Source organism: Salvia splendens, chromosome 9 (genome assembly GCF_004379255.2).
Source record: "Salvia splendens isolate huo1 chromosome 9, SspV2, whole genome shotgun sequence".
NCBI classification, from domain to species: Eukaryota; Viridiplantae; Streptophyta; class Magnoliopsida; order Lamiales; family Lamiaceae; genus Salvia; species Salvia splendens.
This window is the reverse complement of record NC_056040.1, coordinates 19,050,095-19,118,241: the sequence shown is the minus strand read 5'-3', so window position 1 is coordinate 19,118,241 and position 68,147 is coordinate 19,050,095. Positions and strand designations below refer to the sequence as shown.

The window sequence follows — 68,147 nt, the reverse complement described above, 5'->3', positions numbered from 1 at the left end:
TATATATATTACTAGTTTTATAATAAAATGTGAGTGGAATAAGTTGGTGGAATGTGTGACATTCGTACCATTTATGGTAAAAGTAAAATAGAACTCTTATTGTGGGACGGACCAAAATGACAAAACAAGACTTTTATTGTGGGACGAAGAGAGTATTGTACTTAATTTAACGTTTGCCCTTAAATCATGTGACTTAGTGTTAAAGGAGCCGATCTTTCAACAAGACTAGAACGATACCAAGGCGTTGCGGGGACGTGCTACCCCGACGATCAACCGATTTAGCAGATAACTTGACGGAAAAACAAAGAAGATAAAAGTAGGCAAAGTTGTTATTTCCTAAAGAACAAAAGAGAAATAACAAGGCCTTTATATGCTAAGGACCCTAGGGTTGATTCGACCTATGATTCGGGAAAGAATCAACTAAGAAAATCCGAAAAGGAGCTTATAATTATGCTCGACCAAAAAAGTGTATTTTAATTAAGTAAAGTCTCGCTCAAATAACTTAAAATATAAATAAAGCTAATCTTGATATTAAATATAATCTCATAGGCCATCCGACCACTTCTGTGCACGTTGAGGTCGAGATTGCCTGTCTTTCGTCGTCGATTCCGGGCCTACCGGCTCTACGGTCTCGAAGGACTCCACCATCTCCAGCTCTCCCTCTCGTGGTTCCTCCCACTCTGCAGGAAACGGGGATCTAGCATCAACTCCTCCCTCCCATAACAGGCTCCTTGCCCTCAGCGAGATATGGAAAATGCCTCTCGGTGACCGGCATTGGCTCCCAAGTAGGATTCTCCCCATTATCGTCCATCCACTGCAGAAGACCTCCACTGGTACCCACACCATACGCCACTCCAACAATCTCTCCGGCTGAGCCACGGGCCTACCTCTCGCGAACATTGCCGGTAACTCTTTACCTGTGAACTCTGTATCATCCACAAAAGTTCTTAGTAAACTCACATGAAAGACATTGTGGATCCTACTCCCTTGCAGCAGTTTCAGGCGATAAGCCACCTGACCGATTCGCTCAATGATTTCAAAGGGGCCATAATAGCGACGCGATAATTTCGACGAGGGCGGCTTAGCTACCGAAAATTACCTGTATAACTGCAGTTTCAAGAGTACTCGTTCGCCAACCTCAAACTCCAAATCTCTGCGATACTTATTCGCCAAAGAGCGCATTCGTTGTTTCGCTTTCTCCAAGTTCTTGCGCAAGGTTACCAACAACTCTCCACATTGGCGAATATTCAAGGCCATATCCGGGAGAGTTCTCGTCGAGAGAGGTGCAGCAATAAGAGCTGGCGGGTCACGGCCGTAAAGTGCAGTAAAAGGAGACATGCCCAAACCCTCGTGATGAAAACTATTAAGCGCCAATTCCGTCCATTTGTTGGGACGGTCAGCAGTAAAAACTCGCATATATTGCTCCAAACCCCGATTCCTTACCTCCGTCTTCCCATCAGATTGTGGATGATAAGCCGTTGTAAAATGGAGCTTGGTCCCACTTAATCTCAACATCTCCTCCCAAATATCATTAAAGAACACCATATCACAATCAGATACCAAAGTCTTGGGGAATCTATGATGCTTCACCACAGTATCAATAAACAAGTTCGCCACTCGTAAGGCATTAAAACTCGTTGGTAGGGGGCGAAGTGAGCATATTTAGACAACCGATCCACCACTACCATAATTGTAGTAAAGCCTCGAGATTGGGGTAAGCCAACTATAAAATCCATAGAAACATCCTCCCAAACCTGGGATGGAATCGGTAGAGGTTGCAGCAATCCGGCAGGCTTTTGAGCTGAATACTTCATCGTCTGACAGTCATAACAAGCTTCAACAAATGCTTTCACTTCCTTCCGCATCCCTTTCCAATAAAAAGCAGCCGCCATACGCTAAAATGTATGCTCCACTCTCGGGTGGCCCGCCAAAGGTGTGTTGTGATGCTCATAAAGCAACTTGTTCTGAGTGTAGATGATGCCCCCACAAAGACACGGTTTTGAAAATAAATCAGACCGTCCTGGAATGACAATCGTTTATCCGCCTAGCCCGCCTCGATGGCTTCGCACAGCTCCAATAATTCCAGCACCGAATCAGTCTCGACTCGTAGCAAGTCTAGGATATCTGGCCTGGGGTGACTGATCTCCATCAGCAGCTTGCCGTTAGCAGCAGCCGCTTCTGCCAGACCAACGACGCTCTCATCCTCGGCAGTAGGCGACTCCAAATCACACTCCATGTCATGACGTGATAGAGCTTCAGCAACCTTATTTGATGCCCACGTTTTATACTCGATACGAAACTTGTATCCCATCATCTTCCGAGCATATAACTGCTGATCTGGTGTCCGAATAACCTGCTGCAGCAGCTCCTTAAGACTCTTTTGGTCACTCCTAATAACAAACTCCCGATCCAGTAAATATTGGCGCCATTTCTGCACCGCCTCAACTATAGCATAGAGTTCCTTATGATAAGTCGATGTCACCCGACGACAAGGTCCCAATTTCTTACTAAAAAATACTAGACGATGATTGTCCTGAAGCAGCACTGCGCCAACCCCAAAATCCAACGCATCGCTTTCCAAGTAAAAAGGGCGGTCGAAATTTGGGAGCCCTAGCACTGGAGCCGACGTCATCGCTTGCTTGAGCTTCGCAAAACTCTCCCCCGCTGCCTCCGTCCATGAAAAAGCGTCTTTCTTTAACAGATCAGTTAGTGGCCATGCGATCATTGTATAGTGCACAATAAAGCGACGATAATATCCTGTTAGGCCCAAAAAACCATGTAACTACTTAACAGATGACGGCACCGGCAAAGCTAGCATTGCTTCAATCTTACTGGAATCGGCCTTTAACTGGCCCTCTGACATCAAGTGGCCCAAGTATTCCACTATGGAATTGCAAAACGTGCATTTCGATAATTTCACAAAAAATTGATGAGAACTCAGTATAGATAGAACCTCAGTCAGATGTCGAGTGTGAGATTCCAAGCGGACTGTAGATCAGGATATCGTCAAAGAACACGATCACGAACTTTCGCAACACTGGGCGAAAATACCATGAATGGCGGATTGAAATGTTGAAGGCCCTTTAGTCAAACCAAATGGCATCACAAAAAAATCAAAATGGCCATCGTATGTACGAAAGGCCGTTTTATACACATCATCAGTATGCATCCTGATCTAATGGTAGCCCGAATGCAAATCTAACTTTGTAAAGAAACAGGCCGCTCCCAGCTCATCAAATAGCTCGTCAGAGGTCTGGATCAGAAAATGGTCCTGCACTGTGATCGATGCATTAACGGAAAGACTCATCCTTCTTCTTAATCAACAGAACTGGCGAAGAAAACGTGCTCTGACTCGGCCGGATAATAATCGATTCTAACATCTCCCTAACTTGTCTCTCAATTTCATTCTTCTGAAAGTACGGATATCTATATGGTCACACATTTACCGACTTCGAATTCGGTAACAAGTGAATCCTATGGTCACAAAATCGCCGTGGAGGCATACCCAATGACAAAGTAAAGTCCTGTGCATGTGACTCCAACACCTCACTGATCGAGGTAGGAAAATCCGTTTGGAAACGCAAAGGTTCCAGCTCCGCTCGTGTGCTCGCTATTGGCGGGACCACCACCACTTCAAACAATTCAGCCTCACCCTGCAGAGACAGTAGTGTCGCAAAAGTCTTGACTGAAACTTGTCGAGGTAACTGCGGAGTAATCCTGAGACAAATTGGTTTGCCGTCCCTAATAAACTCAATCGTGCCCTCCTCATAATCACTCGTGACCCATCGTAGTGACTTCAACCAAGCCATCCCCAAAATGACGTCTGGCCCATGCACAAGCAAAATGTGTATGTTAACCATAAAGACATGGTTCTGGATGACTAACCTGGTGTTGATGCTCGCGTGAGAGCAGGTTATGGACTCGCCATTTCCGACGTAAACCCGAAATGGTCGAATGGGGATGATGGGCTATGCTAGTTTCTCCGCAACACGGGGATGCAAAAAATCATGGGTACTCCCCGTGTCCACCAATATCAATATCTGCGAAGCACTGATCGACCCCTGCAGCTCGATTGCATCTGAGCGTTGTTTCCCATCAAGAGCATAGATGTGGGAGATATCTGCCGTGATGACCCTGGGCTCCTCCTGCGGTTCCGGCTGATCATCATGTTCATCATCTATCTCCTCTTCTACACCCATATATGCCAAAAAGGTCTTGTTGCACACGTGCGTAGGCGCATATTTCTCTACTCAGTACCAACATAAGCCTTTGCGGGTCCGTTCCGCCTTTTCGGCTGCGGACAAGCGGATAACATGGAGTCTAGCATAAGGCGAAGATTTCAACTGGTTAGGTTTTGCATAGGTGGAGTTCTCTGTCGGAGCAGGCACTGGTCGCGCTTCCTGAGGTTACCTCTGACGGTGCTGAAATCTAAACGACGGCGCGGACCGCTCAATGCAGCAATCGTATTCCACGGCCAACGCCATCACCGACGCCACAGAGGTTGGGTACTGATGCCAGACCTGGTTCTTCACTGGCTGTTGTAGCCCCTCCACATAAATTGGCAAGATGGTGGATTCAGGTAATTCCTGCACACGGTTAAGCATAGTCTCGATCTTGTTATTATAGTGCGCCAAAGAGTCCGTTTGCGTCAGTTTCGCAACTAACTCAATAAAGTTTTGGAAACACAAAGGGTCAAACCGACGACTGACATCTTCCAAAAAATCGTGCCACTGCACGTAGTTGTTGTTCCCATTGTTGTTGAAGATCTAATCTGCGCAGGCGGATCAAAAAGCATCAACACATAATGTAGGCGGTGATCATCCGACAACATCAAGTGATCGAAGTATTACTGCACTCTAGAAATCCAGTTAGCGGCGTCCGATCCATTGAAAGGCGGAGGCTTCTTCTTAATCAGGCGGGCAAGATCAATGGACGACGAACCTGAATTCTTCCGGTGCGCGGGATTCTCCCAACAAGAGGGTCCCTGCTGTTAGTATTGAGGCGTCGCAAACTGCCCCGTGGGGTTACGTTGAGCGGGATTATCCCAGCACGTCATCGGACGTGGCTGGTACCACGATGAAGGCCCATATTGGTTCAACACAGGGGGTGTCCACAACAGATTAGGGTTTGTAGAGAGCTCTAACCAAAAATTCAAACCAGGCATCGATGTAGGTATCGCCTGCGAGAGCTGCGGGACATATATCTCTGGTAATATCGGCTGGCACATCAACGGCATAACAACCGATTGGGCGCAAACCCTACTGGTTATGGAGTTGGGGCTGCCGGCGTCCACGTGACATGAGGAATATCCAATTGAGTAGAGGAGTTGTTATGTGTAAACTCTGACCGCCCATACGGTGGGGCTACTTCCGGACGGACCGGCGGTCCCTGTTGTTTAACCGCTATGGCGACCTCTTTCAAACCCGACTCCATACGACCCATCATAACCATCATATGTTCCAACGCGATGGCCATCAGGTTTAAATTCTCCACCGGTGGCAGGGCGGACGATGAAACGATCGGCGCGATAACAGGCAGCGAAACAGGCAATCTCTCCCATCGACCCATACCTAAACCAGGCATAGACATGAGTTCAGATGGAAGCACCAGTTGTTAAAGGATCTGATCCTCAACAAGACTAGAACGATATCAAGGTGTCGCGGGGACGTGGCTAACACGACGATCAACCGATTTAGCAGATAACTTGACGTAAAAGTAAAAAAGATAAAAGTAGGCAAAGTTGTTATTTCATAAAGAACAAAAGATAAATAACAATGCCTTTTTATACTAAGGACCGTAGGGTTGATTCCACCTACGATTCGGGAAAGAATCAACTAAGAAAACCCGAATATGAGCTTATAATTATACTCAACCCAAAAGAGTATTTTAATTAAGAAAAGTCTCGCTCAAATAACTTAAAATATAAATAAAGTTAATATTGATATTAAATATAATCCCCTAGGCGATCTGGCCTCTTCCGTGCATGTTGTGGTCGAGATTGCCTCTCTTTCGCCGGCGGTTCCGGGCTCCCAGCTCTACGGTCATGAAGGACTCCACCATCTCCAGCTCCCCCTCTCGTTGTTCTTCCCACTCTGCACTTAACGGGGATCTCGTATCACTTGGTCTTAGTTGACAACTAAGAAGTTTTGTTGTTTTGAATGATAGAAACAACATGGTTAACTCAAAGCTTATTTTGAGGAGGTATTATACCTTCTTTCATTTTGAGAAGTACCTTTACCTTTTATTGGTACAAAAGTGGAAAGGGCATCTTTGATTAAGTCATATAAGAATATAACCGACCGGGTGGATCAGTTTGCAAGTGTCGTTGCGACTTGATCAAGGCGCCCCTCTCTCTTCCAAAACTATTTATAACTCCCTAACATGCAACTACTTTAAACAGTAAACAATAAACAGTAAGCGGCAAGTACTTTAAAGGCCAATTGGGCTGCCCTTCGGAGGGTTGTGTCTGTTGTGTAGATGGTTGAGGTGGTTGTCTTGGGCTCTGATCATTCCACTTGAAATTTGGATGATCTCTCCATGGAGCATCCCTCTGTTTCCCTTTGACCCAGTTGCCATCCGGGTTCCAATGGCCGACTTGATTCAGAGCTTCTGCTGCAGGAGGAAACTCACAGTAGTAATAATGGTGAACGGGATTAGGAACGGGATTTTAAGATCTGGAAAATATCAGATTCGCTCTAAGGTGGGCGAAAGCCGTCGCGGCGTCCGTCCCTATGGGCAGGCTGTCTAGGAGCCTTTCCAGTTGCTCTGACAACCGTGGATCTACTATTAAAAGTGGGGGAAGTGGAGCAGCTATGTTAGGGTTTGCAGGCGGCGCCGCCGAGGCTGGGACGGAAGTCCGTCGTCCACTGCCGCTGCTACCGGAAACGACGTTCCTTGAGGAGGTGGCTTGGTCGCGTGCTCCGTTCTTCTTCATTTGGACGGTATTTGGTGGATTCTTCGTTGAAAGCTGTGGCGATTTTGGCTAGGGCTCATGCGATTTGAGAGAGAAAAATGAGAGCGAAATCTGGGTACGGTTAGCGCGTGAGGGAAAAAGCAACGGTTTCAAATGAAATCCCTTTTATTTAAAAGAGCAACGGTTGGCTTCCCCTCGACGCTTCATCTTCGTTCCTTTTATTTGAAAGAGCAACGATTGGCTTCCCCTCGACGCTTCATCAATTAATCGCGCCTTTTCATCGATCCTGCCTTGAACAAGCCACTGGCATTAGACCACAAAATAAACCCAGAATCCAACTGATCAAGTGGACGAGGCAATCCAGATGAATACTCAAGGAATAACCACTTGATCAGTTGAACTCGAGATTTTGAAAATATATATATATATATATATATATATATATATATATATATATATATATATATATATATATATATAGAGTAGTGATCTATGGCAAACACCCCTTAACCAAATAACTAGAGAACAAATCATAGCCACAAGATCAAAAAAATCAAGGGCTAATATTAATTTTTGAATTTAAGGAGATATTAGTTCCATTAATCATAAATTTACTCCATAATAAAAATGCAGGGGTATTATGGTCAAAAGTATAGATATGTGGCTATAAACTCAATAGAGAGGCAGATGTCGATTCACGACTTCGCGGTGACGGAGAAGTACGCCGTGATACCGGATATCCAGATCGTGTTGGATCCGTGGCTGATTGTGAGGGGGAGGTCGCCGGTGGGGGTGGATCGGGAGAAGGTGGCGAGATTGGGGGTTATTCCGAAGTATGCGGAGGATGAGGCAGAGAGCGTGTGGATTGAGGCGGCGGGGTTTAATCAGCTGCACTGCGTGAATGCATAGAATGAAGACGGCGGCGACGCGGTGTGCGTGGTGGCGACGAATGACATGACCCTGTGATTAGGAGAATGATTTAATTAGCTCAAACACGGTCTTAACTCTTAACAAACGAGCTTTGATAATTGGATATTAATAACATCAACGACAAAAACTGAGCCTAAAATTGCATGTACCCCACCAAATATGCTACGGTACGCAGCAATTGCTGGTGATCAATTTTTTCTCACTCAATATGATTTTCTGAGCCAGGTAGATTCAACATTAAATATCACTCATTCATGAACAATTAGTTTTTATCACATGACATGTGAGTGTACGTACAACTATAGATAATCCATTCAATTTTCATATTTATTAATACCAGTTAGAATGATAGGAGTAATGTATATGCGGGGGCTTTCCAAAAAAAATCGTGGACTATTAATTTGAGCAACTTCAAATAAAATCATACTAAGAGTGATATGTTTTGTAAACAAGAGTGAAGTAAAATCATGCTAAGAGTGATGTGTTTCCTAAACAAGAGTGAAGTAAAATCATGCTAAGAGTGATGTGTTTTGTAAACAAGAGTGAAGTAAAATCATGCTAGAGTGATGTGTTTCGTAAACAAGAGTGAAGTAAAATCATGCTAAGAGTGATGTGTTTCGTAAACAAGAGTGAAGTAAGAGTGATGTGTTTGGTAAACAAGAGTGAAGTAAAATGCTAAGAGTGATGTGTTTCGTAAACAAGAGTGAAGTAAAATCATGCTAAGAGTGATGTGTTTCGTAAACAAGAGTGAAGTAAAATCATGCTAAGAGTGATGTGTTTTGTACACAAGAGTGAAGTAAAATCATGCTAAGAGTGATGTGTTTCGTAAACAAGAGTGAAGTAAAATCATGCTAAGAGTGATGTGTTTCGTAAACAAGAGTGAAGTAAAATCATGCTAAGAGTGATGTGTTTCGTAAACAAGAGTGAAGTAAAATCATGCTAAGAGTGATGTGTTTCGTAAACAAGAGTGAAGTAAAATCATGCTAAGAGTGATGTGTTTCGTAAACAAGAGTGAAGTAAAATCATGCTAAGAGTGATGTGTTTCGTAAACAATAGTGAAGTAAAATCATGCTAAGAGTGATGTGTTTTGAAAACAATAGTGAAGTAAAATCATGCTAAGAGTGATGTGTTTTGAAAACAATAGTGAAGTAAAATTATACTAAGAGTGATGTATTTTGTAAACAAGAGTGAAGTAAAATCATGCTAAGAGTGATGTGTTTTGAAAACAATAGTTAAGTAAAATCATGCTAAGAGTTAGTACATGCAACGCATAATTTATTGTAAATTAAAATACTTATAAAAACGTTTAAAATTGACTGTCACAATTAATAATAGACAGGGTTGTTAAATCGTTGGGTTGATTTATGATTCCGAGTGTATCCAATGTTTTTCCTATATATATTATTCATTCGATTCGAACGAGATTCATTGATTTACTTTTTTACACTTCATCAATATAATGGTTGTAAATTAGCTAGTAATCGAGAAAAAACCCAACTATTATTCTAAATTATATCATCATTATCTTCTTCTCAAATGAGTGGATCTATTTCATGACTTTCAAAAATTGGAATTTAAGTGGAGTTTTTCAAATTAGATTTTAGTAAATCTTAATCAGAAAAATAGTTAAAAATAGAAGAAAAACGAAAAAATGTTAAAATTCAAAACTTAGTTGGTGCTACATGTATTTGACCGATTTCAGGCAACCAACACAGCTCATCTGATCATCGCTCTCACTTTCCAATTTGGTGAGATGATTCAACACAGCTTTGATCATCGTCTTGTCGCAAGAAGACGGATCCTCGGAGATTTCCTCCCGGAGCTGATCCCGGTGAGTCCGACGTAGAGGTACAGCCACCGACGGACGGACGATGCATACAGCGCCGGAGCCGAAGAAATCGACGAAATCACCAACGACGACGGCGGTGCAGCCGCCGAAGCCGTCTGAGAAGGCGTCGGAGTGGGCGGAGCCTGCGGCAGCTCCGCTACAGAGACAGCTAGCGCGGCGCATGGATTCACGATGATTATATGTTATTCATGAATTCACATTGATGTATTGAATTCCCAAAATGCCCTTGGACAAGTTTTTTTTTATAAAAATCTGAAAGTTTGTTTAAGCCATAGTATTAATTTGGAGTATTAAGATGTGTGGCTGAGATTTGTTCTCTAGTTATACACTTAAAATTAGTTATACTTTGATCACTCCTCTATATATATATATATATAGGGTTTTGATCTATGAAAACTAGATTTAAATACAGAAACTCAGAACAATATCATACGTATGACATTTTTAGGTCATAGTTAGTTTATTTTTAGGTCATGCTTAACATGACATTAAACTCAAATCTTATAATATGACCTAAAACTGCTTAATTATGACCTTCCGTGTTTTTTGTTTATTATTGGCCATTAGATTAGCTAATCCTAGGGCCAAGATTTGGGCTGCATTTCTGGATTTAAATGCATGTGAAAAAACTCACATGTTGATGGAAGAATGAATGAAACGAAGAAGAGTCCATGCATGCTTTATTTTTTCACTTATCTGCATTCACCCATTAATAATAGTTTTGGTTGTAATGGGAAGTTGTTGTGCAAATCAACACCATTGGATTAAAAGATCTAACGACCTCCGTTTGGCATTTGTTCTACGTTTAAGAATGGTTCTACGTTTAAGAATGGTTCTATCTTGATCACAATCCTATATATATATACATATACATATATATATATATATATATATATATATATATATATATATATATATACATATATATATATATACATATATATATATATATATATATATATAGGGTTTTGATCTATGAAAACTAGATTAAAATACAGAAACCCAGAACAATATCATACGTAGGGCATTTTTAGGTCATAGTTAGTTTATTTTTAGGTCATGCTAACAAAGCATGACCTAAAATGATCTTAACATGCCATTAAACTCAAATATTATAATATGACTTAAAACTGCTTAATTATGACCTTCCGTATTTTTGGTTAATTATTGACCATTAGATCAGCTAATCCTAGGGCCAAGATTTGAGCTGCATTTCTGGATTTAAATGCATTCTTGTTTTGATCATCTCCATATATATATATATATATTTTTTTAAAAAAAAAATTTATACTTTTTAGTTGTTTAACTTTAATAAAGAGAAAAAACATATTTACACTAAGTTACCAAGGAGTCGACTGAGTGCCCTTAGGAGGTCACTTGATCAGTTAACTCCTTTTACCGTCGATCAGTGGAAAGATTCAGGCATGAGTAGTAGAATTTCTTCCACCACGCACACCTCATTCCCGTCTCTATAGGGCTTTACTGGATGACCATTTACTAAGAAGGAAGATGAATCAGGGTCGCTTCCTTGGAGTTCGATTGCTCCATTCGCGCGTATGGAAACTATGGTATAAAGGCCTGCCCACTTTGATCTCAGCTTTCCCGGCATTAGTTTGAGTCTGGACTGGAAGAGTAACACTTTCTGCCCAACCTTGAGCTCTTTCCTCCGGAGATTCTTGTCGTACCACATATTTCTTTTCTCCTTGTACCACATGGCCGAATCATATGCATCGAGGTGAAGCTCTTCAAGCTCCTGCAGTTGTAATCTCCTCTCTTCAGTGCAAACCTCGGCGTTCAAGTTCATCTCCTTTATAGCCCAGAAGGCTTGATGCTCAATCCCCACTGGTAGATGACACATCTTCCCAAACACCAGTCGGTAGGGGGACATTCCAATCGGAGTTTTGAAAGCGGTCCGGTATGCCCAGAGCGCGTCCTTCAGTCGGCGGCTCCAGTCCTTCCTTGTCGGGTTTATTGTCTTCTCTGGGATCGCCTTGATCTCTCGGTTTGACACCTCTACTTGGCCATTCGCCTGGGGGTGGTAGGGTGTAGACAGTCGGTGGTGGACTCCATATTTTTTCATCAGCGCTTCGATGGTCCGATTGACGAAGTGAGTGCCTTGATCGGAGATGACGGCTCGCGGTACTCCGTACCGGGTAAAGATATTTGACTTCAAGAATTTGGCCACCTCCCTGGACTCAAAAGTCCTGGTTGCCTTCGCCTCGATACATTTGGACACATAGTCCACCGCCACCAAAATATATAAATTCTTCTCAGATGATGGGAATGGTCCCATGAAATCCATCCCCCAGACGTCGAAGATCTCACAGACTATCACGGGGATCTGCAGCATTTCATCTTTCGCCGAGATTCCTCCAGTCAGTTGGCATCGTGGGCATCTCTTGCAGAATTCGTAAGCGTCTTTATGAAGGGAAGGCCAATAAAACTCACTGTCAAGAACCATCCTCACCGTATTCTTTGGACCGAAATGACCGCCACAAGCTAGTGTGTGGCAGTAGACCAGTACGTCATCTTGTTCCCACTCGGGTATACAGCGACGAATACTTGATCAGCTCCCATTTTCCACAAGTATGGATCGTCCCAGTAGAAGTAGTGGGAATCACTCTTGATTTTCTGCTTCTGTCCTCTTGTGACCTCAGCATTCGTGGGCAGTTCTCCCGTTACCAAATAGTTGGCCATATCAGCAAACCATGGCTCTCCCTTCTGCTGGATCTTCTTCCCTTGATCATCTCGGTTTATCCTCTCAGCCTGGTTGATCAACTCAAGGCTGGACTTGATCAGGTACAGATGTTCTTCAGGGAATGCGTCAGAGATGGCTTCCCCGTTATCCTCATGCATAATTCGGCTCAGGTGATTGGCCACCTTATTCTCCTTGCCTTTCTTGTCTACTGCCTCCCAGTTAAATTCTTGCAGCAGGAGCACACATCTGATCAAGAGCGGCTTCGACTCTTTCTTGGTTAGGAGGTATTTGATAGCCACTTGATCTGTGTAAACAATCACACTTGAACCCAGCAAGTAGGGTCTAAATTTTTTGAAGGCGTAGACCACTGGTAGCATTTCCTTCTCTGTAGTATCATAGTTTTTGTCCGCTTGGTTGAGAGTCTTCGAAGCGTAGAATATGACGTTGCTTTTCCCATCGATTTTTTGGCCCAGAACCGCTCCTACCGCGTAGTCGCTTGCGTCGCACATCACCTCGAAGGGGTGACTCCAGTTGGGGGCGCGAATAATCGGCGCACTGATCAATTTGTCCTTCATGATCTGAAAGGCGGCTTTGCACGCATCGGCAATCTCAAACTCCACTTCATTTTAGAGCAGCCTCGTCAAGGGTTGGGTAATCTTAGCAAAGTCTTTGATGAAGCGTCTGTAAAAGCCCGCATGGCCCAGGAAAGCCCGAATTTCTTTCTGATTGGTGGGTATGGAAGCTTCGCAATAACAGCCACCTTGGCTTGATCAACTTCAATCCCTCTGTTTGACACAATATGGCCCAGTACGATGCCATCAGTCACCATGAAATGACACTTCTCAAAATTCAAGACCAGGTCCTTCTGTCAACATCTCTCCAGCACTTTGTTTAGGCTATGGAGCCATTGCTCAAACGTGTCCCCATAGACAGTAAAGTCGTCCATGAAGATCTCGATGCAATCTTCTAACAAGTCAGAGAAGATGCTCATCATGCATCTCTGGAAGGTTCCCGGGGCATTGCAGAGTCCGAACGACATTCTTGTATAAGCGTAGGTGCCGAAGGGGCATGTGAATGTGGTCTTCTCTTGATCATCTAGGTTCACAGCAATTTGGAAGTAGCCGCTATACCCGTCAAGGAAGCTGAAGTATTGCTTCCCGGCTAATCTCTCGAGCATTTGGTCAATGAACGGCAGCGGGAAATGATCCTTCTTAGTGGCAGCATTCAGCTTTCTGTAGTCTATACACATTCTCCATCCAGTGACGGACCTCGTTGGAATCAGCTCGTTTTTCTTATTTTTTACCACTTGGATTCCACCCTTCTTTGGTACCATGTGAACTGGACTGACCCAGTTGCTATCCGGAATGGAGTAAATAATTCCGATGGACAACATCTTGACTATCTCCTTGAGCACTTCCTCTCTCATATTGGGGTTGAGTTTGCGCTGCTGATCACAGTGGGGCTTTGCTCCTTCCTCTAACCGGAAGTGGTGCATGCATAGATCTGGGCTAATTCCCACCAAGTCCGTCAATTTCCACCTGATTGCCTTCTGATTGCGCCTCAGCACCTCCACCAATTGCTCTTCCTGCCTCTGGGTCAACTGTTTGTTGATGATTACTGGCACCGTTTCATTTTCTCCCAGGTAGGCGTACTTCAAATGCGCTGGAAGCGGCTTCAATTCTTTCACGGGCGTGGGTACTTCAGTCGGCAGAGGATTCTCGTCTGCTTCTCTTCTCAGTGGAGTGCTTTGATCAGGCAGCTTCTCAATGCTTGACAGTTGAGCGATCCCGCTTGACCCAGCTGGCCGCGGTCGCTCACAGAAGTCCATTACTGCTTTCGCGATGGCTTGATCATCCATCTCACCAACTTTCATAGCCTCGTACCAGTCAACGAATTCTTTCTCAATCTCTTCGTCTGCTGCAGAGTCTGTGAATTGTCTCTGTAGGAACTCATTTTCTAGATACTCTTGCACCAGAGGCTCGGTTATGTCCACCGAGTGCATGTTCTCACTATCCCCCGGCCTTTTCATTGCTTCGTCAATGTTGAAAGTGAATTGTTCTCCATTGAAGTCCAGACTGATCGTCCCATTGCGGACGTCGATTATTGTGCTGGCTGTAGACAGGAACGGTCTTCTCAATAGGACTCCACTATACTCCTTCGCTGCTGGCTCTGTCATTTTGATGACGAAGAAGTCGGCTGGGTATAGGAAATTATTCACCTTTACTATCACATCTTCAAGAATTCCCTCGGGGTGAATGCAAGACCTGTCAGCTAGCTGTATCATGATGTCGGTGTCGACAAGCTTAGCCTCTCCCAGCTTCTTGTATATAGAATATAACTGTACATTGATAGAAGCCCCTAGATCGCACATTGCGTGCTCCACTTGAATGTCTCCAATTGAGATTGGAAGTGTGAACATCCTTGGGTCGGTCTTCTTCGATGGGAAGTCACTTCGCTGGATCACTACAGAGACATTCTCCTCTATAACCATCCTTCCTTCTTCAGTGACCTTTCCTGCCAGGTAGTCTTTGACAAATTTACTGATATGGGGCATCTTCAATGCTGTCAGGAGTGGCACTTTGACTTCCACGTCCTTGAATAAACTGGCCACATCAATCATGGCATCTCTCCTCCTTGTAATCATGGTAGAGGTAGAGCTTGGCCTTCTCAGTTCCTTCGCCTTGACCTTCTCCTGAGGTCTCACCGCATACTTTCGCTTTTCCCTTATCTCTTTCTCTGGCGGCTTGATCAAGGGAACTGGACTCTGCTCCTTCTTCACGGCTCTGTCCAGATATAGATACTGGGGAACTTGGAGGTGAGAGGGGGCTTTGATATACTTTCCCTGACCTCAGGGAGACCTCGCTGATGTTCTCTCGCCTAGTAGGTTGCACCGTAACATGGATCTTTTCTTCATTCCCTCTCAGTTCCCCTAGTGACATGGCAACTTGAGAAAGTTGCTTTGTAAGCAAGTCCAGAGCTGCCCTCTGTTCCTTCTGTGCCTCATGGATTTCGCGCATCGCATCATTTGGATGATGCGTAGCCATAACCTCTCTTGGACCTTCATTGGCGTGCCTGTTATATCTCTGATTTGAAGGTCCTCCACCGTGGCTGGGCTGAGGATAGTCCGACTGCCCATAGTGCTCAGATTGATACTGGGGCTGATGGTATGGTCGGTTCCCTTGGTGTTGTTGGTTTCCTTTTTGATGTGGCGGAATATAGCTCACCACCTGGTTGTTTGGTTGTCTCCCGGAGTTGCTTGACTGGGGGCCTTGATGTCTGTATCCCCAGTTCCCTTCTTTGTCTTCCCGACCAGTTAGGCTGACTTCCGCTGGACCAGTTACCCTGGGGTCTGCCTGACCAGTTCCCTTGACCACTCTGCCATCTATTTCCTCCAGTGTTCGGTCTTTCTTGAATTCGAACAGGCCAATTGGGCTGCCCTTCGGAGGGTTGTGTCTGATGTGTAGATGGTTGAGGTGGTTGTCTGGGCTCTGATCATTCCACTTGAAATTTGGATGATCTATCCATGGAGCATCCCTCTGTTTCCCTTAAACCCAGTTGTCATCCGGGTTCCAATGGCCGACAGCGTTTACCATATTCGGAGCTTCTGCTTCAGGAGGAAATTCGCAGTAGTAATAATGGTGCTCCTCCGGAGGTGGTGGCACATATGTCTTTTTTTTAGGAGCTGGAGGTGGAGGCGCTCTAGTCTTTTCCACTGCTTCTAGCAGCTTCTTCTCCATTTGCTCAAATCGAGCCTCCAACTTCTCGTTGCTTCGTGCTTCTGCTGCGTGCATCGCTCATCTTCTGTACTGGCCTCGAGAGGTCTCATATAATCTCTTTGCTTCGATCAATATCTCCATAATGCTCTTTGCTTGGCTGAATGGGGTTTTGGAGAAATCCCCTTGGGCAGCTAGATTGAGATCATTCTTGCTGTCCACCGTCAACCCGCCATAAAAGGTTGAATAGACCTCCCGCTCTCCCATTTTGTGATTAGGACACGCTTGCAGCAGTCCCTGGAATCTGTCCCAATACTGCCCAAGAGGCTCATCGTACTCCTGCCTCGCCTCTGTAATTTCTCTCTTCAGAGCACTTGTCTTTGATGTTGGGAAGAAGCGGTCCAGGAAGATCGTGCGGAACTCGGCCCAGGTTCTAATCGAGCTTTCTGGCAGCCTTGACAACCAGATTCCTGCATCACCCTTCAAAACGAAGGGTATCGCTTTGAGCCTGTAATCTTCTGACGTGGATCCAGCTGGTACTGGTTGACTGTCACAATATCTGCAAAATTCCTCCAAAAAGGCATAAGGGCATTCCTTCGAGAGTCCGTAGAAATATGACAACACCGCGAGCACCCCCGATTTGATTGCGATTGCCCGCATTCCTGGGGTAACTGCAATGGCATGAGTGGGCTCCTTCTCTTCATGGGCGTGTAGGGAGCCAATTTCCCAATCGTTGTCTACGACGGCCATCTGTGTTTCTGCTTCCTCGAGTAGTGGTTCGTCCTGTTTAGGTGGCATGGACAACTCTCCTTCCTCCTCACTGGTCAGTTGCTCAGCAGTAGATGATGATGCGGCTGCTGCTAATGCGGCTCTGTAGCGAGTGGTTACTACACCGGCCTCCTGGACTCGCCAATGAGCGTTTGTATTTCTGTAAATGAGAGGTTGATTCCAGTGTCCTCCGCGGTGGTACCTTCTCATAAAGGAAAATAAAAACAAATTAAAAAAAAAGAAATAAAACTATTTACACATATGCATTAAACACATCTTTGTAATAACACCATGCATCCCCGGCAACGGCGCCATTTGGAAAGGGCATCTTTGATTAAATAATATAAAAATATAATCGATCGGGTGGATCAGTTTGCAATTGTCGTTGCGACTTGATCAAGACGCCCCTCTCTCTTCCAAAACTATTTATAACTCCCTAACATGCAACTACTTTAAATAGTAAGCGGCAAGTACGGGGTCGATCCCACAGAGAAGCTGGTGCGTTGAGTGTGTGTTTAGTGAACAGGGTTTTGGCTGCGGCCACGCTTTAAGTTGGGAGTTTTTTTTTAAACCACTGGATTAAGCTAGGCAGAATGTAAACTATCTACTTGATCAAGTGACATATCATGCTGGAAACAGTGAACTGATCAGGTAAGAGACAAACTGAAATAAATGACTTAACTACTTAAGCATGCTACGAATCTACGAATTACTTTGCCATTCAACATTATGCAAGTTCAAACATTGGATCTGGGAATTTAAAACTGAAACTGAGCTAGAACAGTCGACGAGATTTCCGAAAACAAATAACTTTGATTCGAAAGAGTATTCAGAACAGAACTTGGAAAGTGTAGAACACAAAACAAGAAAGATTTTTCAACTACATAACAAACACGGAATTTAACTAAGTGACTAGATCTGAAATGTAAGAAAGCGATAAATCCAAAAGGTCCTCGGTCGGAAACTGAAACTGCGCCGAACAGATCTGGGTTTCTCTATCACGCTCCCTTCTGTCGCACTCCTTCTTACTCTCTAGCTAACCATTGCTAACTCTCTAAAAGAAACTGGAACGTAACTCCTAAAATGTGAAGGAAAAAAATGGAACTCCCCGGAAGATAAAAGGAACCAAGCTCATCCCCTATTTATAGACTCTTCATAACAACTTCCAGTTGTGATAACAACTTTGGCAGAGAATCTTAGTCCTTGCTGCAATTGCGCGTCTTATCCGTCGAGTCAGCTTATACGTGTCCCCTTTCTGTTTCGCAGTGGTCCTTGATAACCGATTGAGGATCGCTTTCCAGCGCATCGGCTATACGTGTCCTCTTCTGCAATGTAGTGGTCCCCGGCTAACTGCTTGCACATCACCTTGATCAACTCACACTCTTTTGAGCCTTTTTCGCCTTCTGCACCAACATGATCCATTTTGGCCTTGCTGTCCTTGGTCAAGCGGCATTCCTGCACAGTTAACACTTGATTTCCGCGTGAAACTGATCAAGTAGCCTACATTTTACCCTCTAAACCGATGCATGAAATAGGCCTTATCAAAAAGATAAAAAAAATACTCCCTCCGTCCCAGATAATTTGTCTCATTTTTCTATTTCGGTCTGTCTCACATAATTTGTCTCATTTCACTTTTTACCATTTTTGGTAGTGGACCTCATATTCCACTAACTCATTCCTACTCACATTTTATTACTCCCTCCGTCCCACAAAGATTGTCTCACTTTGACCGGGCACGGGTTTAAAGAAATGTAATGAAAAGAGAGTTGAAAAAGTTAGTGGAACGTGGGTCCTACTTTTATATAGTTTTATAGAAAAATGTGAGTAGGAATGAGTTAGTGGAATATTGGGTCCACTACAAAAAATGGTAAAAATTGAAATGTGACAAATTTTGTGGGACGGATGGAAATGGAAAAATGGGACAATCTTTGTGGGACGGAGAGAGTATAAAACTAATATATAAAAGTATGGCCCACATTCAACTAACCTTTTCAACTCACTTTTCATTATATTTCTTAAAACCCGTGCCCGGTCAAAGTGGGACGAATTATCTGAGACGGATGGAGTAATTATTTTTGTTAGCTTTTTTAATATACCTTCCTTACTTGGAGTTCATTACTTTTTAAGAAGATATAATTATCTTTCTGAAAAGGTAAATAAGAAATATACTTTCTCAATTCGTTCATTTCATTATTCATATTTTTACATGAGTCAAGCAACCTGACATTAATGCTAACATCTACATGTACAATCTACTCCCTCCATCCCAACTAAGTTAAGTCATATTCCTCTTTGGGATGTCTCAACTAAGTTGAGTCATTTTCCTTTTTAATAAAAAATAAAACATTCAATCACTTTTACTTTATTCCACTATCTACTTTACTCTCTTTTTATCTTTCATATTTTATTCATCTCTCATATTTTTCAACACAATTTCTTAATCTTCGTGTCCAAAAGTTTTGTCTCAACTTAATTGGGTAAGAGAGAGGATTATAAATGATGACAAATGTGACATATATGATACTCATATTAAAAACATAATAACATAACAAATTAAACGCTCATCAACAAATAAAACATTCTACTTTTAATTTGCCTCGAGAATTATCAACAAATAATACGAGCATTATTATTGTAGATGCTAAATCTGCTTTTCTAACTATACATGTTAGCTTTAATTGATTGGAATTTTAACCAAGGCTATGAAATGGAAAAGGAAATAAATATTACTCTCTCTATCCATCATTTAAAGAGTCATTTTGACTCAGCACGAATTTTAAGAAGTTGTTTGACTTTGTGAAGAAAAGTAACAGAAAGTGAGTGGAATGTGAGACTCGTTTAAAGTATTAGTTTTATATTGGATTGTGAGTGGAAAAAGTTGGTGGAATGTGGGGTCCGCATATTAAAAGTGGAATAAAGTAAATGGTTCTATAAATCGTGGACAAACTAAAATGACAAAAGAATTCTTTAATTTGTGGATGGAGAGAGTAATCTGCATGTTAGTATAATTTTGTACTAGTAATTATTGTGAACTTGAGCTACAAAAGTCAGGAAAATCAATATTCGTCGCAATCTTAATCTACTAATAAGTTAATAACGTAGTTACAAAAGTATAATTGAGATGTGAATGTATGCTGTATGCATATTGCATAGTTGTAGATAAAACTATAGTTCAGAGAGATTATACCTCAGATAATTCATCATCCATGGTATAAACAGGATCATGTTGAGCCTGAGCTAGCATGTTCCAGTCCTCCGCCTCCTTCTTCAATTTCCTTATCAAGATCAGAATAATTCTGGCCACCACCAGTCTCAGACATCCGCAGTTTCGAGCAATGTTCCTCCCTATTTCCTCAAACCCCGGCGGCGCAATACCGCCATTGGCATTAAATAAAATAGTCTGTATGTAGTTCCAGATGAAGTCTTCATCTATCGTCGGCGGCATAAGAAGCACAAAGCTCTCGTCGAATTCAGCTACTTCACTTAATCCCGTTGTCAGCAATACCACGCTTCCGTTGTTCTGCTCCGGCAACGATCTTCTCAGCTTGATCAGAATATCCGTGTTGCGAACGTCGTCCAACGCAACCATGTGTTGGAATAAGGAAATTAATTAATTGGAGAACAAGAAGGCAAGTGATGAAGATATGACAACAATAAAGAAGGAAATCAATGAAGATTATGGAAAATCAAATAAAAAGGATATTAGTATAATTAGAATATATTTTCCATGTTTAGCTAGAATTAGAGTCTATATATAATTGTGTAACCAAGGAGAGAATAGAATTCAAGTCATTCACAATGTAGTCTTTGAAGTTCTCCCCGTCTTTTACTTTCTGCAATAATATTTTATTTTCCGCATTATATTTTCTAACATGGTATCGGAGCGGATCACCGATTGTGGGCTAAAATTGACTGACCCAGCAGTATAACTGGGCTGAAACCGAAAAAATGACTGACCCAACAGTATAACTGGGCTGAAAATTTGGGCCAGTGGTCCAACCGATCGGAAAAAAATTAGGCCGATTGTCCAATCGATCATAAAAAAGTCCAACCCCTCCAAGATTCACCTTGAAGGGTTTGAGGGAGGGTGTTGGCAATTGAAACATAAAATGAACATAAAAAATATCCCACATCGGTGTACACAAAGAGCTTAATTCACTATATAAGTCTTATGGGCCTCTCCTCCTATTACCAATTGGTTTTAGGATGGAACCCATGGATTTCTATCATGGTATCAGAGCAGGTTCGATCAAGAAGGCTGCTGAGGAGCAGTCATGGAAGAGATCGAGTCTACACCCCCTGTTAAGTTTGAGGAAGATGAAGATGATAACGATGCTGGAAATTCCTCAGATGATGAGCCAACGAAGCGGCAGAAGTTGAGCCAGCATGATATTTCTGAACTGTCATCTAAACAAATTGATGTTGTACCACCTTCCCCAAGTGATTCTACAGTGAGGAAAGTTGCAGACAAGCTTGCAAGTTTTGTGGCCAAGAATGGAAGGCAATTTGAGCATGTAACTAAGCAGAAAAATCCCGGAGATACCCCCTTCAAATTCTTGTTCGATGAAAGTTGTCCAGATTACAAGTACTATGAATATAGACTCAGTGAAGAGGAAGAGGCATTGTCCCAAACCAGAGATTCACATACATCAGAAAGTGGTAATGCACCTCCCAATCAAGTGGCCAGTAGGCCTAATGCCCAAAGATCACAACATCAGCATTCTAAGTATCAAATTCCCCCTTCAGCATTATATGAAACCACATATCACAAAGGAGCATCCTATGGATCATCACAAACAATTGGAAGATATGGTGAATCAAGTGCCCCATCTGACTCAGATCCTATAGCAATGATGGAGTACTACATGAAGAAGGCTGCACAAGAAGAGAAGCTGAGGCCACCTAAACACTCAAAGGATGAGATGCCCCCACCTTCATCCTTACAAGCTTCAAAAAAGGGTCATCACATGGGTGATTATATCCCTCCAGAAGAGCTCCACAAGTTTCTGGCAACATGTAATGGTGCAGCTGTCAAGATAAGAAGTTCACTGTTTGTCCGGCCGAGGGGGAGAGGAAGAATGCGACCGAACAACTTCTCTCCAAATCTATGATGGTCGTGAAGGCCAAAGATGACCGATGATGAGAGGGCGAGTAAGCTGCAAAGGCGCAGCCCACATGTCGGTGGAGCCAGGAAAGATTGGTAGCAAGACAACCCGGAAAGGTAAAGCAGTCGAAGAATTATCCGGCAGAAGGGGAGAGACAATACCCTGCCGGAAGAGATGGAGTCGCCAAGAGGGCGAGAATGGACCGAGAATGGTCTCTAGATTAGCTCCTCGACACGAGTCAAAACTGTCAGAATTAGCTCCTCGACAAGAGTCAAAACTGTCAGAATTAACTCCTCGACAAGAGTCAAAACTGTCTAAGATGACTCCTTGATATGAGTTAAATCTATCTAAGATGGCTCCCGGACACGAGTTAAAACTATCTAGATTGGCTCCTTGACACGAGTTAAAACCGTCAACAAAAAATTGAAGAACTCCTTGAAACGAGTCTAAACTTTCAATGATGAATGAAGAGCTCCTTGAAACGAGTCTAAACTTTCAATAACTCTTTGATACGAGCCTAAACTATCAATGATGAATTGAAGAAGCTCTATGATACGAGCATAAACTGTCAGTGGAAATTGAAGAACTCTTAAATACGAGTATAAACTATTTATCAAACTAAAGATCGTGCAAGTTAAGTGTCGAAAAACTCGATACTCAACTTGAGGGGGAGTGTTGGAATAAGGAAATTAATTAATTGGAGAACAAGAAGGCAAGTGATGAAGATATGGCAACAATAAAGAAGGAAATCAATGAAGATTATGGAAAATCAAATAAAAAGGATATTAGTATAATTAGAATATATTTTCCATGTTTAGCTAGAATTAGAGTCTATATATAGTTGTGTAACCATGGAGAGAATAGAATTCAAGTAATTCACAATGTAGTCTTTGAAGTTCTCCCCGTCTTTTACTTTCTGCAATAATATTTTATTTTCCGCATTATATTTTCTAACACCATGTACCTTCGTCCTTCCAAAATAGTGTACAGATATTCCCCCAATTTCTCCTCTCCTTGGGAGATAAGAATATACCACTACCTATCAAAGTAGTTATTTGAGTAAAAGAGACGTGGATTTTGAGAGAGATTAGAGAGAAATCGGTTTCTCCAAGAGGGAGAACCGTAGGGAGAGAATGATAAATATTAATTTAATTCATTCTACTTAATAATATTGAAAGACTCCACACATATCACATATTTATAATATGTGTGGTACAAAAAGATCTCCTATAAACAAGGAAAGTAAATCAAAGCAAATCAAATCCTAACTAATAGAGAAAGTAAATAAAATCATAATAACTAAATAATACTAAAACATAAATAAACTAAATAAATATACGGAGAGAATATCAGCTCCCTTTCGGAATAAAATAGAATATCAGGTCCCTATCAACTCCCCCACCGTTGAAAAAAAACTTGCCCTCAAGGTGGAAGTCAGAAAAATAATCTTCCATCTCCTTGTTGCTATCTTGATCTTCGTCGTATCGTTTGGGACCACAATGAGTGATGCAGAAACCGTCTTTGGACATGAGATCTCTTCCACGACTTCAGTGACACAACCAATGATGACAACCGTGAATTTTGGGCTATGGGATTTGGTTTCCACCAAAACCATTGGCTCATCCAGCTTTTGGGGCGATTCGTCATCAATTTTTACTATCTCTTCGATGATGGGGTCAAACTTGCCATTTGTTGTCGGCCCATCATCGTTTTTTGCAACATGCTCGATGATAGAATCAGATATGGCCTCCTTTTTAGCCATGACCTCTTTTTTTGCTAAATATTCAATTGCCTCCATAATTTTGCTGAAGAGTTTATTCGTCTTTGCGAAGTAAATGACATCCTCATCAAAGTTATGATAAACAGCATCCAGAAATTCTTGCCATGAGCAATTAGGATTCGAGTGTCGATACTCGTGGAGCCATGCAAATGCTGGATGGTCAAAAAATAACCTCACAAAAAACAGACGGTCAGCATCAGAGAACAAGTGATAATCAAAATATTCTTGAATTTCCAAAATCCACCTCACGGGGTTAACACCAGAAAACCGAGGAGGAGAGTTTGACAGCAAGACAGACATGGTGGTAGAAATCAATAGGAGGATGAGAACCTAATGAGAGCACCAATTTGATAGGGTTTACCTATCAAAGTACTTATTTGAGTAAAAGAGACGTGGATTTTGAGAGAGATTAGAGAGAAATCGGTTTCTCCAAGAGGGAGAACCGTAGAAAGAGAATGATAAATATTAATTTAATTCATTCTGCTTAATAATATTGAAAGACTCCACACATATTTATAATATGTGTGGTACAAAAAGATCTCCTATAAACAAGGAAAGTAAATCAAAGCAAATCAAATCCTAACTACTAGGGAAAGTAAATAAAATCATAATAACTAAATAATTCTAAAACATAAATAAACTAAATAAATATACGGAGAGAATATCAGCTCCCTTCCGGAATAAAATAGAATATCAGGTTCCTATCAATTTCGTCATAGACGCCCCGGGCAAGAAGGGATCGCCCGGTGCCTGGTTTGCCGAAGAGGGAGAAGAAACCGAAGTCTTCTGGCCTTATCACTCTCATCAAATGATCTTTGAAATCGCTGTAGACATCGGATAATCCAACCATCTCAACATCACAACCAATCGTCTGTTGTGATGCATCAATATCACCTTCATCAGAAATAGATGGATTGTCGAGATGATGATCGTAGTCTTCCCCCATCTTCTTCGCTGCTTCGGTGAAGGAGTTGAACTCGTGCGATACTTCCTTCAAGTCTAGCTCGAGAGGAAAGGAAATGGCAGCTTCAAGTCTAGCTCGAGAGGAAAGGAAATGGCAGCTTCTTCTTCTTCTTCTTCTTCTTCTTCTTCATGAGGATGGAGGAGGAAGGAGGAGGAGGAGGAGGAGGAGGAGCTTCTTCTTCTTCTTCTTCTTCTTCTTCTTCTTCTTCTTCTTCTTTCTTCTTCTTCTTCTTCTTCTTCTTCTTCTTCTTCTTCTTCTTCTTCTTCTTCTTCCTCTTCTTCTTCTTCTTCTTCTTCTTCTTCTTCTTCTTCTTCTTCTTCTTCTTCTTCTTCTTCTTCTTCTTCTTCTTCTTCTTCTTCTTCTTCTTCTTCTTCTTCTTCTTCTTCTTCTTCTTCTTCTTCTTCTTCTTCTTCTTCTTCTTCTTCTTCTTCTTCTTCTTCTTCTTCTTCTTCTTCTTCTTCTTCTTCTTCTTCGAGATCTGATAGAAACTGTGATTCGAGGGAATCTTCTTAGTTGTGTATCGCATCTCTGATTTCTTCTTCCAACGCTCTCAATCCGTTGCTGCGGAGGCACTCGTCCGATTTTTTGAGGGTTTCTTGTAAGGATGTGAGGTGATTGTGTGCAACATCTAGGATTTGTCGACTCGAAAAATCAATGGAAACGTTGGAAGAACATAGGAGTCTTTTTATTGTTTGCTTGAGAGAAGTCGCAGCAGCATAAGCCATTGTTTGTTTTACTTTCTTCTACGTTTGAATGCTAAGTTGTGTGATGTTTTTGGTTGTTCAGTGATGGAGTAAGATACTGCATATTTCAACGTAGCAGGTTTACGGATAAGTTGCGACTTAGTCCTCGGTGTAAAATGCATTAAATTAATGAACATTTTTTACTAGTTAAAAATTCATAATTTATTGGATAGATAGTCCATATTTTTATATCCTACACTCATTTGCATGCATTCATTTTGTTTTTATTTTCTTTATTTTCAATTTTGGATGTTTAAATTGAATTATGCGTTTATATCAAGAGTTTATTGCACCAAATTAGGACAAATAATTAGTTTTTCAAATTTTGTTGTCATTTTTATCATAGTATAAAAATTGATTATTAAAATTGATAAATAAAAGTACGATAGGTAATTAAGTTTATCAAATTTTAAATAGTTTTCAAATAAATACTCATTCCGTTCACAAAAAATAGTCTCATGTTTAATTAACTACATTTTGGTTTGTCCACCAAAATTTGTTTTAATGAAAAGTTTCTCCTAATTTATTAGTATCAATTATTTATCTCTCTTACTTTATCCACATTTTCTCATTAACACATTAATAGTGGACCGTTGTCATGCCTAGTTTTGGTCATTTGTAATTTATCACCAAATTTTCAATTCCTTCGCTATTCAGTAATCACATAGGGATCGTCATACGTTGGTAAACTGTTTCTCTTTTTAGTGTAATGCATTAACTAATTGATGGTTGTCTCTATAGGAACACCAAATAGTTACCCTTCTGTCTATAATAATAATGACTAATACAAATATCATCGTTTTGGCACCAAAGTCAAAAAAATCAAACTAATTGACGGGAAAAATATATAACTTAAAGTTAAGGGTTGGTGGCATGTCTACTATCACTCACCTAATACGACGCACAACGACTAAACAATTATCTATATGCATGTTTTATGAATTGAAAGAATGGAGATATGATCTACGTAACAAATACCATGACTGATATGGGTAATTTCGTCATTTCCTGATTATATGTCAACCTACTTAGGTGTTTGATCTAAGATACTCCATCCGTCCGCCATTAAACGTGACACTTTGACTCGGCACTAGTTGTTAATGTAAGATCACGTAAAATGAAAAAAATCACCTACTATACTCTCCTAATTAGGGGTGGCAAAATGGGTAGCAGGTAACGGGTAATTCTCATTTCAACCCAATACCCATTGGATATTGGTACCTGCTACCTGATGATAACAGGAAATGGGGCCGGATCGAGAAGTATGTTTTAGAGCTTTGGGTAGCGGGTATACTTGTTAGTCCCGATAATATCCGATATTATTAGTATTAGCTATATACTCCCTCCGTCCCCAAAGAGTATGAATTATTTCCTTTTTCGTTCGTCCCTGAAAAGTATGAACTTTCTAATTTTGAAAGAGTCAAACAACAAATTATCCCTACACATCATTTTATTTATAACTTATATACATTTACCATTACCAACTTATACCATTACAATAATGTCATTACCAACTTATACCATTACAATAATGTGGACCTCACTCTCCACTAACATTATTTTCACGACCATTTCTCTCTCTCTCTCTCTCTCTTACTTTTTCCCCTTATTATTAAAACCCGTACCGTATCTATTGTTCATACTCTTTGGAGACGGAGGAGTACAATCTTTTTAAAAAGTTTATAGAATCTAAGTTTTCTAAGAGATCTTTTGGAACATTTTTATATTACAACGAATATTTGGTTAAAAACTCACCGGAACTGGCTTTGGAGTTCCCCCTTACTTTTATTCCTAATCTATTCAAAGTTTACCATCAAAATTAATACAGTAAATTAATTAGGAAACATTGTGGGCTATTAGGGTTTTCAATTTTTTATTTTAATTAATTAGTAACAAATATTTTATGTCTCATAAATTTATTCTCTTATAAATTTATTTTCGGATCGGGTATGGGATACTCGACACGGGTATCGAATAATCCCGATATATTGCAGGACGGATATTAAGACAATAAATTTGGCTGGAATCGAGTATGAGTACCCCGCTGGTAACCCGTTTCGCCATCCCTACCTAATACATTAATATAAAAGTGACAAGTGCACTGGCGGACTATTCCATGACAAACGAACTTATTTGACTAAATAAATCAAATGTAAATGAGAAAAATAGTGAAAAGTACACATGAAGATATTCTTATGTGTATATATGTATGCAAAATTATACAAGAGGCAAAACACAATTGGCAATTTCTATATATAAATATTATTCAATTTTCCATAAAGTGGTTCAATAAATTAATGTATCCAAAATAACTCTTTTAGTTTGCATGTCCATTTGTCAAAGAATGATTGGTGGGACATACCCACTTATAATGCTATGGATGGATGAGTGATTTTTTTCTTTAAAGGCACAAGGTGATGCATGCAGGTTTTTTGGGCACAAATTTGGGTAATTAAGGTGGCTAATAAAATTGCCTTCAACCATCCTAAAATCCAATACGCACTTACTAAATTTTACATCAACGAAGGGTTCACGGCAAGTTCTAAACATCCACACACATGCTCATTTACTCACACTCAGGAGTCAGGAAGAAATACATAACAAACTTCTTTTTATTAATCAAGTCTACAGAGGTCAAATGCTTAACTCTAAAATCCAATTCCAACTGATAATGCAATTCTAAACATGTTTATTTCAAAACAAACAATTCATCCTTACCATCACAAGCCTATCAAGCCATTCACCCAACACACAATTCACAATTCACAATTCATCCTTACCATCACAAGCCTATCAAACCGTTCACTGATTCACCCAACACACATTTCTAATATAAATCAACCATAACATAACAAAAGTTTTTCTAAAACATTCAAGGACCAAAGTCCAAGCATGATCTCCAAAGTAAGACAAACTAAGATATGAAATAGAGTTAACTGAAAATTAAGTCAAATAACATGTTAGGTAACTACTGGTGAATACTAATAGAGGTGAGATGTTCCACAGTGACAACATCTTTCGCAGGGGTTCGTTCACCATCGATACGAACTTGCAGCCATCTTCTCAATAAGTTTTGTGGCTTCTCCATCATTGATCCACCTGCCGCGATATTCAACCATAGTTTGGTATCATAGTTGCATCAACCATAGTTACATTACGATGGAAAGGTTGACAAACTAATCTCGAAATTACCTATAGCAATCACTGTATTTTTTATATGTAGATGATATCTCCATTCAGTCTATGTTTTTTTTTATCATGCGAGTAGATAATTTGCACGTATTAGGTAAGTGACAATCGACATGCCACCAATCATTTTATGAATACAAGTGTATACGTAGAAGTTTATAAGTATATTTTTCCCGTCAACTATTTTAGTTACTAGTTTGTTTTTTTGACTTTGGAACCTCCTTCAATAAGTTAATGCACACATTTCAAAACAAAATCGCTTGCATATATTTCAAATATACGATTCTTGTACATATTTAAGTGAAATTCAGTGACGGATTACAATTTTTAAAATTACGAAATGGTGAGCGAGTAGCTAGAATTTCAAGTGATATGGGTAATAGATATACTGTCGACATTTCTATATAAAATATAGTACTAATTTTGATTTTTTTCTATCAATAATAATCAAATCGGAAAAAAAAGTTTCAATAATTTCCAAAAATATAATTAAATGTCGTAATTTAGTGCAATAAACTCTTGAGAATAAGTACATACTTCAATTAAAACATCCAAAACTGAAATTAAAGAAAAATAAAATGAATATAGTATAAAAAATGATATATTTAGTTGGACGCAAAACTATGATCAAAGATATATAACATCACTGTCTTATACTAGTATTTAACTTTGAAATTGGTTTCTTGGTTTCATACAGTGAGGACTAGGTCACAACTAAAACTAATCCAATTTAACTACTACTATGATGAAATATAACATCACTGTCTAATATTAGACCATCGAACACCCTAAAAACAACACACAATTAACATTGCAACAAGAAGAAAGAAAAAAACAATGGCTTATGCTGCTGCGACTTCTCTCAAGCAAACAATACAAGGACTCCTATGTTCTTCCAACATTTCCCTTGATTCTTCAAGTCGAGAAATCCTAGATATTGCACACAATCACCTCACATCCTTACAAGAAACCCTCAAAAAATCGGACGAACGCCTCCGCAGCAACGGGTTGAGAGAGTTGGAAAAAGAAATCAGAGATGCGATACACAACTTAGAAGATTCCCTCGAATCACAGTTTCTATCAGGTCTCGAAGAAGAAGAAGAAGAAGAAGAAGAAGAAGAGGCCACCATTTGTTTTCCTCTCGAGCTAGACTTGAAGGAAGTATCGCACGAGTTCAACTCCTTCGCCGAAGCAGCAAAGAAGATGAAGGAAGACTACAATAATCATCTCGACAATCCATCTTCTGATATCGATCATGATGCATCAGCTGCTCCGTCACAGATTGCTTGTAATGTAAAGATGGTTGGATTATCGGAACAACGCAGTGATCTCAAAGATCATTTGATGGGAGTGATAAGGCCAGATGACTTCGGTTTTTTCTCCTTCTTCGGCAAACCAGGCACCGGGAGATCCCTTGTGGCCTGGAGGGTCTACGACGACATACAAGGCTCCTTCGAATGCAGCGCCTGGGTGAGGATAGGCTCGACATATGACCTCACACAACTCCTCTTAAACATCATTTCTCAAATAAATCCTGACGTTGACCACGAATTCATTAGCTCCCAAGGAGATGAGATTTTTGGGAAGTATGTGTACAATAGTTTGGAAGGAAGGAGGTACATGGTTGCGTTGGACGACGTTCGCGACACGGACGTTCTGATCAAGCTGAGGAGATCGTTGCCGGAGCAGAACAACGGAAGCGTGGTGTTGCTGACTACAGAATTAAGTGAAGTAGCTGAATTCGACGAGAGCTTCGTGCTCCTTAAACCGCCTTTGATAGATGAAGACATCATCTGGCCTAACATACTGACTATTTTTTTCGAGGGCGGTATTGCGCCGCCGGGGTTTGAGGAAATAGGGAGGAAGATTGCCAGAAACTGTGGAGATTGTAGACTAGTGGTGGGCAGAATTATTCTGATTTTGAGGAAAATGAAGAAGGAGGAAGAGATCTGGAGCGGTCTAGCTGAGGCTCAACATGATCGCGTTTATATGATGGATGACGAATTATCAGAGGTACAATTACAAATACTATATTCTCACTTGTTCAGTGTTCATACATATCTCAATTATACAATTTGTGGGTTATTCTTCAAAATTATGTCAATTTTAATGTTATTGGGACTTTAACTAGTATTCACGGTGGTTATAAAAGGTGATACACTAGTATTTGTCATTTGAATTAAAACTTTTCGTTGGTTTCGGACTTTCGGTCAATCTCATAATTTTAAAACTAGAATAGCATAGAGTAATATATAGTTTTTTTTTTTTTCATTTATTGTATAGTGTTCAAAATCAAAAGTAATACTACTATGAAAAAATAAAAACGACGCAACAACAAAGCCACGGTATTTTAGATATATTAACATATTTTAATCAACACTTAAAATATAATGACATCGTTTTATCATATATAATGTGGTTTTGTTGTCATATTAGTTTTAATTTCGAGCATTATGATACAAGTAAAAAAATAAAAAATTATTATAATTTTATATTTCAGTTTTAAAGATTATATGTAGAATTTTGTTAAGTTAACAAAAAGCTGTAATATAAATAATAAGTATTTCTTATAAAAATATAAATGTAAAAGTTTAATAACATTAGCAAATAACACATCATCATTTTATTTGCGGATACTATTATGGCAAAACGGGCCTTTTTACCGGTAGATGTGAAGTTATATAATGTTTTTCAATATATCATTACAACTTATGCAGTAGCTCTGCTATACTTTTAACTAAGTCTATAAAATGAACGATGAAAATAAATCGTACATATATTAAGTACTCCCTTCACTTTGTCCCATGTAACATATTTCTTTTGGGCACATGTTTTTAAGTAGTGGTGCTTAGTGGTTAAATAAAGTCAGAATAAAGTATGAGTGGGAACAAAATAAAGAGAAAAAGTATGAGAAATGACAAAGTAAGAAAGAGATAGAGTGTTATTTTTCGCAGTAAAAGAAAATTTCTTGCTTATAGTGGGACGACAGGAGTATTTAAACCTTATACCTATTCCCTACGTTTCCTAAAGTGGTGAAATTAGTGTTAGTGAATTATGGGTTCCTGATACGAGTATTCTATCGTTATTAATTAGTTTAGATATATTAGGGATTTGCATATCTTTTCTTATATTTGTTTCTTGTTCCATAAGCTAGTATTCTAATATTATAAATAGGGATAAATTGTTATCATTTTATTCAGTCAATCAATATATGAAACTATCGTTATTTTGGCTCAATTGAGTAGCAAACAAGAAACATCTCCTAAGGCTGCCGACGAGTAAATCTCGCGCTCAGCTGCCCCTTTTTGCCGTCCAAGTCACGACCCAACGTTGGACGCTCGACAACGACGACATCTCGTTTCTTGATTTTGTGTGGAAATCGACGTTAAGGATTTAGGTTCTTAACAACTGGTGCTTTCATCCAGAGCTCACCATGACTGGATCGGATGAACGTATACCGCCGACGGGGCTCCTCACCGGAGGCAACACGCATGTCCTGATCAGAGACTCTTCGCGCCGCGCGTCCACAAGCGCATGCGGCGACGATCGGCCGCAATATCCGCGGCGCGATTTCCAGGCGGCCGCCGAGGCACTGCACGATGTGGCAGGAACAGCCGCGATTTCCTCCACCTGGTTGGAGAAGATCTTGGCGCGATTTGACATAATGGAACTCAGGCTGGAGAAGTTGGAAGCGTCGCGCGTTCCCGCGCGACGCTTGGGCGGCAGACGACGGTGTCCACCGGCCTTTCATCCACGGTTGTCGACGAGGCGCTGCCCATGCATTACATAGGCGCGACGACCATTTTCCGCAGCGGACCGTTCATCGAGCGTCGTACCGCGATCGCCCCGAGCCTCGACACCGCACGTGCTGGGACAGGCCGCAGGACCGATATCTGGGGAATGTCGACACGAGTTTTTGGGGGTACCGCCACCCGACGTCTTAGGACTCACCCCTTCCTCGGCAAGATCACGGTACCCGCAGGACGGAGAGCCTGAAAGAGCTTTCCATGAAGGCTCCTCACTTCGACGGATCGGACGCGACGAATTGGATTTCGAGGGTCGATTATTATTTCGACCACCTGGGGATGGCCGAGGCCGAACGCCTACACTATGTGGTCATGCTATTTCGACCACCGGCTGTAGAATGGATATTCAATTACCGTGAGAATAACCCAGTGGTGACGTGGATGGAATTTTTGGAGGACGTGCGCCACAGATTTGATCCGCCAAAAAAGTGCATTCAGTTGCGAGTGTCAGATTACAAGCCACGGCCCCCGACCGGATGGCCTCTGCGACGACAACTGCCGCCCTTGCATCAGCCCACCTGTTGGGACCCACCAAAACAACAGGAATACTCGTCACATGAGCCACCAACACATGTGGAACCCCTTGACCGTGGGTTTGTAAAATCCGGACCTTTGCCGCAGCCACCACTGCCAGATCGCTTTCGGAGTGAGGTAGATGAGGGCAGATGTTATGGAGAGGTCATTACTCACACGCATTCGCCAACATGAGACGGCGACGGGGAGCTGTGGGATTCAGAGGACTCCCTATTAGATGCAGAGCTTTGTGATTCAGAGAACTCCATATTAGAGGCAGTAGCAAAGAAACTCATGGATCGTGGCTTGCCTAGTGAGAATTGGGGATCTAGGGAAGGTAGAGATGGCAGACTCGAAGATCAACAAGTTCCATCTTTTGATGAAATCGACCCACCGTGCAGCCCCGATATGAGTAAAGAGACGGAGGAAGATGCATTATTAGACGATGTAGAGGAGGTTGATTCCATTGAGGAAGTGAAGAAGGCTGTCGTTGCTCGAATGATGTCCCAAGATGTTATTGAGAATTGTTTGGGTGAAAAGGGAGAGTTGCATGATAGTGATGTTGCAAGAATGTTTCAGCAACCGACATTGCTTGCCATCGATGCACGGATGGTCCCGCCACGAAATTACTCGGTGTGTTTGGGAGTTCGTGGACGTGTTAACAAGCTTCACGTTTTAGCACTGAATTTTGACGACTGTTTTGATCCTACCTTGATGATTTTTGATGGAGAAGGTGAAGTGACACGTCCAACTATTCGGTATGCGTTTGATCCAGGAGGAGACGCCTCGCCAAGCTTTTGCTTTCAACTCTCGTCTTTGGTTCGTGGTTCCCACCTTGAGGACAAGGTGGATTTTAACCGTTGGGGGGGGGTTGATACAAGTATTCTATCGTTATTAATTAGTTTAGATATATTACGGATTTGCATATCTTTTCTTATATTTGTTTCTTGTTCCATAAGCTAGTATTCTAATATTATAAATAGGGATAGATTGTTATCATTTTATTCAGTCAATCAATATATGAAACTATCATTATTTTGGCTCAATTGAGTAGCAAACAAGAAACATCTCCTAAGGCTGCCGACGAGTAAATCTCGCGCTCAGCTGCCCCTTTTTTCCGTCCAAGTCACGACCCAACGTTGGGCGCTCGACAACGACGACATCTCGTTTCTTGATTTTGTGTGGAAATCGACGTTAAGGATTTAGGTTCTTAACAGTTCCATATTTTGAATGATGTGTAGGTTAGTATTTGTTTATAACTTTCCATATTTAGAATTTGTCTAATTTTGATGGATGGCCGAAAATAGTAAAATTAGTTTATTTTTTTGGACGGAGTTAGTATTAATTAAGCTAATTAACAACTAATCACATCTTTTTTTCCTAAAAGTCAAGTGTTTAAATATGTGATTAATGTCTTAGTGACAGTTAAATTTAATTCTAAAGTTATTCGATTTCCTTAGAATTATCCACTTCTAAAATTCAACATACAAAATATTATGTGGAATTTGAATTGTTATATGGAATAAAATTATCCATTTTGAAACAAACTAGCATAAATAATTTTATTTTTTATCCACCACTTGTCATCTTAATGATATTATTTTATTTTATTTTATTTTACTTGAGTATAAAGTAATCCATTTATACTATAAATAACTAAAATTTATAGTCCTTTAAAAACGACAACAATGTGCATGATTAGTAGGATGTTTAGAAAATATTGTTGTAAGTTATTCAATTTCCATTGGAAAAGATAGTAATCTTTGATTCATAGTTATTTTTTATTTTTAAAAGGAAATTTGTGTGGAAAAAAGGAGGAATTTTATATAGTTTACAAAATTAATATAAATAGAAAATATTATGTGGTATTTTAATTGTTGTGTGGAATTAAATACTTATTTAAATTGAATTAAACTATAAATAATATAAAATGTATAAAGTTTCGTACTATTTTAAATTAAATTAAACTTTGCTTACCAATTTGATACAAATATTATAGTTTCATAACCATTTTCTGTAATTAACCTCAACTGACCATAGTTTGTCTAAAGTTCTAGCTAAATTATTTCTTTGTGAATTGACCTTATTTCGCATTCATTTTCCAACCATTTAACAAAAAAAAATGGATTTCATATTCTACTAATTTTTTCAACCGACTATTCGTTGCATTTCTAAAATTCGTGCACAGACTGACACACCAAATATGATTCCTATTATGGGACAAATAGAGTAAAATTTATAGTAATGAAAAATATGAAACATTCTATTTTTATTTTTATTACTATGATATAAGTGGGTGTGTTTTAGAATCTCTTTTTCTTCTCTATTTCTCATCATTTACACCCACTTCTCTATTCGTATTAATCTCAACACTCATTTTTTCTCTCAACTTTGATTAATTTTATTCTTTCAAATTTGTTTTCTCTCACCTTTGATTAATTTTATTCTTTCAAATTTGTCATTTACGTGAATTTTCCCTTATTGGCAGGCAAATGAAGTACAAAAATATCTACAAGAAGACGATCAAGTGTGGTCGAACGGTATATTTCGCGACGACATATCTATGTTAGTAGAGAAAACCCAGGATGCTCTTTTTCCAGACAGGTTATTTCCAAAAATGGGAATTATGACAATATATGGAATGGCCGGAGTTGGTAAGACTACTCTTATCAGAAATATTTTTTCAGACCTCTCAATCATGCATCGTTTCGATCATTGTGCGTGGGTGAATGTTGGCTCAAATTATAAATCAGAAGAAATCCTGGCAGATACTCTAGCTCAATTCTATCCTTATATGGATAAACAAAATATAAAGGATGATGCAACATTAGCTATGGATTTGTGCGCGCAGCTACTCCATAAGAAATGTCTCATTGTGCTAGATGATTTATGGAGCCAAGCCCCGGTGCATATCTTGAAAAACTTTTTACCTAACATCAAGGGTGAACTTGTTGTTACGACTAGACTATTCAAGGTTGGCCTTTTTGGACCATGTGATAGGATGATGAAGTTGCGTTTCCTAAATAAAGACGAAAGTTGGGATCTTCTTCGCGATAGGGTGTTTGGCGATGAGGTTTTCCCTATGCAACTTGAACCTGTCGGAAGGAAGATTGCTGAGAGTTGTGAAGGTCTTCCTCTCCTGATTCTCTTGGTCGCGGATAAGCTATCAGAACTTGAGAAAACCTTGAAGATGTGGAGCATGGTAGCATCTGGAAAAGAACCGGTTATTAAGGATGCAGAAAGCGAAATATCGGACTCATTGCTTCCAAGTTATGAGGCTTTACCTCAACACTTGAAAGCATGCTTTCTCTACATGGGGGGTTTTCCTAAAAAGTTTGACATCCCTACATCTAAGCTCATCAATTTATGGTTTGCCGAGGGCTTTCTTGAACCAAATTTGTCTCAAACTTTTGAGGATTTTGCTGCAAGATGCTTCAAGGAGCTTGTTGATTCTACTACTGTTATGGCCAAGAAGGGATCTGATTTGGAACATAGCAAGACTTGTAATCTTCATTCAGTTTTTTGGCATCTATCACGCGGGGAAGCCATCAAGAGTAAGTTTTTCCACATCTTGAAAATTCGTGATATCAATTCAATAGAAGATAGTATGAAGAGCCAATTCAGATTATGTATTCCGAATAGCATTTTATTGGGAATCGTAGATGATGCAATGTCAGCCTTCTCAACTATGCGTACTTTGCTATGTACTGGTCCACTTCATCGATATCCAGTTCCATTGTGTTTCAAGTCAAGAAATTTGAAGGTTTTGGAAGCTCTTGCAATCCGTTTCTACGAGTTTCCAATTGATACAGTGGCATTGGTTCAACTAAGGTACCTTGCTCTCACTTGTGATGGAAACCTCCCACCTTCAATATCCAAACTTTGGAATCTACAGTACTTGAGAGTGAGACAATACTTGAGTATCAAATCCCCGAGCAATTCTTCGTATTTGCCTAATAAAATATGGAATATGAAAGAGTTGAAACATCTTCATGTCTCAGGTCAGAAGCTACCCAATCCAGATTGTAAGGATGCCCTTTTACCAAACTTGTGTTCACTCTTGGGTGTGAGTGTGCATAGTTGTACAATGAGGGTTTTCAAAAGAATGCCTAATCTTAAAAAGCTTGGTATTCAAGTTGAATTGGCACCAGATGAAAATAGTGATTCCTTAAATTACTTGGATCATATATATCATCTTAGTACACTAGAATCACTTAAATGTGTCGTTATGAATTCGGATCTCGGGTTAGAAGATGTTGCCCCGCTTATTCCTAGTTCTACGCTCCCATCAAGTCTTAAAAAATTGAGTTTAAGTGGTCTAGGGTTTCCTTGGGAGTACATGAAGGTAATCGGAAAACTACCGAATCTTGAAGTGCTCAAACTGAGATGCTATGCTTTTCTAGGACCAACTTGGGAGATAGATTGGTATGATTTCCCCCAACTCAAATTTCTTTCAATAGAAGATGTTGATTTGGTGAGTTGGGATATCAAAATGCCTAGCACCCAGAAACTAGAGTTCTTAAGCTTTAAACACTGCTACAATTTGGAAGAACTCCCATCTTATTTGCCTGTTTGTGTTCGAAAGATAGAGGTGGTTGAATGTCACCCATTAACTGGGGATTGGGCAAGGAAGATGAAAGACAAGAATTGGAGGATGGAGGTACAAACTCTTCAACATGAAATCCGTTCTTCATGGAATTAATCCAAGTAATGACTCTTTGCACAAAATTTAAAGGTTAGTATATCAATTTTGATTAATCTCATTTCTCATGTAAAGATTAGATCTACGATGACATGACACAAGTTATTTGCCGTTTATAGTATTATTTTATGGTAAAAATTATGTGCATTGATAGTGAAAATGCCATATACTATATTTTATTTGTTTTTTGGCGAGGATAATAATTTTTAGGGACGCGAAAAATATTTTGGCCAACCCTATATCCACTCCAAAAACTCATGATAATATTATTTATGATAATTGATAGGCTAGTTAAATTGGTAAAAGTTGTGCATGAAGGATGTTTTTTTGTAGGGAATGAAGATGAAAGGCCGAAAGTCTTGTGAAGAGTTGGAGCTTGAAGCACGCGTTGAATTGAGCACAACATGGAACATTTGAGAGGGAAGGAGCTAATGATGTCTACATTGCCTAGTTTGATAACTCGGTCAGTTTGAGCGCGTCATCAAAAGAACATTGAAGTTGTCTCATCAAAAAATATTGTGGCTAATTCTTGTGTGTTTAGTTTCGAAAACCCTTGTTTATTTAGCTTTTAAGTTTCGATTGGTTACTTGGTAATCTCCAAAGAATCGTTTATTGCTTACGCGTGTCCACCCTTTTTTTACAGAAAGAAGAAAGGATGAAGGGGAGGAGAAAGGGGGAGACGAAAGAGAAAAGGGTGAGAATTAGAAACTAATTATGACAATTGAATTTACAGCTATGTGGGGTCCTCCTACTACTATAAATTAAAATCCTAGTTTATTTTGAGAGATTTGGAATTCTGGATATAATGAAATAATCCAGTTTGCATTTTTCAATTATATTTGGAATAATATGATAATTTTCTTGCATTTATAGTAAAATTATGAGTTTATACGTAACAAATTATTTTACTTATGTGATATCTCAATAATATCACAATTGATGTGTATGTGTATGTTAATATAAAATGTTAGTCAAAATTAATCTAGTTAATTTATTTGAAAATAGAATATAAAATCATGATTTTTAAATTTTTTATTAGACTATATATTTTCTCTTTTTTCTCATTTTAATAAAAGACCATCATTTTAACTTTTAAATATTTCCAAAAGACAATATTTTTTAATTGGACGTGATAATCGTGAAAAATCGAAAGTTTATGATTCAATATTATAATTTTAAACATAATGAAACTGGCCAAAAAATTTACTACATTTTTAAATTTGAATGAATATTATTTCATTTAAAAATATATGAAATTTTGTTTTGAAATTCAATATCGTGTTTTCATCATTTTATAAATTTTTAAATATATAAAGCAGGTAAGAATAATATTTATTTTTATAATTTTATAATATATATTATAGGGGAGTGTTATATTACTAACTCAATACTTAATTGATAACTGCAATTAAATAATAGTCATTAGATATTCAAATCAAGGGCCTAGATCATCAGCCCCAGAATGTCAACACATCAATAAAAAACGTCAATAAAGATATTAAGGTCAATTCAAAATAAATTAGTTATAACTAACTTTTGAAAAATATCTCATAACTTTAAAACGCATATAACTTTCTCGATTTAAATTATGTTTTCGCACAACATATATCAAATTAAAGATAATTTCATAAAGATTCTAACGAGATCTCACTTACATATGTTCCGATATCAAAAATTGAATTTTTTTTTTTGAAAATTTTCAATTTTTTTGTACAACAATAAATGTCAACATAGTATATAAAATATGTCAATATAATAAATGTAGAATGTCAATATAAGCAATGCGTTAACATTGACATTCTCAAAGCATTGTGTTGATATTTTCGAAGCACTATATTGACATTTTCATCCAAAACTCTAATTTGGTAGTTTTTTTTTTATCTTTTTCCATTTAATTAATAAAAACGAAAATTACACGTGGCAAATTTTAGACCACAAGATGTCTAAAATCTTATGGTCTTAAATTAGTTGTAGTTAGCAATTAAATGATGAGTTAGCAATTGATCACTCCCCTATATATATACATCATTTAATTGCTAACTACAACTAATTTAAGACCATAGAATTTTAGAAATCTTGTGGTCTACAATTTGCCATGTGTAATTTCGTTTTTCATTTTTTAATATTAAAAAGATAATAGCAACTATCAAATTTAGGGTTTAGAAACACAATGTCAATACAGTGTATGAAATACATCAACACAAAAACATGACAATGTCAATACAATTTCATATTGACATATTATATGTCGTATATTGATATAAAGTTGTTAACGAAATTTATGAAATTTTTTGAATTTTTTTTCAAATTCTAACATCGGAACATATGCAAGTGAGATCTTGTTAGAATCCTTATGAAATTATCTTTAATTTGATATATGTTGTACGAAAAAATAATTTAAATCAATAAAGTTATATGCGTTTTAAAGTTATGAGATATTTTTCAAAAGTTAGTTACAACTAATTTGTTGTAAATTGACCTTAATACCCTTATTGACGTTTTTTGTTGATCGTATTGACATTCCGGGGCTGATGATCTGAGCCCTTGATTTGAATATCTAATGACTATTATTTAATTGTAGTTAGCAATTAAGTATTGAGTTAGCAATATAACACTCCCCTATATATATATATATATAGGGTTGTGATCAATTGAGATTTTTTAGCCTAATTGAGAATTGAGATGCATTATTAGCCACTCATTTTTATTAAATGAGTGGTCCAGAATTTACCACATAGAAAATATTTTTACATTAATTAATTGTGAAAGGGCAGAATGGTAATTTCATCATACATTTTATTTAATAAATATTTTTTTATTTTTTAAAAAAAATTAAATTTTTTTTTCGATTTTTTATTTTTTTATTATTTTTATTTTTTTTGTCAACTACATATACAATTCATGTCAACTACACACATATAATGTCAACTACATATACAATTCATGTCAACTGCACATATATAATGTCAACTACATATATGATTCATATCACCTATACACATATAATGTCAACTATAAGCTGTTGACATTTGATGTGCAGGCTATTGACATTTGATGTGCAGGGCTATTGACATTTGATGTGCAGGGCTATTGACATTTGATGTGCAGGCTACACATCGTAGTTGACATCGCGTGAAAATTAAAAAAATTAAAAAAAATTTAAAAAATTTTTTAAAAAATTTTTAAAAAAATTAAAAAATAATTTTTTTTAGTTGTTGACATTTTAATACGAGTTGTTGACATTTGATATTCTGGCTATTGAAATGAAATGACGATAATACCCTTAGTTGATATAATTTACTTGTAGTTGACATTTCAAAATGAGTGGCTGAAAATGCATCTCAATTCTCAATTAAGCTAAAAAATCTCAACCTAACAAGACCCTATATATATATATATTATATATATATATATATATAGGGTTTTGATCCATGCAAAACCATTCTTAATACAAAAATGCAGAACCAAGCATACAAAAGTCATTTTTAGGTCATTGTAAGCTTATTTTTACGTCATTATAGTAAGGATGACATGAAATGATCTTAACATGACCTCAAACCCAAAGTTTATAATATGACCTAAAACTGATTTACAATGACCCTCCGTGTTTTTGTTTAATTATTGACCATTGGATTGTCAAATCTCATGGTCAGGATTTGGTCTGGATTTTGTATTGAGATCAAGTTTTGTATTGATCATTTTCCTATATATATATATATATATATATATATATATATATAGGGGTGCATTATAATGATAACCCCAATTTGTGTGATAACCCTATAACTAAATCTCCACCACACATTTTTAAAATATGTGGTCTAGATTTAATCTACAAAAAACTATCATTTTATCAAATAAAATTATCATATTCGGATATCTTAAGGGCAAATTTGTCATTTTGTTGTAAAATACGATCTGAGAGGCGTCTGCCTCGCGGCGGAGATTCCGCCGACGCCGAGGACGATGCCGGATTTGTTGACCGGGAGCGGATCCGCGGCGGTGACGACGCCGAAGCTGACGAAGCTGCTTCTCCACGTGACTATTCAGAGGAGCCTCGGCGCCGTGAGGGTGGTGATGGCACCGGAGGCGACGACAGAGGATCTGATCGTCACGGCGCTCCGGCAGTACGAGAAGGAGGTGCGGCTGCCTCTCATCCGATCCAGCGACGCATCTGGATTCGACCTTCATTACTCTCAATTTAGCTTGGAGAGTAAGTTTCTGATTCGATTACTTTTGTACATTCGTTAAATTCGGAGATTTGTATTTTCAATATTTTGATTTTTGAGTAATCAATTCAGTTTTGGATAAACTCATAAACAACAACTAATTCAACGCATCCAAGCCTCCTAGCTCAACTGGTTGAGAAGGGAGGCAAGGATACCGCGTCATCCTAGAGGTCGCGTGTTCGACCCCTGGGAGGCACATCTTGGGGATTAATTTCCCTGGGTCCTAGTGGATTCACTGGCCTGACTCCAGAGCTTCGGGAGGTGATTAAGCCTGTACCCGTGCCTGGACCCAGGAGCTGGGGGAGGTGAAAAATCCTGGACCTGTTCCTGCGGGGCTAGTGGACCCATTGGGTCCCACCTTGACAACGAAGCGCAGCTTGGTAAGACGCTTCACCTCCGACCGTTAGGCCGGGGGTCCGAGTCACTTCGGGGTGTAGGTGGGGAACCACCGTCGATCCTCCTTTTAAAAATTAAAAAAAAGAAAAAAAAACTAATTCAACGCGATTGTTTTCCGTTGAAATTGTTGTGTGATTTTTTTTGTGTGGTTCATTCAATTCGGAAACTGGAATTTTCAATACTTTGATTTTTGAGTAATTAGTTGAGTTTGGATAAACAGCAACTAATTCAACGCGATTGCTTCCGTTGAAATTGTTGGTGAATAATTTGCCGCGGTTTATTGCATCATCCTTCCCCTCCGATTTCTATCGACGAACAACAAGCTGAATCCCTCACTCAAACTGAAAGTTGTATTGAAAGCTAATATTATCATATAAAATTATAGTTTCAGAAGGTAAAATGATAGTTGCATTTGATAAAATGATAGTTTCAGGGGATAAAATGATAGTTTCAGAAGGTAAAATGATAGTTGCACTTAATAAAATGATAGTTTCAGGGGATAAAATGATAGTTTCAGGGGATAAAATGATAGTTTCAGAAGGTAAAATGATAGTTGCACTTAATAAAATGATAGTTTCAGGGGATAAAATGATAGTTTCAATTGATAAAATGATAGTTTCAAATGATAAAATGATACTTTTGCATAAAATGATAGTTTCAATGGATAAAATGATAGTTTGAAATGATAAAATGATAGTTTCAATTACAAATCGTGTTTTGTTGTCTCCTTAGTCGCCGAATCGTGCAATAGTGATATTTTAATGTAACCTTAGTTGCTGAATCGTGCAATAGTGAGGTCAGTGAATTAATTAGGAAGTGAAAGACAAAGGAAAAGGTGCACCGTCCACACCTAAGTCCTACTTTAATTTGGTAGAAGAGGTCCCCATTAATTTGATAAGCTGTATAGTTAACATCAATGTGAATTAATAATATAGTTTCAACAACTCTTTGCTCTGGCTATTGGCTAACGTGATGATGAAAAATCAGAATTTGATGTCAAGATTCAATACGTGATGAGAGAATATTAACTCAATTAGGTGAATCAGTGTGATTATGCCTATTAATTGATTGATTGTGTATTAAAAGACAGATCAAACGACTTCTTTAAAAATGTCTGTGTCCTTTGCAATCGTGTTTCAATCACGCATCTTAGACCTTATTTCGGATGCAGCAGCTTCATGGATATGAGAAAAAAAATCAATATAGCAAAAAATCAAAGACACATCACTCTTGTTCAGAAAACACTTCACTCTTGTTCACAAAACACATCACTCTTATTCTGATTTTACTTCACTCTTGTTCACAAAACACATCACTCTTATTCTGATTTTACTTCACTCTTGTTCACAAAACACATCACTCTTATTCTGATTTTACTTTACTCTTGTTCACAAAACACATCACTCTTGTTTAGAAAACACTTCACTCTTATTATGATTTTACTTCACTCTTGTTCACAAAACACATCACTCTTGTTCAGAAAACACTTCACTCTTGTTCACAATACACATCACTCTTGTTCAGAAAACACTTCACTCTTTTTCACAAAACACATCACTCTTGTTCAGAAAACACTTCACTCTTGTTCACAAAATACATCACTCTTATTCTGATTTTACTTCACTCTTGTTCACAAAACACATCACTCTTGTTCAGAAAACACTTCACTCTTGTTCAGAAAACACTTCACTCTTGTTCACAATACACATCACTCTTGTTCAGAAAACACATCACTCGATGTTAATTTAAGTTTTAGGTTGATATTAAGTGGAAAAAGAAGTATACTAATAAACTAATTTGAGCGATCTCAAAATGGGAACAAATTCTAAAAGGATTATGGCCATTTAGTTTGCTTTTCCATGGGTTTAAAAACGTAATTTGATAGTGCTTAAAAATATCAGATGAGAATAATTTGAGTTATATATGTATGGATAAAATTTTTGGTGAGATTACCAGGTATTAATTCAATGAAAAAATACAGGTCAATTGTCTATTGATAAGATGCTTTATATCCAATTAATTTATTAGACGCTCGAATTGTATAGACGTAAATTTCTTTAATTAGTATTTTGAAATCATACTTATTTTCATATGTAAAGTTCTATATTCACTCCCATGTAGATAAGTTTTATTCTAGAGAGTAAGAGAATAAATTAAAAAGTGTATTAAATAATTACTCTCTGATCATGTTCTAAAGTAGACATTACACCTTTTTTTAGTTTATTTAACAAAAGATGTAATAATATTTTCTTTTATGAACAAAATTTCACTTCATATTAAAATATATTTTCCCTTCCATTTAACATACTACGTATAAATAATTTTTTCTAAAATCTCAGTGTGAAATCGTATAATAGTGTTTTAAGGTTACCTTAAATGTTTGTTTTTTATTTCTCTCACACTCAAATTGCTAGTTTCGGGGATAAAATGATAGTTTCGGGGAATAAAATGATAGTTTCAGTGGGTGAAATGATAGGTTCAGTGATAAAATGATATTTTTGTTTAATAATGATAGTTTTAGATTTTTGGCTGATAAAATGATACTTTTGCATCATAAAATGATAGTTTGAGGGGATAAAATGATAGTTTCAAATGATAAAATGATACTTTTGCATAATAAATTGATTGTTTGAGTTTTTTGGTTGGATAAAGTGATAGTTTCGGGGTATAAAATGATAGTTTCAGTAGGTAAAATGATAGGTTCAATGATAAAATGATATTTTTATTTAATAATGATAGTTTTAGATTTTTGGCTGATAAAATGATACTTTTGCATCATAAAATGATAGTTTGAGGGGATAAAATGATAGTTTCAAATGATAAAATGATACTTTTGCATGATAAATTGATTGTTTGAGTAATCTTGACACACTTGCCATGGATCTCATTTGTCATGCAACGTTATGAAAAAGACGTGATTCAATGAACACAACAGTTTATTTGTTTTAAAGTCAACTAATTTATTGAACCGTAAATGTAAAAAATAAACTTTAAAGTCAACTCAATTATTGAACAGTAAATGTGAAAATTAAGCAAATAGTGTAGCAATTATATATAAGATGAGACCCCTTTACCTCGTAGCTACCCAAAAAGCATGCAACATATCATAATACAGTCTATTGTGAAGGACGTCTCTGATCGTTTGGAAGATCCATAGCCGTTGCAAAGCAATTCCACCGTTTAATTCGTTATGGATCAAGGTACGCTTCCGCTCTACAGTTTATGCTCCTTCTCCGTCGTTCTTGGTTAATCATCATATAGAGCTTTATGTAATTGTTCACTCAATTATTCCAACAGCCTTATCACCGAGAACTCTAATGGCGACGAACCAGTACATTTTACTTCACTCTTGTTCACAAAACACATCACTCTTGTTCAGAAAATACTTCACTCTAGTTCAGAAAACACTTCACTCTTGTTCAGAAAATACTTCACTCTTGTTCACAATACACATCACTCTTGTTCAGAAAACACATCACTCGATGTTAATTTAAGTTTTAGGTTGATATAAAGTGGAAAAAGAAGTATACTAATAAACTAATTTGAGCGATCTCAAAATGGGAACAAATTCTAAAAGGATTATGGCCATTTAGTTTGCTTTCTATGGGTTTAAAAACGTAACACTAGTAGTATTATAAAAAGTTGAAAAGAAACACTTCCATTAATGAAAAACTTCATGTTTATTGAGGTGTTCTTGTGTCCAGTATTTATTCATCGATGGGATGAGACGGTATCATTTTTCATAGGGTGGTGTGTTTGCTAGCTTGTATGCGAACTTGGTAAAGATGCCAAGATCCCTATCACCACCAACTTGATCAACTGGAATTACTTAAAAGGGTCCGATTCAAAACTATCATTTTCGGATATATTAAGGGCAAATTTTTCATTTCGTTATAAAATTGGGCGGGTAAGAAGAAAACGTGAATTAAACGCTGCATTCAGTTTCTCTCACGCTCAAATTGCTAGTTTCGGGGAATAAAATGATAGTTTCAGTGGGTAAAATGATAGGTTCAGTGATAAAATGATATTTTTGTTTAATAATGATAGTTTTAGATTTTTGGCTGATAAAATGATACTTTTGCATCATAAAATGATAGTTTGAGGGGATAAAATGTTAGTTTCAAATGATAAAATAATACTTTTGCATGATAAATTGATTGTTTGAGTAATCTTGACACACTTGCCATGGAACCACTTCTCACATATGTCGCAGCATATCCAGAACTCGTCTGATGCATAGTTATCCCCACAGGCGCCACACAATGTTTCCCCATGTTCATCATCTTCTTCCTCATCCAATTCCTCCTCCTCCTCGTCTTTTGGCTGTGGCTTTGAAACTGTTACCTGAGAGTAGGTTATATTTTTCATTACAGCACGAGCAAATCAATACCATCAAGAATTTCAACGATAGAAATAGGGGAATCAAGCCCATATGTACTTGCATTTAGTAGTATCATTCATCATTTATGTCTAGAACTATGCAATTGTCCACATCCACGAACTAGAGAATGATAAAATGATACTTTTGCATGATAAATTGATTGTTTGAGTTCTTTGGTTGGATAAAATGATAGTTTCGGGGAATAAAATGATAGTTTCGGAGAATAAAATGATAGTTTCAATGGGTAAAATGATATTTTTGTTTAATAATGATAGTTTTAGATTTTTGGCTGATAAAATGATACTTTTGCATCATAAAATGATAGTTTGATGGGATAAAATGATATTTTCAAATGATAAAATGATACTTTTGCATGATAAATTGATTATTTGAGTTCTTTGGTTGGATAAAATGATAGTTTCGGGGAATAAAATGATAGTTTCAGCGGGTAAAATGATAGGTTCAGTGATAAAATGATATTTTTGTTTCATAATGATAGTTTTAGATTTTTGGCTGATAAAATGATACTTTTGCATCATAAAATGATAGTTTGAGGAGATAAAATGATAGTTTCAAATGATAAAATGATACTTTTGCATGATAAATTGATTGTTTGAGTTTTTTGGTTGGATAAAATGATAGTTTCGGGGAATAAAATGATAGTTTCAGTGGGTAAAATGATAGGTTCAGTGATAAAATGATATTTTTGTTTCAAAATGATAGTTTTAGATTTTTGGCTGATAAAATGATACTTTTGCATCATAAAATGATAGTTTGAGGAGATAAAATGATAGTTTCCAATGATAAAATGATACTTTTGCATGATAATACTACGGAGCAAAGAAACAGAGAAGCAGTAAAGATTTCTACATCACATCGTGCTCAAAAATTGGCAAATGGAAATGGAATAAATTCATTAATATTTAGACAGAGATTTGATTCTTATTGTGGACAACACGTTTAATAAATTTATCATTCACATGTCATGTGAATTTGCGTATCCGCACCTTTTCATGATAAATGAATTGCATAGTATAGCCATCATTTAGGATTTGTATGATCATAAAAAAACAGAGACTAAGGAAAAGAATAGAAGCAGCAAAAACAGCGACAACACCGCCTGAAACAGCTACAGTGAGCATACCGAATCGGATTCCGACGATCTCCGTTATTCGACGGAGCTGATGATGAATTCCGGCCACCCGATTGAACTTCCATTTAGATGCTCTGTTGAACGCAAAATTGAAAACATCTTCCCGGAAGAAAATCTGGAAACAAAATCGCTGAGAAGAGGAATATGGAAACAAAATCACTGAGAAAGAGAAGAGAATCGAACTGAGAGAGAATGAAAGAATGGAGCGAAATTCAGAAATTAAATGTGGGAAATGACATATTTACCCTCTGCGCCTTTTTTATGAAGTAAATCTAAGTTTGAATCTCAGCCACAAGATTAGAAAATATGGGTGGTCCAGATTTGGTTATAGGGTTATCACACAAATTATGGGTTATCATATGATCACAACTCTATATATATAGATAGCGTTATTCTCATATTCATCCCTTAGATCCTTTTCTTCTTAATATGGGCCGTTAGATCTCATTCATCAACAGTCCAGATGATCTGCATTATTACACTATAATGGTGCATTATTAGTCGGTGTGCATTATTCAACTGAAAATCTACATTATTACACTATAATGGTGCATTATTAGTCGGTGTACATTATTCAACTGAAAATATGCATTATTAAATGACATGTGGCACCAATCTAACCGTCGGATGACAAAATCGTGGGGCTGAGATTAAAAAGAACAAAGAACAAAATATACAAAAAGGAAATGAATACATCCCTATATATAAATATATATATAGAGTCCTATTATTTACATTTCCACTCTTAAAGACCGAACTAGAGACCAAATTAGGGCCCTTAGATCTAGATTTGAATGGATGAGATTAAACCATGTCTCATGAATTTTGCTACTTCATTATGTAAGCAATATACTTCAAATCAGGGGTATTTCGGTCAAATTACATCTAGGCTAAAAAAATTACATGCTGCTTCTCCTCATTCACGCCGCTCATCTTCTTTCTCATCTCTCTCGTTTTCTTCTTCTCCAAATCGAAGAATACTTCTCCAAATCAAAGAATTCTTCTACAAATCGATGAATTTTCTTCCACAAAGCGACGAATCTTCTTCTTCAAAGCGACGCTCATCTTCTTCTCAAAATCAACTCTCACTTCTACTGCAAATCGACGCTCAAACGCTGCTTCTCTACCAAAATCGACGACTCCACAACTTCCTCTTCTACAATCGACGACATCTCAAGCTGATTCAAGTCGATTAACCACAGATTCAAAATGGTTGATACACGAAAGTCGTCGATCGATAGTCGTTGATTAACCACGGATTCAACATCTATATCCGTCAATCTCAGCATCTCTATCTCTCTATCAGCCGACGTCCACATCTCCACGCGATTTGAAATAGTTGACACCAAATTCATCAATGGAAGGTGAAGGTTTATATTATATTGTTTTTCTGAACTTCCTATTTTGAAGTCTATGGCTAAAATTGCTTCGATTTACTGTTTCAGATGGACGCCGATTGCGTTCCGGCAAAACGTTATGCCTCATGTAATACACTGTATTGAAGTTTTATATTTTTCAAAATTCTACTTTACTTCATACTTTCTTACTTTGGTTTCTGATTTTTGCGTAATTAGTTTATCAATCAGTGGGTAACAAGTTCAATTAGGGGTGAAATATAATCGTTTGCCGGTGGCTAATTCGCAACATCATTAGTATTACTTCAAGTCCAATTTATGTCTTCATCATGTGTCCTGTTACTTCATTTTTCAGATTGTTCATAGTACTTCATTCGTACACTTTATTACTTCATTCATGTTGCATGTTACTTCATTCGTACACTATATTACTTCAATCATGTTGCCTGTTACTTCATTTTTCAGATTGTTCATAGTACTTCATTAGTATACTTTATTACTTCATTCATGTTGCTTGTTACTTCATTCAATAGGTCTTGTTCCTCATATGTGCAAATCAGCATTATTATGTTGTTTGTTTTTGCTTCAAGAGAAATGCTATTGCTGTAATAGACAATTCTGCAAACGGGATGACAATGACCTCACAATAAATTATGGTCACATTCCAGAAACATTGGTTTGTATTCTTCTCTTATGATTGAATTTTATAGCACATACATATGAATACACACAACTATAAATGATATGTATTTGTTTTGTACATGCAGAGATCATACTTTTGTCACTTCCTCACCAAGAATGGTCTCCATGCATATTGTAAGATCGTGTCCAACTCCAAAATGCAGAGATTGAAAATGTCATGGAGGATAACGTTGAAGATTGTGGAGTATTTCTAATGCGACATATGGAAACGTACAAGGGTGAGCGAGAAGGTTGCTGGAATTGTGACTTGAAGAAATCAAGTTCAGGTGTGCTTCAGAGCTTTAGGGCTAAATATTGTTCGGCGCTGATGTTAGCCGAAAACAGCCACGAAAGCTTCAACAACAAAATTGTTACAGCAGCGTATTACGAAGAGGAAAGCAAACACACTGAAATTGATGTTGAGAAAATGATTGCAGCATATTTAAAGAAGAAATGATCATTTTAGTAGATCAAATTTTGTATTCTACATACATCTGTTATGAGCATTGAATAAAGTACCACGCTTTCTAATGTTGTTCATTATTAGCCTATACTACTGCATTTGGTAACAGATTTAGTCCATTTCAGAAATCTTAGTTCATTTCAAAGATCTATTGACAAATGGAAAATATTTCATATAAAGTAAGATTAATAATCTACTCCTACAATATATTTTGTCTATTCTCTTTAAGCTTGCAAAAAGTCTAAACAAATTCAAATTCAAAATGTAAATGAAGTAAGAAACTACATGATTGAAGTACAGAAGTAAGGGAATGAAGAACATAATTGTCCGAATGAAGTAAATTTGGAACAGAACTACTTGAACTAAATAGAATAACCAGCCTTAACATCGGATTTTCCTCTTTAAATGTTGTTCAATATTAGCTTGTAATACTGCATTGGGTACCATATTTAGTTCATTTCAGAGATCTTAGTTCATTTTTTAGATCTATTCATTATTGATGAGTGAGTGACAAATGGAAAATATATCAAAGTAAGACTAAGAAAAACATTATAATAAAGAAAAAAATAAGCCATATAAAAACACTTCAGTCTATTATCTTTAAGCTTGCAAAAAGTTTTAACAAATTCAAATTCAAAATGTAAATGAAGTAAGAAACTACAAGACTGAAGTACAGAAGTAAGAGAATGAAGAACAGAAATATCCGAATGAAGTAATAAAACAACCAGCTTCAACATCCAGAATTGATCCAATACTAGCTTCTTCATTATTGGTCGATGAAGACCCATCTTCAACCGCAGAATTTGTCGGTGTTTTTCCTACTCCATCTTCAACCGCAGAATTTGGACACTGCAGAAATGAAATATGCATAAAAGCATTTGAAGTCCTACTGGAATGGAATGAAGTAAAAACCTAGTTCAATGAAGTAATTATGTTTTTGAATGAAGTAATAAATCTATTAGAATAAATTATACTATTGTTTACACTCAATAAAGTAAAAACCTAGCTCAATATATTACATGCTGGAATGAAGTAATAAACTTACTTGAATGAAGTAAAAATCAACTAAAATGAAGTAAAAACTAACTGGAATGAAGTAAAAACCTAGTTCAATGAATTCGAATGAAACATGTGTTAAATCATTTGAAAACCTACTGCATGCAATGAACTAAAAACATGTTTGAATGAAGTAACGACTCATTTAAATGAAGTAGTATTTAATGAAGTAAAAATCTGTTCATTTTCAATATATTACGTACTGGAATGAAGTAATAAACTTACTTGAATGAAGTAAAAATCAACTGAAATGAAGTAAAAACTAACTGGAATGAAGTAAAAACCTAGTTCAATGAATTCGAATGAAACATGTGTTAAATCATTTGAAAACCTACTGCATGCAATGAACTAAAAACCTGTTTGAATGAAGTAACGACTCATTTAAATGAAGTAATATGGAATGAAGTAAATTCTGTTCATTTCAATATATTACGTACTGGAATGAAGTAATGAACTTACTTGAATGAAGTAAAAACCAACTAGAATGAAGTAAAAACATTTTCATTTTAAATTTATTAGATAATGAACTAAAGCAATAAACTTACTGTAATGAAATAAAAAACTACAAAAATGAAGTAATACCTACTGGAAATAAATTACTTCATATTGATCTGTTTATTACTAAAAGCGTGAAAAAATCAAATGAAACCTACTGGTGAAATAATTTACTAATGCTCTTCTTCTTCTTCTTCTTCTTCTTCTTCCTCCTCCTCCTCCTCCTCCTCCTCCTCCCAGTACTGCTAATATTACTTCATTCAATCTGGTGATTACTTCATTCAGATAATCTATTACTTCATACTAATATATTTATTACTACAAACGTGAAAAAATAAAAAATATACAAATTGTTAATATGAGTTTGCATGAAGAAGAGTGCCAATTGGTGTTTGTAGATCATCCATAATCAGAATTCTTCTATGAGATTCTGAAGGTAAGCTTGAGAAGTAATCGAAATTCTGATCTCACGAAGTAATCGGAATTCTGATCTCACGAAGTAATCGATAGTGTAGATATCTCCAGCTTTATATTCAGAGATGAATCACGATTTGATGCAGATCGCGATTGTTGAATTGATGAAATTGCAAAACGATCGATGAAATTGATGAATTGATGCAGATAGTGAATTGATAAAGGCGAGGGAGACGATGGAGATTTAAGGAGATTACATTAAGAAGATCGATGAAGATCGATGGAGATTGAAGAATTTGATGCAGATCCAGAATTTGATGCAGATCACGATTGTTGAATTGATGAAATTGCAAAACGATCGATGAAATTGATGAATTGATGCAGATAGTGAATCGATGAAGGCGATGGAGGCGATGAAGGCGATGGAGACGATGGAGATTTAAGGAGATTACAGGAAGAAGATCGATGGAGATTGAAGAAATCCGCGATCAAAGATTTGAGAAAGATGAAACACGTATTTTTGGAGAGTTAATAAATTGATTTCCTAAAATAACCTCAGCAAGTTTTTTAAAATAAAATAATGAAATAATGGTAAATTAATCATAACCACAAGATCTAGAAGATGGAGGGCCCTAATTTGGTCTCTAGTTCGGTCCTTAAGAATGGTTCGACATTGATCACAACCCTATATATATATATATATATATATACATAGGGATGTATTCATTTCCTTTTCCTATATTTCCTCCTTTTTCCTTCTTAATATCAGCCATTAGATTAGAGAAATGGACGGTCAAGATCAACATTGGGTAATTAATCCCGTGTTGCATTATTTGTCCTATTTTGTGCATTATGAGGGTACAATAGTAATCTAATAATGGCTGGATACCGCTACGAATAATGCACCACATGGTCACGAGTAATGCATATAATTGTCTATATAATGCACAATATGTGAACTGCAATGCATACGAACAAGATGTGCTGTGTTATGATGTTTGACACACGTTTCTTGTTTCCCTAAGGGTTTAATAAGCTTAGGGGCTAGGGTATAGTACGTAGACATGTATGTAATCTTCACATGGTAACGAGTAATGGATATAATTGACTATATAATGCACAATTTGTGAACTGCAATGCATACGAACAAGATGTGCTGTGTTATGATGTTTGACACACGTTTCTTGTTTCCCCTAAGGGTTTAATAAGCTTAGGGGCTAGGGTATAGTACGTACGCATTAATAACAAATTATAAAACGATATGAATAATTCACCAAATTGTCACGAGTAATGGATGTTATTAACTATATAATGCACAATATGTGAACTGCAATGCATACGAATAAGATGTACCATGTTATGATGTTTGACACACGTTTCTTGTTTCCCCTAAGGATTTAATAAGCTTAGGGGCTAGGGTATAGTACGTAGACATTACTAAATGCACGTATGTAATCTTCAATCCGTTGATTAACCCATATACACAATACCTCTAATAATGCATAATATACTGAGATAATGACAATTAACAGCTACATAATGCACTACCTAAACCAAATAATGCACATACGTATATTCCAATAACAACAATTTGTTAGTAATGTCTACGTACTATACCCTAGCCCCTAAGCTTATTAAACCCTTAGGGGAAACAAGAAACGTGTGTCAAACATCATAACATGGTACATCTTATTCGTATGCATTGCAGTTCACATATTATGCATTATATAGTTAATAACATCCATTACTCGTGACAATTTGGTGAATTATTCGTATCGTTTTATAATTTGTTATTAATGCGTACGTACTATACCCTAGCCCCTAAGCTTATTAAACCCTTAGGGGAAACAAGAAACGTGTGTCAAACATCATAACACAGCACATCTTGTTCGTATGCATTGCAGTTCACAAATTGTGCATTATATAGTCAATTATATCCATTACTCGTTACCATGTGAAGATTACATACGTGTCTACGTACTATACCCTAGCCCCTAAGCTTATTAAACCCTTAGGGGAAACAAGAAACGTGTGTCCAAACATCATAACATGGTACATCTTATTCGTATGCATTGCAGTTCACATATTGTGCTTTATATAGTCAATTATATGCATTACTCGTGACCATGTGGTGCATTATTCGCAGATACCAAAATGTGGCAGTTATTTTTCCGTCAAATGTCAATAATAACCCTGTAATGCATACAACCACCTTCTATAATGCAACACGGAACCAGTTTTATAGAATCAATCTGATCCGTTGATGCCTTAGATCTAACGCGTAATATTAAGAAGGAAAAAGGATCTAAGATGTGAAAAGGAGAATAACGCTCCCCTATATATATATATATATATATATATATATATATATATATATATATATATGGTCCTGTTAGATTGAGATTTTTTGGCTTAATTGAGAATTGAGATGCAATCTCAGCCACTCATTAACAATTTTCATGCGATGTCAACAGCGTTTAGTTTATGTCAACAAGGGGGTATTTTTGTCATTTCAGTTCTAAACTCTTTGAATTATGGTCAAAACCCTCTCGAACATTTACATTCATTTCTCTCCCAATTACTCTTATACAATTCTGCAAATCTTCAATTACTCTTATACAATTCAAATCTTCAAAAATCAATCAAACATTGTTATTCATCTCCTAACCCGCAACGGCCGTTTCTTCAGCGATCTGCTCTTCGATTTCGAGCAATCCCCACCGGCGGAATCCTCCCCTTCAGCAGCCGCCAAAATCCAGCGGCTCACCACGTAGTACAGCAGCACCACCGCCCCTACCACCGTTGCCATTGTCGTGGCTGCCATCGAAGCTCCGGTCTGACCAAATCAACAACCAAATAATTGTTCACCCTTTAATCACTACGCGTTTTATGCAAAACATGCAAAACACATAGATTCGGAGAGTATGCTATAATTCGTCGCATAATCTGTTGATCGATTAATTGAATTTTGCAAGTGTGAGTAGAATTGGGGAAAAAGGGTTCAACAATCTACAGTCGATCACTGAAGCTTTAACGCAACTGCATAATGACGTAATTAGCCTTCCATTAAACAATAATTATTTTTCGGTGTTGCTTTATGATTTCATCCACGTAACTAAGCCTAATAATCTACTAGTTGCATTCAATTGCAGGGTTGAATGAATTTCAAATAATATATTATTCATTTCTTTCACTATGTGAATAATAAAACATGGAATAATTTTGATGGATGTGATAATTTATTAGGATTAGTATTGTCATTTGAGGTTAAGTGTGATATGCGTTGGATATAGAAAGCAAACATGGACAAAATAAGAACTGAATAAAAAGTGGTTTTAATGTTTGATGTTAACTTATTTTTTGGATGGGTTTTAAAGTAACTATTGTGGTTTCTGACTTTTGAACTTAGCAACGTGTAATATATATCAAATGTCAATCAGTTCAACAACTTCTAATGAATGTCAACAACTCGTATTCAAATGTCAACAACGCAAAAACAATTTTTATAATTAAAAAACAACTCTTTTTTCTTATTTTCTTTATTTGACACAAGTTCTGAAATCATGATTATACAATACATGTCAATAGAATGCACATCAATTGTCAACAACTTATAGAAAAATGTCAACATCTTGTATATCAAATGTCAACGGCTTGTCAACAACTTGTATATAATGTCAACAACTCAAAAACAATTCTTATAATTAAAAAATACTAACAACTATTTTATTTTATTTTTTTATTTGAACAAGTTCTGGCATCATGATCATACAATACATGTCAATAGCCTGCATATCAAATGTCAACAACTTATAGTAAAAAATGTCAACAGCTAGTCAACAACAAATCTATAACTTTCCAACAATCCCACATTTCCGAATCAAAAGCAAAATCGGTCAATTTCACAGCCATGAAGCTTGAATCAGAGAGATATGAAGCAACAACTACTCTTGGCGCTCAAATTCGTCACTCTAAGCAGCGCGTACATGTTCACGCGCTCCCGAACTCCGGCGCACAAGCTCCCTCCTCTTAAGTGAAAATTTTTTTTGACCTTTCAAAATTTAAGCACTCGGATCCATATACAATGTACTCTGAGGCCTTAATATGATATCCTTCTCAATGAGCTTTTCAAGCAACTTTACACCTCTATCATATTGACCAGCCTTGCATCAGTTTTCAATCAGAACACCGTAATGCCCTGCTTCCGTTATACTCAGCTTAATCATCAACTGTAACACATCAACTGCAGCATCAAAATCACCCACCTTGCATTAGCCAAGCATCAATTTCATGAAAATCGAGTTATCCTTAGGTGGAATGTGCTACTCCACCATCTCCCTCAACAAAGCCCGAGCCTCAGACATCTTCTCTGCATCACACAGGCCCGACAACAAGGTTGAATAGGTTACAACATTCAACTTAATCATATATCCTCTCATCTCCTCCACCAACCTTTATGCATCATCCACCCTCTCCACTGCAACACACCCTTCGATCAAAGTCGTATACGTAATCACAGTAGGCCCAATGTTCCTACCTTTCATCTCCACAAACGTCGGCCGCCGCCGCCTACGAGATGCCCGTGCTCCCCGACGACTCCGAGACAATCCATAAATTCTTCAAAGCCAATTTCTGTGAGATTTTATTAGATGCTACTAATTCAAAGCCATGAGAGACTTAATTAATGTAGCATTCAAGCATCAAACATCAAGCAAAATTTCATTTTTCATTTATTTAAGGGAGGAAATTTGGAATTAATACCTGCCACAATAATCTACAAATTCAGACAGAAAAGCTATTTGCTAGAAGAAGCTACAAAGCATCAGCTTCTTTACCCCTAAACCTGTCCAAGCAAAACAATTTCAATTCAATCCATAGTAAAACATCAGTTCTTGGACACACACACACACACAATCACACTAAAATGTTAACAACTCTATTAAAATGTCAACAACTAAAAAATAACACTTATAATTCACATATCAATAGCCAGAATATCAAATGTCAACAACTCTATTAAAATGTCAACAACTAAAAAATAACACTTATAATCACATATCAATAGCCAGAATATCAAATGTCAACAGCTCTATTAAAATGTCAACAACTAAAAAACAACACTTATAATTCACATATCAATAGCCATAATATCAAATGTCAACAACTCGTATTAAATTGTCAACAACTAAAAAATAACACTTATAATCGAAATTATCGAAATTATGTGAATCAAAATTATGACGAGAGATATAATCGAAATTATGTGAATCAATACACAAGACATTATCCAAATTATTCAAAGCTTGCAGCAGAAAAATAGCTTACTGACTCTACATAAAGGAATTAATTAATCTAAAATACTTTATAAAAAAACTCAAAAGTAATCGGCTGATCGAGTGACCTTTATTGTCCCAATTAGTGAGAATTAGCAGCACCAATTTGATGCCATGCGTTTCCGGAGACGGCACCGGTGATGCTACTAGATTTTCCGCACCCTCAGTCTCAGGAGCCAGCGACGGACTTCTGCTCAGAAAATCTTCATTTCGGTTGAGCTCCGCTGCAGTAGACGGATCCATCCAGTCCGAATATGAATCAGCTGCACCGTCGAAGGCCTCCGGAGCTGGTGCCGGACTCTCGAATTTCTCCTTGTGCGCCGGCGACGGTGCCAGAGAAGGAACTATGTGAGATTTACTCTTACCGAAAATCCTATGAATTGGATCCAGAGAAAGAGCTATGTGATCTTCCTTTAGCAGAAACCCTAGGAATTGGGGCTGGAGAAGGGGCTAAAGCAGCGACAGTTTTTTACTCAAATTACCATTTTGACCTTTTTTAATTAATTAATCCTAAAATATTTTTGATGTGGCAAATTCTGGACCACTCATTTAATAAAAATGAGTGGCTAATAATGCATCTCAATTCTCAATTAGAATAAAAAATCTCAATTGATCACAACCCTATATATATATATATATATATATATATATTATTTTTATAATTTTAGCACCGGCTTATTGCAAGTGCTGGTTCCGTCCCTGACTAGATCACTAATCTTCTTACTGGTTCCCGAACTATATTTCGATATAGGGTGAACTGATCTAATCAAAATTTATAAGACTAAAATAAAGAAGGGACATAAATCCCATCAAGTGTAGGATAGAGATTTGCGTCGCCCAAGAGGAGAGGGGGACGGAAAAATATGTGTTTACATTGTCTCTCATTTATTTACGTATTTATTAATTTATATATTGGCTCAATCAGAGATCTATGAAGGTTTGGATGTAAGACACAGTCATTTGGCTTTTAACTAATTAAACTAAAACCTCAATTTAATTAAATCACAAAATGAAATATTATTATCTTCCACTCCACTGTAGTAATAATATTGATTTACCTATCTAAATCCAAAATTATAAGTAATCTGGGTTTCCTCATTAATTTAATTATTTGTCGCGCTTAAGATATAAATGTGCATTAATTGATTAATGTCTGTTGTTGACTTAATTAATTAATATCTTATTTACTCCAAGAGTAGACTTAGTTTGAAATTCTTATTTATTATTCTTAAAATAAATTCCAACTGACCAGTTTCTGAATGATAAATTTTTATTTCAAACTTTTTTCGATGACATTATCAAACCAGACTCACCTGTGGTGCTATTCAACATAATAGTCATCCTACCACTGCTAGATGTAAATTACCACTACTCGAAACACCAGGATTCTTGGGTTGAGAAAAACCTGCATCACTTGATAAATCAAAGTAATGCATAATCAATAACGTATGTTGTGATGACCTTGAGGTCACAAGTTCAAACTCCGCCACCCACTGGGAGACTTTCGGTCTTAATCCGCAAATCGGTCGAGCAGGATTAGTCGAATTCCGCCATAGGCGTTGTTCAGTACACCTGTGGTCAAATCATAAAAATAACGTATGCTCAAAGCTAAATATATTGATTAAGAAATGATAGTTTATCAAGACATTGTCTTTCAGTAAATAGCATAAAAACTTGTCTTACTGTTAGATCCGTTCAGTGCTATACCACACCAATGTCATCTTATTTCGTTAAGGCTTGGAAATATACGAACTGACATTGCAACCTTTCATGATAGGTGGTCAAAGCCTATCTAAGTTGTGAAATATTGTTTTCATTTGTTTAGAGCTGACCATGTTACCTTAAAGTGAACATCGCCCACAACCGGTCTACTAAAACAAAGACTTCGACTTATTATGTTTCTTATACATTTAAATATGCAAAACAACCATTAAATATAAAAATATAACACAATGTAATAATATTACTTCTTCTCGAATCTGGTTAAAAGTGACTTGTAGAATTTATTGTATGCAGACAAAATTCTATTTGTGGGAACTGCTCGAAATTTGTTTTTAAGTATACCAACTCGGATCAATTGATTAACAAGATATTAAGTCCATAGATAAATCATACTCCTTCCGTCCCTCAAATATTGTCTTACTTTGACCCGGCACGGGTTTTAAGAAATATAATAAAAAGTGAGTTGAAAAAGTTAGTGGAATGTGAGTCCTACTTTTATATATTAGTTTTATAATAAAATGTGAGTAGAAATGAGTTAATGGAATATGAGGTCCAATATAAAAAATGATAAAAAGTGAAATGAAATAAATTTTGTGAGATTGACGAAAATAGAAAAATGGGACAAACTTTTAGGGATGAAGGGAGTACAGTTTTAAAATTTAGTGACGTGTCTTATGTGGAGACGAAATTGAAATGCGCATCCAGTGTAAGTGATGCGAAATGATGCGTTATGTCCATTGGAACTTAAGCACACCTCTCCTAGAACTTAAAATTCACCTCTTTTGATAAAAAAAAAAGTCACATTTTGCATAGATGTGTATTTTGTAGAGATAATAAACGGGTGTGTGCTTGGCATATTCGTTCTTTCAACTCGTACTCTTCCTTTTTTAGTTATCAAAACTGGACAAACCATTAAACAACAAATTTACAAGAACTTATATATAATTAAAACAATAAAGCATTGTAGTATTAAAAAAAAATCCCACAGCATTTTTTGCTGAAACACTAAAAAACGAAAAACTTATACTCCTCGAAACCAAAACTTTAACATTTTATTAACAAAACTGATTGAATTAATTAGTTGAAATATACCCATCATTTAAATTGATCATAGGAAAAAATAAATGATTTTATGGTCATAAAAATAGTACTACTAATACTTATGCACTTGGTCAAATTTTAGTTTTGTATACCAACTTTAAAATATATCTATAAATTATCAAATTATAAATTTGTTTTAATTTTTAATTATTTCACTTTCTCCGTCCTAACGTAGTTAAAGATAGTTGGGTCATTTCCATTTTTAACAAAATTTTATGTTTTTCATACTTTACTCTCTCTTATGTTCTCTTATTTTATTTCTTTTATTACTTTACTCTTTCCACTTTAGCATTGAACACATTAATTTTTTAAATTTGTGTCCAAAAGAAATGTCCCAATTATCTTGAAACATAGTGAATATTTATTTGTAGAAATTTTACAACCAATCTAAATTTTGATGATACTCCTAATATAATTTGATAGCTTAATTAGTTGAATGTAAATCAAAATAATGTTATATTTTGAAATAATGAAACAACATCATAGGACTATACTTTTTTGGACAGGGAGTACTAAATTAAATAATTTTATTTATTCAATTAGAGTTTATGGACTGGAGTACTACTCCCTCCGTCCCAGATTAAGAGTCACTTTTTGCCATAAAAGTCCGTCCCAGTTTAAGAGTCACATTTAGAATTTTTCATATTTGGTCATACAATTTTACCCCATTCTTCATCAAAATTACATAAAAATGCCATTATCTACATTAAAATAAACCAAAACAAAAATCCCACTTTTAATTAACCCCAACCACCCAACCCACATAACCCTAACATCATTTGACTTTTATCACTCCCTCTCCACCCTCCCGATTGTGTGTCTTCGATCTGGAACGAACCCTAATCGTCGCCTCCGATTTTTCGCCGCTCTAAACCCGCCGTTACTCCATCCCCGTTGCCTTCTCATGGCTGATGAATGGGTTGCAACGCCGGAGGCACAGCCAGAAACCCTAATCGTCCCTGAAACTCCACCGGAGGTTGATGCACTATTTATTAGCACTAAAAATACCTGCAAGCATACAGGGTAGATCTAGTATAGCTAAAGGTCAGTACCGGATATCGAACACAGGGAATAAGATTGCAACTGACTACCATATACTAAGCGTCATATACTATCTAGAGACACGTGATTTTTGGGTTGATTAATTAAACTAGACTGAAAGAAATAAACAAAAAAATGGAAAACATAAAAAGAAATAATACAAAGCAGGCTTAAGAATGTAGAATTTTAGGATCCAAAAACACAATCGACTTCCTTGAATTACGGTCTCCAGAGCTATTAAGTCGATCACAATTATAGATTAAATCCCCTCCCGAGGTGAGAAACCTGTAGATTAGGTGATAGGATTGAAGTCCCCTTCTAACCCTTAAACCCCTAACTCCTAAAAGCATATAAGATCAAAGACCTCACTCAAAACCTCAACTCTCTCGAGTTCTATTGAATTAAGGTGTAAATTATCCCTTTTTCCAAGTCAATTATTTCGTCTCCCGAGTACTCTAATCAACTCTAACATGTATTCAAGAGGTAGCTAATCAATTGAACATAGAAAGCACCAGATAAATCAAATAACTGCAAGAGCTAACAAGGAAAATCAATCGAATATCTATACCAAAAATTCTACAAAAGATGTTCTACTCATAGACAAGTAAAAACTACAATTAAAGTACGAGACATGAAAGAAATTGATAAAACCCAAGGTTGAATCTTCAATCTTCAGTCTTCTCTTGCCTGGATCTGCAGAGCTCCGCTCCAATGGAAGATGGATGAATTATTTGTGTATTATGGAATGGAAAGAGGTGTAGGGATGGAGAAGGATTGGAGGCTCTGAGATCAAGATTATGAATTAGGTTCAGAGGTATTTATAGGCTGGAAAAAGGTTTATTTTTGATAAATTTCGTGCCCTACAAGAAATAGGAGAGATTTGGCTTCACAATATAATAATTTCTTTTCTTCCGTGAATTTCCGCCTAATTTCCGTCAGATTTTGACTGCACTGCGCGATGTTTGTAAAATGGCCATAACTTTCTCCACAGAACTCCGATTTAGATGTTTAAGGTATCCACGCGAAGGTCTTTCAAAGACGAAGAGACTGGTATCTAGTAGGCACTGATTGGACTTCAAAATCGCTTCCAGAATGGGCTCGAACAGAGGCTGCTGCACTTTGGCATTTTTTCACCTTTTTCTATCTCTTTCTATCATTTATCAACAAACACGTCAAAAATACCAAATGTATAACATATGCAATTTAAGAACATAATTTGCATGATTGACATTTAAAACAAGTCAAATCTAGTCCTTAAAAACATGCAAAATCTGTGTTTGTCAACTCCCCCAAACTTAATTATTTGTTTGTCCTCAAACAAAACAAGAGAAAAACTACTAAAGAAACACGGATGCTAAGAACTAGACTTCATAGTTGCCTCAAAAATTGTAACAAGAAATAAAGAGTTTGACAAGAATACAAATCAAATCAAGCAAAGCTTATTAATGCATTTTCATTACTAGCTCGTTGATCACCTTGAAGTACATGCACTCACAAGTGTTTAGAAGTGTGTTTATCACTCACTCTCAAAGTGTATAAGGTAAAGAATATATGCTCTCAGATCATGCAACATGCAAAGTTTACCATAGGCTTGCTCGATGTCTAATCCCTCCTCTACTTTATGTGATTAAAATCAAAAATCCGAAAGGTCTTTATTTTCGGTTATAATGTAGGCTCTTTGGTAAGTTGAGGAAATATGGCTAAAAAGTGACTAATTCCAAACATAGCAAAAGTGATCAATTTCTACTACATCAAACATAGCACTGCACTAACAATTCGAATCTCAGTAAATTCTAGACTTTGTCTAAATTTTTCTCACTTCCCAAATTCCTTTGATTTTTTTCTTTTCATTTTTTTTTGTACATCCTTTCTTTTTTTTTATGCACAACCAATTATCTCATTCAAACCACAGATGTCTACGCACTTTTCACAAGTAAGCACACTACTTTTCTTTCTACCTTATCTCTCCAACTCTTTTCACAAAATATAAACTAAAATTCACCAAGAGTGTATGGATATTCCCTTTTATTTAGCTTCCAAAGAAAAAGGCTTTAAAGTCTCAAAGTGGCTAGCTAGGGAAAAATATTTTGAATAAGGTCATAAATTTGGATATATAAAGTAGCTAAGAAGGATGGCCTAACGTCCTCTTTTATCATTTAAACACTATGTAAACTTAGGCAGACTAGGAGCAAGTTCTAGAAACAAATACATGAATACAGATAAATCACACAAGAAAGAAATTTATGGCTCAAGTCTCACAAGGTATAAGCAAGATTCAAGGCAAACAAGCAATTCATTATTTATGCACATTTTCACTAAACCTTCAAATCAATGCATCAAGTCAACTCAATGAACACATAAACGAACTTTTAATCATAGGCAACTCAGTCTGATGTTCCTAAACATGAGTATTTCTAAATTTTCTATGTTATGGTCATGACAAGATTCACCTCGGGATTATTTAAAAAAACTAACAAAAATAAGCAAAAACAACTAAACTCACGGTCCACCACTTCATCCCCCCAAACTTATTCAAAACTAAGTTAAGAATAAGTTTGTAAAGTCGGTAGGGACGTGAGTAAACTAAGAAAACAAATCAAACTAAATAAAAAAAGATACCAATGTTGGGTTGCCTCCCAACAAGCGCTTGGTTAACGTCTTTAGCTTGACGTTCTTTGAGGCTCATAAAATATCCCCCATTCTCGGGATTTTCTTTGGGATGCATTATGTACCTACAATTTCGCAATGTGAGCATAGAATGAAGAAAATTATAGTAGAGTACAATGCATAACATGTGGCAATCCCCTAAACTTTAATCATATCAAGGCATAAAATATGCAAATCAAATTATCTACCTTAACATGTTCATTTTTCATCCTCCGTAATCTTCTCTATCCCCCAATTAATTGCAAAAATTTTCAACAATAGACTAAGATCAAGCAAAAAAATTTAAGCTCTAGAAATATACACAATTCATGCAAGATAAAATAGCCTCGCAATGCTATGAACATGAACTAAGTGTATCAACAATCAAAACAAAGTGATATTCAATTTTCATCCAACAAGATCAACATACTCAAGCACACCCAACAATAATTAATTCCAAAAATCCAAGACTCACAAATTCATCATCCTCCATCAAACTCCAATCCAAACTTCCAATATATAAATCAACAACAAGGCCATTCAAGGAAAAAATTCAAGATCAAAGCTCAGAAATTAAAAGAGAACGTACCTTGTGTCGATTGAGAGCTAAGCACATGAATAATTGGTAGAGTACAAAGAATTTGCTTAAGTGATGTGAATTTGAAGTGTGTGTGAGTGATTTATATGGAGAAAATAAAATAAAATAAAAATAAGGGGAAGGAGGTTCTAGTTTTTCTATTTTTTTTAAAGATTTTTTTGAAAAAAAATGAAGAATAAGAAGTTTTAAAAAAAAGAAAAAAAAAAGAAAAGGAAAAATTCAAACGGAAAAGAAAAAAAAGTTTAAAGAAAAGATTTTTTTATTTTTATTTTATTTAACTTAAGCTATACGGAGGAGAAAACCAACGGTAAAAAAATAACAAAAACAAGAGAGCAAGCATATTTTATATCTCACCCACACTCTACGGAGTATATCAAATGTTGTAGTAGATAATTGCATCTTCCATAGGAGCGCAGAGTAATCCACTGTTGTGCTTCGTGCTCCTTGCAAAACAAATAAAATAAAAACAATTAAAACAAAACTATACAAAATATTACACTCCAAATTAGTATTATCAACCGTTCTATAATATCAACTTAAAGCAATAATATTCCCCGGCAACGGCGCCAAAAACTTGATGCACTATTTATTAGCACTAAAAATATCTGCAAGCATACAGGGTAGATCTAGTATAGCTAAAGGTCAGTACCGGATATCGAACACAGGGAATAAGATTGCAACTGACTACCATATACTAAGCGTCATATACTATCTAGAGACACGTGATTTTTGGGTTGATTAATTAAACTAGACTGAAAGAAATAAACAAAAAAATGGAAAACATAAAAAGAAATAATACAAAGCAGGCTTAAGAATGTAGAATTTTAGGATCCAAAAACACAATCGACTTCCTTGAATTACGGTCTCCAAAGCTATTAAGTCGATCACAATTATAGATTAAATCCCCTCCCGAGGTGAGAAACCTGTAGATTAGGTGATAGGATTGAAGTCCCCTTCTAACCCTTAAACCCCTAACTCCTAAAAGCATATAAGATCAAAGACCTCACTCAAAACCTCAACTCTCTCGAGTTCTATTGAATTAAGGTGTAAATTATCCCTTTTCCAAGTCAATTATTTCGTCTCCCGAGTACTCTAATCAACTCTAACATGTATTCAAGAGGTAGCTAATCAATTGAACATAGAAAGCACCAGATAAATCAAATAACTGCAAGAGCTAACAAGGAAAATCAATCGAATATCTATACCAAAAATTCTACAAAAGATGTTCTACTCATAGACAAGTAAAAACTACAATTAAAGTACGAGACATGAAAGAAATTGATAAAACCCAAGGTTGAATCTTCAATCTTCAGACTTCTCTTGCCTGGATCTGCAGAGCTCCGCTCCAATGGAAGATGGATGAATTATGTGTGTATTATGGAATGGAAAGAGGTGTAGAGATGGAGAAGGATTGGAGGCTCTGAGATCAAGATTATGAATTAGGTTCAGAGGTATTTATAGGCTGGAAAAAGGTTTATTTTTGATAAATTTCGTGCCCTACAAGAAATAGGAGAGATTTGGCTTCACAATATAATAATTTCTTTTCTTCCGTGAATTTCCGCCTAATTTCCGTCAGATTTTGACTGCACTGCGCGATGTTTGTAAAATGGTCATAACTTTCTCCACAGAACTCCGATTTAGATGTTTAAGGTATCCACGCGAAGGTATTTCGAAGACGAAGAGACTGGTATCTAGTAGGCACTGATTGGACTTCAAAATCGCTTCCAGAATGGGCTCGAACAGAGGCTGCTGCACTTTGGCTTTTTTTCACCTTTTTCTATCTCTTTCTATCATTTATCAACAAACACGTCAAAAATACCAAATGTATAACATATGCAATTTAAGAACATAATTTGCATGATTGACATTTAAAACAAGTCAAATCTAGTCCTTAAAAACATGCAAAATCTGTGTTTGTCAGAGGTCCTTGACCGGTGGGAAAGCGAACGAGCGGTCGATTGGTACCACCGATCGGGAAATCGACGACTATTTGCTGGCGTTGATGGGTCTGAAACATCTCCACCATCTGAGGTCGTCCGAGAATATGAATTTCCTCCACCGGTTGGGGTCTTCGACGGATCTGAAACCCAACCACCGTCCCACCCCTTTGCGGACTCTGAAGCACAACCACCGTCTTCATCAAAGGTGGAGTACACCGAGAATGAGAAAGCAATGTTGTTGATATTGTTGCCTAGCATGAAAGATTTCCTCTAATCTGTGAGTATTTTAATTTGTGAGAAAGCCACCCTGTGTAGGGTTTGGAGGTTGTTTCTATGGAATTGATTGAGGAATATTGCTGCATTGGCTATGTTGGAGGTTCTGATTTTGTGTGACGGTTTGGAGGCTCTGATTTTATGTGATTGGTCCTCTTTGATGAAATTTTTCTGAGATATGCATGCTATTATGTGTATACACTACCTTGGTTGGATAATTATGCTTAGAGCCACCCCCTTGATGGTTTGGAGGCTCTTATTGTGTGTGATTTGTCCTCTGTGATGAAATTTTTCTGAGAGATGCATGCTATTCTGTCTATACAATGCCTTGGTTGGATAATTATGCTTAGAGCAACCCCTTTGATGGTTTGGAGGCTCTGATTTTGTGTGGTTGGTCCCTTGTGAAGAAATTTGACTGAGAGATGCATGCTATGATGTGTATACAATAGCCTTGGTTGGATTATTATGCTCAGAGCCACCCATTTGATGGTTTGGAGGCTCTGATTTTATGGGATTGGTCCTCTGTGATGAAATTTTTCTGAGATATGCATGCTATTATGTGTATACACTGCCTTGGTTGGATAATTATGATTAGAGCCACCCCCTTGATGGTTTGGAGGCTCTGATTGTGTGTGATTTGTCCTCTGTGATGAAATTTTTCTGAGAGATGCATGCTATTATGTCTATACACTGCCTTGGTTGGATAATTATGCTTAGAACAACCCCTTTGATGGTTTGGAGGCTCTGATTTTGTATGATTGGTCCCTTGTGATGGTTTTTAAACAAAAAACAAAAAACACACATTTGCCAACAATTCATCTATATTGGTGGCTAGTTTGTCATCTTGCAGTGACTGTATGGCCGTAAAAAAGCCACGGTCCAGCACATTAGTATCTGGGGAGTTGGCTGGTTGGCTAATTAGATGGAATTTAAAACCATCTGTACTTGCAATAGCCTCAAATTGTAAGTCAGAGGATTTCAAGTGGAGTTTGGCATTATCTTGTTGGATGTATATCTCCTTGATTGCATTGGCTGGCCACTTAGCCTTGATTGTTGGAATAATCTGAGCATGATTTGTGATTGAATGCTTAGATGACTAGGTGATGACATTACTAATGTCTGATAGTAATGTGAAACACATAAATGTACATACCTGATTAAGGAGACATTCTCTCATGGCTTCTTTGTTAACTGATG

The 68,147-nt window shown here is 37.2% G+C and overlaps 3 protein-coding genes across 5 annotated transcripts; all 3 read left to right on the top strand.

Annotated features, from left to right (window-relative positions):
• Positions 1–6,586: 6,586 nt before the first annotated feature.
• On the top strand, positions 6,587–7,822 carry LOC121749261 (zeaxanthin 7,8(7',8')-cleavage dioxygenase, chromoplastic-like). Its single transcript, XM_042143846.1, has 2 exons — positions 6,587–6,700; positions 7,547–7,822. The coding sequence occupies exons 1-2, from the start codon at positions 6,587–6,589 to the stop codon at positions 7,820–7,822; spliced, it is 390 nt and encodes a 129-aa protein (XP_041999780.1).
• A 13,323-nt stretch (positions 7,823–21,145) lies between these two features.
• On the top strand, positions 21,146–21,982 carry LOC121749260 (SURP and G-patch domain-containing protein 1-like protein). Its single transcript, XM_042143845.1, has one exon. The coding sequence runs from the start codon at positions 21,146–21,148 to the stop codon at positions 21,980–21,982; it is 837 nt and encodes a 278-aa protein (XP_041999779.1).
• A 7,456-nt stretch (positions 21,983–29,438) lies between these two features.
• Positions 29,439–38,569, top strand: LOC121746958 (disease resistance protein RPP13-like). 3 transcript variants are annotated; one of them, XR_006039094.1, is made up of 4 exons: positions 29,439–30,665; positions 35,460–37,706; positions 38,007–38,136; positions 38,317–38,569. XR_006039094.1 is itself a non-coding variant. In XM_042140926.1 (3 exons), exons 1-2 carry the CDS (start codon positions 29,490–29,492, stop codon positions 37,671–37,673), a joined length of 3,390 nt encoding a protein of 1,129 aa, XP_041996860.1. In that variant the 5' UTR covers positions 29,439–29,489; the 3' UTR covers positions 37,674–37,706; positions 38,007–38,569. The 3 variants fall into 3 exon arrangements, 1 of the variants encoding a protein (XP_041996860.1); XR_006039093.1 differs by having other exon boundaries at positions 38,007–38,204; positions 38,317–38,337; XM_042140926.1 differs by having other exon boundaries at positions 38,007–38,569.
• The last annotated feature ends 29,578 nt before the right edge of the window (positions 38,570–68,147 follow it).

Excerpts from the sequence above, each read along its gene's own strand:
- LOC121749261 (XM_042143846.1), top strand. The coding sequence starts at position 6,587 with ATGGCCGACTTGATTCAGAGCTTCTGCTGCAGGAGGAAACTCACAGTA. Across the intron at positions 6,701-7,546 it reads AATATCAGATTCGCTCTAAG|GGGTATTATGGTCAAAAGTA; the intron begins GTGGGCGAAAGC and ends ATAAAAATGCAG.
- LOC121749260 (XM_042143845.1), top strand. The coding sequence starts at position 21,146 with ATGGAAGAGATCGAGTCTACACCCCCTGTTAAGTTTGAGGAAGATGAA.
- LOC121746958 (XM_042140926.1), top strand. The coding sequence starts at position 29,490 with ATGGCTTATGCTGCTGCGACTTCTCTCAAGCAAACAATACAAGGACTC. Across the intron at positions 30,666-35,459 it reads TGGATGACGAATTATCAGAG|GCAAATGAAGTACAAAAATA; the intron begins GTACAATTACAA and ends CCTTATTGGCAG.